Raw genomic sequence first — 60,948 nt, 5'->3', positions numbered from 1 at the left:
AAGAATAAGGAAGTGAATGTAACTATAGACAGATTAAAGCCAGCGTATCTACTACCACAAGAAAATCCTGAAGAGCAGCTTGCAACTCCAACTTGTGTGAAGATTACACCTGCGTCCCAACCAGCTAAGATTCAAACCAAGGAAACTGTATCTCAACCTGATCTTAAACCAGCCTTAAGACAATCTCGAACTGGTAGAATCATTAAGACGCCATTAAGATTCAAAATTTAAATGTTGACTTTTTTTCCTCCTTTATGCTACTACTAAAATATTTACTTCCTACTTTCTAACGTAACGTTCGTTATTGGTAGGGGAGTATATGTTGCGGCATAAATCGTAAATATTTTATTTAAAAGTAGCTAACGATTATTTTAATAATTATAAATTTTATTTTGTAAATAGTTGTAAAATTCAGATTGGCAACAGTGATACTTTTGGAACTTGTTGTTTAAAATACGATGCTAGAATGTTGAATGAAAATAAGTTGATATAAATTTGAAAATATTATCTATATGTAATATTTAGTTTTATAGTACGTTGTCTGCATTTTATTTTTTGTTGATGCACGAACGCAACAAATGAGAACTACTTGAGATTTGTATCTGGAAACAGCTCTTTTTAACCAATCAAAAAATTCCAGACTATTGGCTTTGTTCCTTGAAACTATCCAAATTTTACTTGTCATAGTAGGATTTTACTTCTTTTAATTTCATTTAAATGTAATTGAACGCAGCGATAATACAATTAACTGTAGTACTACAATGCAAGATTTTCTTTTTATTATTCCATTTTTTTATCGCCTGTGTAAATATACCAAAAACAATTAGAAAAATATGATTTGTGACTTCTTGTTATGATTAAATAATTTAAATCTGTATTTGTTTATTAAAAGTTTTTAACAACAACAACAACAAAAAAAACACCTTCCATATGTTACATCAAAATTATAACATTTAAACTTTTTATTAAATATTCAGTAAGTAATATAAAATTAATTTCAGTTCAGTTATATAAAATTCATTTTAAAATCTAAAAAGTACAAGTAACAATTTTATGAATGAAATTCTATCTATGCATCGTATAAATTTAATTATAACTGAATCGCTTCACCGTTATTCCACAGAAAGAAGTTTTTGTAGAAAATTTCCCTTTAGTTTGAAATAAAGTTCTATAAATTCTTGTCAATAAACCGTTACTATTATAATAATGCAATCATAATGATGTAATCGACTGTCTTACTACGATATTTGAAATTTGATGTTTTCTATTAATAAAGTATTTGATAAAAATTTTTGATATTTCATCCAATCCAGAAAGTTAACGATTTATAAACAGATGCTACGAATGAAGATAAATATTATCTATGAAATGACAGGTTCTTTCAATTGTGGAATTTTTTTCTCTCCCTCAAACTATGTGAATGGGATAACAGTCCAGAATTTAACCCCATAAAATAGGAGTGTAGATAGCTCACTGCTTACATCATGGACGTAATCACAGATTCCCAATTTTTCCCTCCTGCATTTTCCTGTACTCATGAATTAGATTCATATGTATCATAAAAAAAAAGGAATTTTTGATGAACTTATCTGATATCCAGTTAGGAGAGAATTCAGAATTTAGTTTCTTCTAAGCGCTCATTGAGAGAGCATTGGACGATGCTTAGAGTGTGGATGGCTTGCAATTTTATTTTTAAAAGTTAAAAAGCAGTTTCAAGATCTATTTAATTTTGTTTCAAATTATTGGAAAACGTTTTCAAGCTGTGCGAATCGTTTGAAATTCTAAAGTATGTTTTTGTTTGTTGCCATGTTGTTAACCAGTGCCAAACGATTTTAAATCGTCGATAGAAATCGTTTGCTTTTGTTATTTAGTAGCAGATGGGAAGAAAGTTTGCATCTGTCAACGTATAAAAATGGATATTTAGAATTTGGTTCAAATGGCTTATAAATGAAGCTGCTATTCAGAACAGTTTTTCGAAAATGGTTTTAAAACTTGAATGAATGTTTTTATGAAGAAAATATCATGCTAACGGATATGAAGTACTCTTAAGAAATAAAAAAAAGAAACTTTCAAGAAATTTTAATATATTTTGGATATTGATATTTTTAAACAAAAAAAAAAAAAAAATACTTTCCTTGAAAAATATGCATTTTAGTGATTCAGGAATACTTTTTGTTAAGAGCTTAAATACACAAGAGTGTACGCCAATACCTTGGAATAGAATTTTTGAGAAAATACTGAGAATGAAGCAGTACTGAATCATAAATGTGCTCGAATTTTAACTGAGCGATTAGTTTCATTTTAGAATATCTTCATACATCATAATTACTTGAAGCAAGCGGTTCATTATTTATTTATCACATTATCAAAAATGATAAAGTTATCTGTCTTCATTTTAACAATTACTTTCATCTTTTATGGATTATGCGCAAAAGTGAGTAGTTTCATAATTAATTATTTATAATCTAATTTTCAGTTATGTTTTAGTTATACATATTTTTTATTTATAATTTGTTATTATTTGGATGTAATTAAGAGAATGAAAATTTAATTTTTGTAAAATGTGCTATTTAATTCAGTGTTATGTTATTCGAAAATGTATAAAGCTTGAAGATCTGTTTTAATAATAACGATGACTTTTCGTCGTATGTATTAATTTTAAGCGCCATTTAAAGAAATATATTGTTGTGTTCGTGCGTCAACAAAAATAAAATGCAGGCAAACTTACTATAAACTAAATCCTATTACATTATAGATAATATTATCAAATTTACATCAACTTATTTTCATTCAAAATTTTAACAAATTCTAAAAATTCAAAATTTTAAAATTAAACAACAAATTAAAAGTTCCAAAAATATCGCTGTTGCCAATCTGAATTTTACAACTATTTACAAAATAGAATTTATAATTATTAAAATAATCGTTAGCTACTTTTAAATAAAATATTTAGGATTTATGTCGCAACAATATACTTTAAATGCTTTATGTTTTACGAGTTTCTGTATTTGAACAATCAAAGTGATTGCCAAATTTTTAAAAGATCCATGTAATTTAGTACAAAATTCTCTTTTTTGTGTATTTAACACTTTCTTAATATATGCTTATAAAGCTTAGAATAAATTTTAAGGTTTTTATAATTAATTGTAGCGAAAGAATTAATTTTACTGTCGTCTTATTATTTCGATAATTTTTTTGTTTCTTATGCAATGGAAGAAAAAGAATTATGCTTTGAATTCTTGTTTTGGTTTTCAGAATTAATTGACTATCCTTTTTGAATATTTGCTTCTTAAATTAATTAATTTTAAGCGGAATTATTTGAATGTTTTTTTTAATTATCTCGGAGTGGAACATTATTAGAATATTTTAAAATCCCATTAGTTAATATCATGTGATTGGATAGAAAATTTCTGGATAAATACATATTATTTTTCACAATAAATCATGGCAGCTTTTTTTTACGTTCTTATATAATTTGACTTTTCTTTATTAAAAAGAAATTTTACAATAAATTTTTCATACGCTTCTTTATGTATTACATTTCTGAAATTCTTAGATGTTATATAAATATATTTATGATGGCGGTACAATAATTTTATATTTAAAGAATTTAAATATCAATGAATCACTTTTTCTGTTTCTTAGTTATAATAAGGTTAATATGATATTGAAATTGTAAAAAACTTGTTCACAATAATTTGATTAATGGTGTTTACAAATAGTGTTAAAGGTAAAAAATATAAAATAATGAAAATAAAAAGAAAAACACGCTTTCTTTGGCCTAATAAAATTTAAAATAAAAGTATTTTATCAAAATTCTGGAGGTCAAACCAAAGTTTGTAAAAACGGGAAGCGTCGAAAATGATTCGGTATTAATATATGCCTCGATAAATGTATGAGGAAAATATAAATTTTTAAACATTTATTAAGTAATTTAAATATGTTATGATTGTGATAAAAATTACAATTTGTTTAAAATATAAAATTTACTTTAAGACTTTTGATAAAAATTATCTTCTTCATTTTAATAGTATAACAGAAGTGTGCATTTAAATTTTTTTTTATTGCTATTGTTTAGACAGTAGCTTTCTTGGTGTAAGCTTACTGCTATAGATATTATGAAAAAATAATGAAATGAAATGAATTCATTGGAATAACTTTTATTAATTTAGATTTTTTTTTATAAATCCGAAATCGTTTGGAATTCGATTAAATTTATTTACTGCCATTAAAACAAAGGTTATATCTATCACGATTTTTCTATGACTATGGTCACGATGCAACGATTCTATTGCGACATTAGATAAAGGCTAGATTTAAAAGGAATTTCGTTTTTTTCTGAATGCAAGAAATAAAAGCGAAAATAGCTTTATAATGAATGATAAAATAACTTGCTCATTGGATCAAATTATTATGTCATCTGAATGCAGAAACACCATAATTAGCTTGCATTTTTATTTGAAGCAAATCATGTTTGTCAATTAGCCATCACTTGCATAGTTCTTGAACTAAAATAAGATTCAACTACTATATAATAAAGCCATCTTTAAATTAACTAAAGCATTTCTTTTTTTATTTGCTTAAAAAGACTTTTTTTCTCTAACGGAATAACCAAAAGCAATTTAATAATGCCTTGATGATAAAAAAAAGAAAAGAATTGTCAATTTTAATTTCCCAGTGCAGACAAACGCCAAAGGTGTAGTGAAAATATGTAGATTTTTTTAAAAAAGAATATTGGCTTGATTTTTTTTTCAGAAAGTCCCGAGGTAAGCATTCATGTTATTCGTGTCTGTAATCGTAAATTCCAAACATAAGTGTAACTTTTCCTGTTTTAATTGCATCTAATTAAATTTTTTTCTAGTGTTTGGATTTAATTAATTTTCGATGAATCGGAAAGATTACTCTTAATCTCTACAATAAAATATTTTTATTGATTTTTATTTTAAACAAATATGAATTTTATTCCTTGCTAAATGCCAGTCCAGTAATTCCCTTGGAAATTCAAAAGAGGTTAAGTCAGAGGTTATATAAATTAAGTTAATGCTTGATGTTTTTCGATTTGGCTCACGAAACCGAATAACATTTTAACCCAATTTTGTAATAAATAACCAATAACAGAATAAAATTTTGAGGTATAGATTGTTTAATGCAAATATCGCAGAAAAAACTTTTTATAATGTGTTTTTATTTTCTGATATATAAAGAGAAAATATTCATCTTCAAAAAATTCTATCTGGAAATTTTAATGAAAATTTCATATTTCCATTTCATCTAGTTGGAGAAATAAGTAGGTTTGACAATAATTATTTGTGATTACAATGATGCAGAAGTCAGAGTGTTTAAATTTGTTGTGTTTACAGTATAACGTAAATAAAAAAAAAATATTTTAACAACAGTGTGATATCCGTCAACGGACAGTCACTTTATTAATTTATGTGTACAGAGGCAGTCAAAAGTATTTAAACACTGAATTTTGAAGAACTTACCATTTCATAGTACTTTATCCATTACACTGTGCCAAAAAATATAAATAGCTGGGCTCGTATCTTTTTTTCCTTTTTTTTGAGCAATTGTATAAAAAATTATTCTATAAAACTATTACAGAAAAAAATTAAAAACAAGTAATATAAAAACATTTTTTTAATTCAATTCCTACTTAGTCAACAAAGAAATAAATTATTTTAGTTATTTTTTATTAAATAATTGTCAAAAAATTATTAAGTGTCAAAAAATTATTGATTTTCGCAAGAATTGAACTCGTATTTTTCACCTTCACGTGAAAAATACTGAAATCCTTGCATTTTACCGATTGAAGCTACTGCCTGTTGATTTCAGCTTTCATTACAAACTGCTAAAATTCTATTTAAAGTATTAATTAAATTTAATTAATGAATTAATATTTGAAAAAATTGTATTAACATCAGGTGTCATCCACTACAAGTTTAAAAAAATGTATTAGAACTTGAGTGGATGAATGAAAAGTATTTTATTAACGATTGAAAATTTGAACAAGAAATACTGTAAATATATATAGGGGGAGTGTGAACTAATAGTAGGAATTGAAAAAGAACTCAATTAAGAAATCGTTTGTGTCAAAACTATTTCGTTAAATTAAGTCCTAAAAATTAGATAAATTATCATTTTTTAATACTTTATAGGATATCCTTTAGCTTTAATTACTGTTTTTCATTCGATCTGGCAAACTTCTTTGTAATATCCGGTGAAATCAATATCTATTAGTCCAAAACTGAGAATTTCAACTCATTTTTTTTTATATGTCAATTTTTGATTTTCTCTTTTAAAATGCTGTCTGTCGATACATAAATTCCCTTGCATGTAAATATGATGACTTAAATTAATGAAATTAGTTACATAATTTTGTTAACAAAATTCTAGTTTTGTGTCAAATTTAATCTAATTAAATCGACTAAAAGGCATCCAAAATGCATATTTGTTTTCTTCTCTGTGCTATAAAAAGCAAACCGATCACGTGTAGAATTCTGAAAACAAATATCAGAACTCCCTTGGTGTTCACGACTTTTCCCACACAATTCTCAGCCTTCATGCTATGTTGAGGACGAATAACTTTTTTTATTAACTCTTTTATCTCTCTCTGATAACCTCAAAATTTTGTATAAATTGCTTGAAAATTGTTATTGGTTTTTCAGGTTTAATCTAGAAACATTGATAAGCATGATTAGCATTTTATTATTTCGATGCATTTTTTTACTTTCTCGTATATCCAGTATAGAGAAAGTATAGTAATCGTCAAAAAATTCGAACTGGAGATTTAAACCTCTCTGAGTTCGAAAAACGCAATTTTTAAACGATGTCCGTCAGTCTGTCTGTGACACAGATAACTGAAAACGCTTTCAATTACACGGATGAAATTTGATAAATGGTCTTTATACTGAATTTATCGATTTCTATAAAATTTGAGCAAAATCCGTTATGAGGAAGTTTATTTGTTCGACTATTCGACTAAGCTAACTTGAGGTCTACAAAACGAAGAGGCCGGGATGGATAAAATTCGGTACACACATTTAACATCTATAGTGTAGATACTTGTCAAATTTTGAGCCAAATCCATTGAGGGTTTGATCGTCTGACAGTTTGTATTTTCATAAACATATAACTTAAAAATGCAATGAATTAAATATACTAGATTTCGTATGGGATTTTGTGAAAAAAAAAAATTAACTTGCCAAGGATGACACGATATTACAGTGAAAATGCTAAATTCGTGCCAAAGTTTAATATTTCGTAAATATTGTACACCAATGCTATGCAAGGCGTTTTCTGAGATAATACTGTGGGGGTTTGAGATGAGCGGGGATAAAACCTGGAACCTTGTGGTTCGCTGTCCAGTAACATGACCATGATACAAAAGCAATTGCTCGGGTAGCGTAGCTGTTATCTGGCTTATAAGCTATTCACCACAGACTCTCCCTCCAGTGAGTCGGAGGTGAGACGAACGATATGGCTGTTGATTTTAATGCGCCTGTACCCATTTGAGTAGCGCCAAGCTGGCGAATGTGTTTGGGTGAGTGGTTGCTGGTGCTGTTGCTGCGTGAAGTGAGTCTGACGACTTTGGGTTGCTGCGCCAAGTGAATCTGACGATTTTGGTTTGCTGTGGGTAGACGGCGTCACAACAATTGTACGAAGGTTGAAGGATCATCGTTCGAGGTCACCAATGTGGTGGATTGAGATGTGCGAGGATAGAACCTGGGACCTTGTGGTTCGCAGTCGAGTAACATGACCATGATACAAAAGCATTTGCTCGGGTTGCGTAGCTTTTAGCTGGCTTATAAGCTGTTCACCACAATACCTTAATTAGGAAGTATGCGAGAACGTTTTTGGGTGAATCCTCCTGCTGATTTTAATATATTGTAACGTTTTCTTTTTTTTTTGCGTGTGCTGCCACTAGTATCCGTCACAGGAGCTAAAGGAGTAATTTTACTAAAATTAGCGCATACTGTGTCTTTTTTTTCGAATAACATTAACAGGCCAAATCGCAGCAATATGCAAAAGGACCAAGTGGGTACTTTTATATAATGGCATACGCCGGAAGTGTGACCGACAGCCCTAAATGATAGCTCGTCTACTTTGCCAGTAACTGTGACTCTCACGGAGATACTGAAATATCCGAATGTCGGTCACCTGTGCCCTCATGTTGACAAATGCATTAACTTTACTTTTCGTCGCAGGATATCCCTTAACTTGGAATCTTTAGGATTCCCTGTTGGTTGAATGGATGGATATACATATATGAGCCGCTTATTTTGAAAGTGGGGCAAGTCCATTTTTGAAAAAAAAAATGAGGATAATGGCAGTTATAGATGAAACTTGTTATAATCCTTTTATGGGTAAAAAAATTATAGTAAAAAAATTAGAATATAGTATTTGAGAGATGGAAGTTTTATCTCTTAACAGTATTGAAAATCTATTTATTTTGAAAGTGGTGCAAGTCCATCTTAGATTGAAATTATGTTTGACCGAATATATTACGGTCAAATTTAGCTCCGGTTGCTCTATGGTGAAGCGAATGTGGCTGTTTGACATCATGTCTGAAATACAGGGTGTTTTTATTTATCTATTTTTGATATTGAAAATCGGTGGTTGTACAGTATTTTATAAATAATAAAAAGTATATCTTAATTTTATGTGTCGATAATAATGTTTATTTCCATTACCGATTATTCAGTCCAGTGACAACGAAATAATATTTCTTGGAGAAAGGCTTAATTGAGGAATGAGACAAAAATTTATTCTGGGCTTGGCTCTAGGGAGATCAAATCTTCGTAATCTTGCAGAAACTGCACAAGATTTCTAATTTTAATTTTGGACATCTTGTTTCCCATAAGGGACTTTTATATGTACCTTATTTATAAACCGCAGCAGTTAAAGGAGCAGGAAATATGCGTGGAAGTTCTTGAATGCTATTCCAATGTTTATTTATGTAATTGTATCATGTTTTATGATTTCTTGAAACTTAAAAAAAACTTCGAAGAAAATATTTTCGTGTTTTTTAGGATCAAATACGAAAATATTCTTCAACTTCTGTCTTACGAAAATTTTGACTGTTATTTCTTTTTCAAATCGGCAAACAATTATATAAAATATTAGAAATAAATTGCCATTTTACACAGGTTCTTTTTTTTTCAGCCTCTTCGTAAACAACGAATCCGACGCAATGCTTACAGAAATGAAAGCAGGCTTTGGCCAAAAGCTGTTGTTCCTTATACAATCGATGATGAATATAGTAAGTTTTCAATTTCTGTTTCATATGCTCAACAACTACATTCTAAAAAGAGAATGACTAAAAAATAAGACGTTTGTTGCTTCGCTAAATGATTTTTACTCTCTCCTATATGAAGTAATGTAATCGTTCAAAAAATTCGAGTTCCAGACCTCTTTGAGTCCCAAAACGTATTGGCATTATGTCTGCTTATCACTCTGTTTGTCTGTGAACACGATAACTCACAAAAGCTTTGAGCTAGATTCTAGAAATTTGGTATAAAGAATTACGATCAAATTTGTAGATTTCTTATCAATTTTTGAACGAAATCCATTTATTAGAAGTTTTTCTGTCTGGCTGTTTGAGTACAAGTGATCTCGATAATTACAAAACACAAAACTCTAGCTACATAGAACTCGATACACAAACTTAGCATCCAAAGTATAGTTACTTACCAAATTTTGAGCTAAAGTCTGTATTTTCGCATACATTAACTCGTAAATATGACTTAAATAAATAAATTTCGATCAGTGACTAAAACTGTAGTTTTGTGTCAAATTTTGGTGTCAGTCAGAAGGTAATAAGGCGTCCACAACACATATTTTCGTTATATATTTCACGCCACAGATTTAAATTTCGGACTGGCATCTTGTCCTGGGGGTAGCGCGTCTTCCTCGTGATCTAGGCGCTCCGAGTTCGAGTCCTGGTTCGGGCATGGTTGTTCTCTTCCTTGTGTTCTCTCTGTGAGGTGCGTGAATGAGCCCCCCATGTAAAAAGGGGTTGTGCAAGCGAGTGTGTGTGTGCTATCTTCATTTGAGCTAGAAGTTAGACTTCTGCCCTCGGGTGCTCAGGGGTCCTTACCTTCAAAAGCTACTGCACAAAAATTTGGCTTAAAATAGTCACACGACAAAAAAAAAAAAAAATCTATATTTCGTGACTATTGTTCCCCCAAACTACGCGAAGTATTCACAGCCTTACCTAAGTCCACGATTTTCTGCGAGCAGCTGCTTTCATTTCTGAAAAGAGTAAGTGAAAGTTGTCTTACCGAAACTTTCTCTTATATTAATTCTCTCAAATGTATGTACGTATGTATTATTAACCGTGTGCCATCAGCGAACAGTAATTACAAAATAGCTTAATCTTTAGCCATTAAGTGTTGAGATGTGGTTATGGTTAGCACTAGAACATCGAATGCGTATTTTTGACGGCATGTTTCGAACAAATTGAAACCAAAATTTAACAACTATTGTACTCATAAAATCATATACCAAATTTCATATATTTAAGTCAATGCATGTTTGAATTATTGATTTACATGCTTTTGTAAATACAGACCACCAGATGGTCAATAGGGATTGCAATACCGGACCAAAATTTCAATACCGGTATTCGGTATTTTTTAAATCTTAATACCGGGATACCGGTTTTAATACCGGTATTAGAGATTTTAGAAAAAGAAAGAAAACACAGGTGTTTTTTTTTTGTTTTATTTGCCAGTTTTGTTAGAGAGTGTAAATATCACAAACAATAATTTGTAACTTATAAATTACTAGCCGCCTTTGGCGACCAGCCGGTTCGCCAATCTTAATGTTCGTTAAAATTTTAATAATTAAATATTTTATGCAATTTCTACTTTAATAGCTTCTTCATCAAAATATTTTAAAACTTCAAATTTTGATTATCATATAATTCATTCATAATATTATAAAGGCCTTCAGTCATAACGTAATATGTATCTCTCTCATTTTCTGTTAGCACCCGTAGAATTTATGCTTTAAATTAAAGTGGAAAGAATTTATCTTCAATTAATATAATAATATTTTTTACTGAAACAAAGCATTTTTTTATAATCTGATTACTGAAAATAGAGTCACTCAGCGTTTAAACTTTATGGGCACTAAAGAATATCTTTTTTAATTTATGTAATATCTCAAGAGTTGGTCAACAAAATTTTCTTAGATTCATTATGAGCAGATCGATTCATTAACAATGTTTAAATTTAAATGCATCAAACACTAAGAAAATAAAAAGAATCGTTTAAAATAAACGGTTGAAAACAGGTTTTAAAAAAACTACTTAAAAAACGATGTACTTAAAACTATAAGCATATACAAAAAATATATAACTAACATAAATACAATTTACTTACAAAAGCATGGAACTAACCCAAAAATAATTTAAATCATCCATTGATAACGTTGTCATGGCAACAATCAGAACAGAATGCGCATGCGTGAATTTTCTTCGCCGGTTACGTAACGCAAATACGTGATTTTTTCTACGCCAGTTGGGGTAACGCTATGCGGATTAGAAATTTTTAATTTCCTTTATTCTTTTTTATTTTAATTCAAAAGTACTTCAGAATGAATCTGAAAGATTGATTCATTAACAATGTTTAATTTTAAATGCATCAAACATTAAGAAAATAAACAGAACCGATTGAAATAATCCGCCGAAAAATTTTAACCCTAGCCTCATTACTGTTGGGAGAAAAAAAAAAAACCTGAAGCCTTTCTCGTTTGGCGCTGGATATAATGGAAGATTTTTTTGGCGGTGGGGAAAATGGAAGATTTTTTTGGCGGGAAAGTTAGTTTTTAATTAATAATTAAAATTCTAATTAAAAATTCGAAAAAAGAAACCCCAGGTGCACATTCCCAACCTCCAAGGTATACATGTACCAAATTTGGTAGCTGTATGTCAAACGGTCTGGCCTGTAGAGCGCCAACACACACACACATTGAGCTTTATTATAAGTATAGATAACAGTATATAAACACAAAAAAGTAAAGGAACATCTTATTTATTTAAATCACAAAAAAAGTGTAAATATCACTATTCAGTCTGTGGTACTATTACAAATTTTTGAAATGTGATCTTAAAAAAACATAATGCATCAATTGTACTGTCATTAAGTCTGAAAAGCAATTTTGTGTAATATTTACCATCTGTCGAAAACGCTCTTTCGGCATCTACGCTAGCTGGTGGTACTGTTAGCAATGCGCGATATATTTTTTTCAAGTATTTATCTCTATATCCCTCATCGTCAAATAAATCGATTTCTCGTCGGATGGTTTTGGATATAGCTGATTTCTGTATTGTATTTTGGTTCGTTGAATTTTTTTTTATTTATCGCTAATTCTAATTTTTGTTCAAGAGACAATTCCTTTTCACTATCGACAGTAGTGACATTATAATCTTCGATAATTGAACCGAATTCTTCTGAATGTCTGAAGCAATTCTTGATGGGTTAATATTTCATCCTCATTAGCAATATCTTCTTCAACAATTACGTTGTCATTATCTTCATTGTCAACATCACTTACACTCTTACTCTCTTCAAAGTTGGAATCCGAAGTTTCTATATCCACAGTATTTGGATTCTTCTTAATTTTTTTGGTATAATACATCTATTACTCCTAATTGAATTCCATGAGCATAGCACAACTCCTGATTTGCACCAATCAACTTGCCAACTTTTTTCATAACTGTTTCTCCATCAGTCGTTATGGATAGAATATTTTCTTTCAGGGATAATCCATGTTTCGCTCATTTAGATTTAAACAATGAATTAAGCCATTAATTAGCTAATTAATTTGGCCCGTTAGGGAGACATAAAAACAAAAATGTATACTATTTTGCTATGTTTGCGATTCCTGAACATATAGTGGACCATTTTAAAAATGTCTAGTAATACCGAAAAACCGGTATTTAAACTTGTGAATACCGGTATTACAAAATTGTACAAATGGCTCAAAATACCGGTATTCGGTATCCCGGTATACCGGTATTGCAATCCCTAATGGTCAACTTCTTCACTGATTTGGTTCCAAATTTGATATATTTATGAAAAAAAATTTATACGGAGCCTGTCTTTGATTACAGCATTGACAAATTTGCAAAAGATTTTGTGCAAAATATTTTAGGCATGCTACATTTGAATCAAAAATTACATTATCGATGATATAAAAAACTAATAATATATGAAAAAATTATAATGCCTTATATGATTGTAGAAAAAATACACATTACTTTTTAAATATTGAGGAAAATTTTTGAATTTTTATTATATTTTAACCACTACACTATTTAACAATTATATTAATTTTTTTGCCAAGATAACATTCAACTAATATTTGCTATATATTTTTACCAATGAATTAAAAACTTACGTACTTTTAATTTTTTTAATGTTTAAAATACAACAAAAGCAATATTCAAAAGAAAATACATCAAATAAGATTTACAACTATTTGCAAATTTCTTAATACCGCTTACTTATTGTTTACACTGATATTCGTATTTGTTCAATGCAGAAGTTTGACCCAAAGCTTTCATTAAAAGATTAAGGGAAAAAAATAACACAGAATTTTCAAACACTGCTTTCATCTACAAAAAAATTTCAAAACATTCCAACACCAGATGACATAATAACCAGCTGATGCATTTTCTAATCAAAAATCAAGATCTCCACACACTATTTTAAGAGCAGACGATATCATCGATTTGAGGTTCACGGTTTATTCTTCCCTGAAGAATACAGCCTTCAGCTGCCTCTCAGAAAGAGGCCAATTCCGGGCCCATGGCGATCGCCAAAACCGATAAAGGCACAAAACTATTGGAGCTCGGAACCAGTGCATGCAAATATGCTCGTAACAGCAATGATCTAATAACACATAATAGTTTTTTCTCATCGTTTTTATTTATTTGGCGAGAGGGAGTTACATTCAATACGTCGCCTCTATGTGCAGACGATGCTTATAAGATAACCTGTTGCTTTAAGTTAGGTATGTGAATGAGTTTATATCCAATCGTCTGATCAGTTAAAAAATAATACCTTTTTGTTTAAAGGTTTTTAAAATTGCAAGATGCGCTTTGAAGCATTTATGAGAATTAATGAATTCAAAAGTATATACTAAGTATAAAGCAGTAACTGCGGAAAAATAATTTTAAGAGTGTTAGGAGTGGCAGATTTTGAAATGAATTTAACGATAAGACTTTTATATATATATATATATATATATATATATATATATATATATATATATATATATATATATATATATATATATATATATATATATATATATATGTAAGCAATGGCGTAAGGCATGAAAGGTACTTTAAAAATTTGCAATGCTTATTTTTTCATACAGGGCTCATAGCCACTTGCATTAGATATGTATAGTTTGTAATATATATAGGGTTTATCTCGTTCATCATATTAATAGCACACTCCCATATTAATGTCCTAACCTCATTCAATTAAATTCCCTTAAAAACTGATCGCAACGTATACTTTAACTGAAAAATATTCTGCTCTTTTTAAATACTGAAATAAAAGAAGGAAGAATATTGTGCTTAGAACTCTAAAATGTGGCACGAAAAATGCATGCACGCACGCACACACACGCACATACAGAGAGAGAAAGAGAGCGTTTAAGGTGTACGTAGACACTAGAAGATTTTTTTAAAAATTTTAACTTTAAAAATCCAGTTTTTTTACAGTAGGTCATTAATATATCTTTAAACTCATTTCAGTGAGAAAAAAACCCTATTACACTAATTATTAATTAATTAATTAATATTTAATGAGCTAATTAGCATGTTTTTTGAAATACGATATCTTAAATTCTAATTTGTATAGACACACAATTTTAGTTGGAAATTATGTCTAATGTTAATTTTCATGTTGTCTGCCTCAATCAGGTTATAAAAATATATAGTTTTTTTACAATTTTTTCATCCACGATGAATAGAAAAAGGGAGATTTTTTTTTTGTAATTTTAACTTTTAAATAGCTATTAAAAATTTATTTCTATAAATATAACCTTGATTGAGGCACAAAACATTCACTGTTTCATACAGATTATTTTGATATATAAATAATCATATTTGATTCATTTCTTGTTGAGTTATGGTTGTTTGAATGAAGCAACATAGTGAAAAAACATCCTTCTTCATAAAACGAATTTAAAAAAACAAACAAAAAACCGAAACTAGAGTTTTCAGTGAAAGTACCTCTAGAAAAATAATAATAACTGGAGAAATATTCCGAATATTGACAAGATCTTGGTATCGTTTGAAAACAAAAGAATTAGAGAACATTTTGAAGCAATAAAAAAAATATTCGATATTTTGAACGATTATCGAAGTTTCAAGTGTGTATGTAAACCTTAAGTAAATGTAAAAAGTGAAAAGAATATTGCATTTATTTCCCAATTATAGTAAACACTACCCTTATTCTTATAACTTTTAAAACACTAACAGAAATAAATGCTTTAAATCAGAGCTCAATATGAATAAACAATATCTTTCTTCCTTGTCACCAAATGTAAAAAACAAACAAAAAAACTATGGTGATATACTTGTAGCACTGTGACAAAAATGGCATGTGATATTTCGGATAATAGCACTAATGATTTGGACATTTTTGAAAACTAATTATGTGCGAGCATTGAATGCTAGCTTCATTCTAATTTCTCCGTGACTACCTTGCTATAGTACACAACAAATCTTCATCCTTTTATGCCGCTGAAGATTGTCTTTTTCTTTCCACATCCATTGCAAATGATGCAATGAAAATGAACCGTTGATTGAAATTAGAACGGATTCGATATCAAACCATTCACTCCCCGTTTTGCCAATTCTGACAGGTTTTCACATTGGAATTCGGTTTTGATTTTGAACAGCCGGATTTGCATGGCTTAGAGTGGTCGTGAATGATAGTATTAATAATTTAAATAATATAAATAATTAATAATTCTCAATAATTATGTAACTTTTATATATATTGAAATCGGCTCATTAAAAAATTTAACATCCTTTATCAAATTTTACAAAAGATTTCTCTTATTATTTTTTCTGAAATAAATGATTTAATTGGCGTAAACAGAAAAAAAAATTCCTGTCTTCCTGTTTCCATTTCCTTTTTCTAGTTTTTGTATACAAGTCAATGATATGAAATATTTTTTTACTTATAGTTAAATTACAGATCTTCTAAAGTACTACCATTTTCTAAATTACTATTGCAGTTTCACAATGCAAAGATTTCCATTCCATTATTAAAACGAGTCGAAATTCTTCCTGTAAAAGTATGAGATTTTTCAAATTTTTTTTCAATAAATAAATAAAATCTAGAAAATCCAGCTAGGAGATGTTATTCAAATGCTAAAGTTGCTCAATTCTTATGCCATAAAAGTGTATCGTTTTCTTACTGTTTTGCGATGGCACAACAATTGAAACTGTTTTTCTTGCAGGCAAACAAGAGCGGAGCGTGATCGAAAAAGCGATGAAGGACATTCAATCCATTAGCTGCATCCGATTCAAGAAGCACAACACTGAGAAGGCTTTCGTTGAAATAGTTCGAGGCAAAGGGTGGGTATGAAATATAGCACTTTCTGATACCAAACGTGATTTGGCATAATGTATTCAGCAATTTCGGCTCTTATTTTTCTATCAAACCGAACTTAATCTACGGTTAGGAAGGAACTTGTACCGTTTTGTTTTTGTATCTGCCTTTTGGAATATCACTTTTCAAACGGATAACTGAGATCCACCTAATTTTGAATCAAAATAAGATAATGCCGAATTTTTGTTTCAATTCTGTAGGCGTAACAGGTTTGGTTAAAGATAAAAATTCAACTTTGGCCATGATTTGAATAAAAGGTGAGTTTTTGTGTTAGTGCTAGGTATAAAAAAATCAAATTCGCAAAGCAGACGGTAGCATCTGATTTCAGATGGATGTCTCAAACAGTATCACTGAAAACCATGGTGACAGCCTACCCAAACAATCGTCGAAATAGCTATGTTACCGTTAAAGTATATAGTGCAGTTATTTCATAGAATACCTAGTTATTCCATGAAATAACTGATCATATCCGTTAAAGTGTGTAATACGTTATTAATTTCACACTTTAACTAGTTATTCTATGAAATAACTAGGTTTTCTATAAATTAACTAATGAGCGACAGTTAAAGTGTAAAATAAACAATTTATCTAAAATGAAATTAAACTAATGATAGACAATTAAAATGAAAAAGAAGCAATTAATTTATGCAGCGTATAAATGGTATTTATGGAAACGTACCATAAAATCATTTGTTACAACAAGGATTACTAAAATGACACTTGGAATTACAAAGAACATTATTTTTAAAACAAAAACATTTTTTATTTCTAAAACAAACAGACAAAAACATAAATGCAGTAGGGGTGGAAGGTAAATGTATTTGTCGTGCGAGATATTTGATATAGATTATTTTACACTTTAACGGGCTGCAGATCGTTATTTTATGAAATAACTAGTTAAACCATGAAATACAAGAGAGTTTTACACTTGAACGGACACGATGAGTTATTTCATGGAATAACTAGGTATTCTATAAAATAACGGATTTCATACTTTAACGGTAACATACATTTATTTATTGGCTCATCAAATTATAATGTTCGAATCATACTCAGTCGATTTTCGAATGATTCTAAATATACTTGTAAATTGCAGATCTATACCTATATTTATTATTATTATTTTTCCACTGTCTATGTAAGGTAGGAGATGAATCCTCCAGTGCATCGTGTAGTCATTTGGCGACATGTTTTTATTTCCATTTATAAATTTCACATGACTGTTCCAAAGAATGTTTGGAGGATTTTAGACAATCAATGGTTGGAAGTTCTTTTATAAATGCCTTTTTAACAATTTGTAAGATTATAATATCGGTACTCGAATTCGATTTAAATTGGAAACTTGAAAAATACCAGGACGGCTGTTGAATGAATAATTCTACCATTAAAAATACAATCAAAATTCTTTTTTTTCGTTTCATAAAAAATATATTGGTAAAATTTTATTGCAGAATTTTTATAATGTTATTTGTGTCACTGGGATTTTGCTTATATATAGCGTTTATAACACTTATACAGTTTATAATGTAATAATTTGACCTTTTTTAAAAAATTTCACTCACAAAAAATTACTTACAAATTAAAAAAATATTTTTCTTTAATTTATGCAACTATTCAAAACACGCACATTTTTTCATAAAAAAAAATTTAAAAAAATCATGCATAATAGGGTTAAACAATGTTGTATGTGCGAGAAAATAGGCTTGTCAATAGTGAACTTAAAAACATATTTATTACTGAAAATGTATTTTATTCAAACAAATTAATAGATGCAATTTTATAATTTTTGTGTATTTTATGTATGTTGTAGTATAAGAATAGAAATTTTAAATCAATTTTTTTTTCTGTTTGCACATTATATATATATATATATATATATATATATATACAATTATGCTGTATGAAATATTGATCTTTCTTTCGTTTTTCTTTTATACATTCGTTTAACAAATGCAATATATTATTCGCCTTAATTTTTGCCATTTTTTTTTATAATAAGTAGTTTAAGACAAGTTAACATTTAAAAAAAAAGTTGCACAGTTTAAAAGTTTATCCTCTATGGATTATATATCATGATACTGAAGGAATGAAGACTCATTTGGTATTCATCGGCGATATATTTTTGTTCATATATTATTTTTCAAGCCCCTTACGGTATTTTTTAACAATTTAAGTAAGGGTATGAATTTTTTTATGAATGTTCTGATATACAAGTTTTGTTGACATGAGTATGGGCTTAGTTCTAAGATGTGCAGTAATTTTTCAAAAAAAAAAAAATCGAAATTAAAGTCAATTAATTTTTCAGAATTCCCTGTGTGTTTTAAAATAAAGAAAAATTAAATATGAGCAGCAAAAGGATAATTGCATCCAACTTTATGTGGTATAAAATGAGTTATTTGGGACAAAAAAAATGTAAAAAAAATATGCATTCTTCAAAAAGGAATTTACTTTATATACTTAAGAATAATATTTGTAAACTTTTAATATAAGTTACTTTTTAAAAGAGATTTAAATCTTGCAATTATTTTGGAATAAATTTCCATTTCTTTTTGTGGAATGGGTTTAGAATATTAGCAATCTAAATTAAATTCCAAATATATATAAAAAATGTTTGTATTGTATCATCTGGACTTAAGAAGTACAAATTCTTGTTCATTAACCATATTAACAAATGAGAAATTTCATATTCCATGCTCAAATATAATACTTGACAGCCTAACGAATAGTTTGCAATGAAAACGAATTATACAAGTCTGTCTCCTGAAATTTTATGCTTTGACATTTTCATGAAGCATGAATTTAAAACATGTTTCATAAAACGAAGGAGCATTAAATTTTTTTCATGTTACAACAACGAATACATATTCGGACAACATATGGCTTACTACTGCTGCTTTATATATAGATATGCAAAATTTAATTTTGTTGCCATTAATTAGAACTTCTGTAAAAATCAATGAGCAGACGAAAATATTGTATCAAACGATTCTCAGGAGTATCAAGAGATCTCGCAAATACTCTAGAAGAGTATGAAATCGGAACCGAGAAATGTAAACTTCCTATTTCAATAAACTAGCTCTAAAATGATATTTTGACAAATGTATATTGTATTTCAGAGGAATGATATTTTGACAAATGTATATTGTATTTCAGAGGAATGATATTTTGACAAATCTATATTGTATTTCAGAGGAATGATATTTTGACGAATCTATATTGTATTTCAGAGGAATGATATTTTGAAAAATCTATATTGTATTTCAGAGGAATGATATTTTGAAAAATCTATATTGTATTTCAGAGGAATGATATTTTGAAAAATCTATATTGTATTTCAGAAGAATGATATTTTGAAAAATCTATATTGTATTTGAGAATAACTGTTCAATAATTTGCAGGGAAGTCAGTTTAGCCATGATGAGTCATTTTTACTTAGACTTCGTTTACAAACGTATCAGTGATCGATTTAGGTATTTTGCAGCCTTCACCAGAACAAATTATAAGGCCCCTCTTTTAATAAGAGGCTCAATTTAGTTTCAGATTTCAGCCCATTGTTATCGATTTATTTTATTTCTTTATTTTATTAAATTTTTAAATATGTATTTGCTTTTATTTATATGTGAAGAAATTGGACCACATAGTATCCATATTTATGCTTGAAGTTAATAATATTATTAAAGCAATTATTCGATGTTAGACTTTAGACCAATGGTTTCTACGAACCTGACCAATGGTTTCTACGAACCTGACCAATGGTTTCTACGAACCTGACCAATGGTTTCTACGAACCTGACCAATGGTTTCTACGAACCTGACCAATGGTTTCTACGACCAAATATATTTATAAATTCTCACTATTATCTTAATATTTTATCAGTCATAGAATTTGTAGTTTTTGCAACACGTATTAATTTGGCACCTTGGAAAATAAGGATCTCTATTCTAATTCAGAATAATGCTTGATACCTGCTCCTCTCCTCTCAGCCTAGCTCCTGCACCTCTCCTCTTGCTACCTGCTTGTGGCCTCCTCTCAGCCTAGCAGCCCTAGAAACCTGTCTAGTCTGTCTAGTTGGAAATCTACCTCTGAAATGTACCGGCAGTCCTTTAGTGAATCAAAATGTCATTGAAGAAAAGATAAGAACAAGGTGAAAAACTGGGGGAACATAACTTTGGAATCATTTATTCTAAGAACATTTGATAAATTCAACTGCCGAGCCATTTTGACAGCAGATATGAGCAGATGGATTTTTTTTCTTTAATATCAATCGAAAAGTTCATGCTGAAAGACGTTACCTTATTGTTGATTGATACCTTGTTGAATTTTTATTTTAAATATTAATTTTTTAAAATTTTTTCATTCATCGCTTTTTTCATTCATCGCAGATGCAGGGCTGTAGTGGGCTACATCGGCAGACGATCCAAGCTGACTCTGGGACACGGATGCATCTGGGTGGCGAGGGTTCTTCATGAGCTGCTACATGTGCTCGGCTTTTTCCACGAACATACTAGACCAGACAGGGACGACTTCGTCACCATATTTGACGATAATATAAAAACCGGTAAGCCAAGAGATGCATGAGTCCATAAAATTTTTGAAATATGCCCGTTATATCATACTAATCAATACCATTTTATATTCGTTATTACTGTCACTATTTATACCGAAGACTTCCAAAATACGGGAAAACAAATATAGCTTAGAGGTAACGATAACATAAAAAAGATAACATAGTCATAATTTACAATAACATAAATACCAGTAAGCCAAGAGATGCATGAGTCCATAAAATTTTTGAAATATGCCCGTTATATCATACTAATCAATACCATTTTATATTCGTTATTACTGTCACTATTTATACCGAAGACTTCCAAAATACGGGAAAACAAATATAGCTTAGAGGTAACGATAACATAAAAAAGATAACATAGTCATAATTTACAATAACATAAATACCAGTAAGCCAAGGACTGTATGAGTCCATTTAATTTTAGAAATATGCCTGTTATATCATACTAATCGATACCATTTTATATTCGTTATTACTGTTACTATTTATACCGAAGACTTCCAAAATACGGGAAAACAAATATAGCTTAGAGGTCACGATAACATAAAAAAGATAACATAGTTATAATTTACAATAACATAAATACCAGTAAGCCAAGGACTGTATGAGTCCATAACATTTTTGAAATATGCCTGTTATATCATACTAATCGATACCATTTTATATTCGTTATTACTGTTACTATTTATACCGAAGACTTCCAAAATACGGGAAAACAAATATAGCTTAGAGGTAACGATAACATAAAAAAGATAACATAGTCATAATTTACAATAACATAAATACCAGTAAGCCAAGGACTGTATGAGTCCATTTAATTTTAGAAATATGCCTGTTATATCATACTAATCGATACCATTTTATATTCGTTATTACTGTCACTATTTATACCGAAGACTTCCAAAATACGGGAAAACAAATATAGCTTAGAGGTAACGATAACATAAAAAAGATAACATAGTCATAATTTACAATAACATAAATACCAGTAAGCCAAGGACTGTATGAGTCCATTTAATTTTAGAAATATGCCTGTTATATCATACTAATCGATACCATTTTATATTCGTTATTACTGTCACTATTTATACCGAAGACTTCCAAAATACGGGAAAACAAATATAGCTTAGAGGTAACGATAACATAAAAAAGATAACATAGTCATAATTTACAATAACATAAATACCAGTAAGCCAAGGACTGTATGAGTCCATTTAATTTTAGAAATATGCCTGTTATATCATACTAATCGATACCATTTTATATTCGTTATTACTGTCACTATTTATACCGAAGACTTCCAAAATACGGGAAAACAAATATAGCTTAGAGGTAACGATAACATAAAAAAGATAACATAGTTATAATTTACAATAACATAAATACCAGTAAGCCAAGGACTGTATGAGTCCATTTAATTTTAGAAATATGCCTGTTATATCATATTAGTCAATACTATTTTATATTCATATTACTGGCACTATTTATCCTAATGTATTCGAAAATTTATGGGAAAAACTAATGGCCTAGAGGAGTTCAAATATGAAAGATATGTTCCACCTTTAAATCTAATCATTGTTCATATTTGCAGTTGTGATATAAATAATTTATAATTCATTGGCAGTTTAGGAAAGCGACAGACCCTGACAATAGACGTAAATACTCAAATGTAAATTTAATTAATACCTATAAGAAGTGGCGACAAGAATGTGGGTTGCGAACGAGGCATAACTGTATTTTTTCTTCCACAGTAATGACTAATGGCATTGAAAATATAAATTGTATCTATGGCATGGAATTATTGTTTCGTTCTTTCAAGGTATTTTATTTCAAAAAGTGACAAAAAAGTAATAATGTTTTTCGCCTTCGCTTCCTCTAAAATTGATGAAGAACCATTGAGACCCTCCCCCCTCCCTTCCTTCTGTCGTTCGCTATCTTTCTGTATATAAGACGGTGAGTTAAAAAAAAAAAGTAAAGTAAAATGAAGGGGATTCGTCCTCTAGTCAAAATATCGTAGCATAATAATGTTTTAAGATTGAAACATCAGTATTTATTTATTTTTAAAAATAAATTATAACTATAATAAATAACAATAATATATGTCCATAATAAAAAAACAACAATAAAGAATAATAGTTGTTGTTTATAATGGCACTTGCCATGGACAAGCTCGCTGACGAAGTCAGCGATTTTAAGCCAAGGGAGCGTCTCTTGTTTTAGTAGCGCCAACTAGGGCCAAGAGTACGTCTTAGCTACTCACGCATCACATTCGCGTGCACAACCCCTTTTTACAGGCGGGAACATTCACACATCTCACAGATAGAACACATGAAGAACAACCATGCCCGAACCAGGACTCGAACCCAGGACACGGAGAAGACATGCTACCTCTATGCCAGGACGCCGGCTAGAATAATAGTAAACAACTATAATACAAATGAATAACAAATTTGACAATAACAAAGATAGTGATAATACAGAAACACAAAACTTTATTTAATATCATTGCAACACGCATTTGTATAAACGCAGTTACTGTTCTTTTTCGGATTCTAAAACCCCCGCGCTTTTGCGCATGCGTTAGGATGCGTTTGTTTAGTCAAAATGGAGGTGAGAGAAAAAAATGAAAAACCTTTTTGCGTTTAACAATAAGGTGAAGTATTGTACGCGGACTTAGGAAGCGTAAAAGCTGCCGATAGTTCGTAATATTGACGGAAAAAGAACTAATTCAAATAAAATATTGTAGAGCAATTTTTGTTGATTGTAAGGTTTCTAAACATTAAATTATGGTACACAAATGGAAGATTTAAGATTTCTGATCTTAAAATTTAGTAATTTACTTTTTTTACAAAATACTAATTATTTTTATATGAAAACTTTTTTTTATTTCTCATTGAATATTTCAATAAAGTTTTGAGATTAACAAAGGTACATAATCTCGGTCACATTTAATGATATTATATCAATATGCAGATCGGTTAAAATTATGATTACGCTCAAATACATGTTAAAATTACGCTGAAATATACGTGGAAAAAAATTAAAGAAAAATTATCTAATGGGGGCTGAAATCAAGGTGAACGAATGACGAAGAATTCCGGAAATGCATTTTTGTTTTCTCATCTCACCCCTTAGAGAGATAGAATTGTAGAAACGTAATAGTTTTAAGATACTGAAATGAACAGTACTCAAGTGAAAGTATTGTAATGATAATTTAAAAATAGTTTAAAAAATTTATTAAAGCAAAAAATAATGTATTGAAATCTGTTTTGAATTTTAAATCGATGTAAAAATAATTTTGCGCAATTATATGCTATCAAGCTATAAAGGGAAAACTTTAAGATATCGATTAATTATAGTTAAAAAAATTCAAAATTCAAATAGATTTTTTTAGTTAATTTTTTTTTTTTGAATTTTAAAAAAGCTTTTCTCAGTAAATATCCACATCCCAGAAAGTAACTGTCTGCCAGTGCTGTAGTTCTTGGTCCAACGATTTCCCTGTAGAAAGTTTTGTATGATTTTTAATTTTAAACTTGGGTAGCAATTTACCAATAATAAACCACTATAAAAGCATTATCATGTTAAAATCATTTTTACCAGATATTTTTTTTCTTTCTATATAATTAGTTATCGCGCGTTTTGAGACATATACCAATAAATATTGGCATATTTAGATAATCAAATTTTTTCCATATACCGTTATGAATAAGAATATTTTGATTCTTCATATCTTAATATAAATAGACGTCATTGAGGTATGTATATATAGCTGCATGTCAATATGTTATACATATCCTCCTAAACAATCGGCTCAAAGGCAACCAAATTTTGCACACTTATTGTAAAGACATGAGAACGAAAATTTTTCAAAGTACAAAAATTAATGAAGTATTGAATTAATTAAAAATTAACAAATAAATTGACATTTTTATACTTTGACGTATACAACTATTAAAAAAACTCTTTTATTTTAATACGTCTGTTAACAATGTCCTTATTGATATGAAAAGTAGTGATTCAACCATGCTTAACACCAAGCTTAATGATTCACTTAAACATGCAAACTTTCTTTGAAAAAAAAATGCAATACTAATATATCAAGTATTAATAGCTAATAAAGTACATTTAGTATTTGGTTTTTAAACACTTTCTGGTTAAATAAATAATATTTCTAATTTTAATTAAAAGCATATGATAAAACGATTTTTAATATTATTATAATATTTTATATAAAAGTACTATTTACGTTAAAATATTATACGTGAAAAGATTTTAAACCCTGATGTGATAACTAAACAAGATCACTGTAATTTTTGAAAATGCATGAAAGTTTGCTATACGTAAGAAATTTTGATTTTCAAATTCTGTACTCATTTCAGCGTCCATCAACAACTTCCGTAAGATGTCTGAGTCGAAAGTTACCACCTTTGGCCTTCCGTACGATTTCAAATCAGTCCTGCATTATCACGACAGGGAGTTTGCAATCGACAGAACTAAAAAGACAATCGAACCGAAAGTGCCAGTAGGGAAAGTAATCATTGGCAAAGCGGAAGAGCTCTCCAAAATGGACATTCTAAAACTGAACAAACTTTACCATTGTCCGAAGAAAAAGCATTACGAATTTGAAGACGAAGGATCGGGCCAAACAGAACTGGAAGACAATTTCATTGTTGTGTCCATGTGACCATTACTGGAAGTATTTTTCGTCTGATGTTTCCCTTTATATTCGTTACAGGAGCATAGTTGTTCAGTTCTCGGATTATTGAAAGATTTAAAAGGATAAATTTCACTGGTTGTTGTAAAATGCATTTTGAAACTTTTAATTTACTTCTTGTTTTAAACGGGTTATCTACTGGTCACGAAAAATTCTTATTTCCTTTTTGGTAACGAATGTTTATCACCAGAATCAAAAAGTTTCTTATTTAATTTCGGTGATGAACGTCATGAAAAGGTTTCTTATTTGATTTTGGAGACGAAGGTCATGAGAAAGTTTCTTATTTGATTTTGGTGACGAAGGTCATGAAAAAGTTTCTTATTTGACTTTGGTGACAAAGGTCATGAAAAAGTTTCTTATTTGATTTTGGTGACAAAAGTCATGGAAAAGTTTCTTATTTGATTTTGGTGACAAAGGCCATGAAAAAGATTCTTATTTGATTTTGGTGACGAATGTCATGAAAAAGTATCTTATTTTGGTGGTGAATGTCATAACAAAATGTATCTTATTTAATTTTGGTCACGAGTGTCATGAAATAGTATCTCATTTGAATTTGGTAACGAATGGCATAAAAAAAAGTATCTTATTTGATTTTGGAAACGAATGCCATGAAAAAGTATCATATTTGATTTTGTAAACGAATGCCATGAAAAAAGTATCTTATTTGATTTTTGTACGAATGACACAAACGGTCTACATTCATGGATTTTGAGAGCTTCGTTTACGGTTATGGACTTTTTCCCCTTATCAGAAAGAATTCTCTCAGAATTCTTTAATGATGGTAAAGTTTCCAACTTTCTAGACAAAATATCCATTTTTAAAAATTGGAAATTGCATTTGATTTCCTTTTGATCTTAAAGCTCGTTTTTCAATAAATAAAGATATATTTATATGTTTATTAAAATCACGCCATGGTAATGAGCTTTAAGATGTCTCTTTCTGTAAGAATAAAAAAAGTTTTAAGAATAAGATACTTTAGTATTTAGTTGCTGAATGTCAAAGGTAGATTATTTTAATTGTATAGAGTTTTTATTTTTTAAATGAAGAGTTTTATGTTCTACTTAAATGTGAAAACTGGATGCTAATATTTTCTGTACAATTTTGTAAAACAGCGTTGAAGAATTTTTAGACCAAATACTGGAGCATTTGCTTATGATCAGAAAGAAAGAAGATTTTAAATTATTTTCAAATGTTCCTTTGTTTATTAAATTAAAATTACTGTAATTATTTTTAAGGTGTATTTAATAATTTAAAAATTATTTAACCACTACTCTACTCAAATAATAAAGATTTTAAAATCTTATTAAATTTTTATACGTATATATGAATAAATTTATATGCCTGTATAGCAGGAAAAAAGGAAAATGCACGATTGCAATAAAAAAAGAAATATCCAATAGTCTGATGTATTCTGATAATGATTAGATGTGTGCCAAAACCGGTAAAAAGCTCATAATTAAAATTTAAAAAAATTAAATAGTTATCAAAGGACTAGCAATTCAAAAAAATCTTTCATATGCTTGTGTACTAGATGCAAAAAAAAAAAAAAAAAAAAAACCCTAAAAACAGCCAAAACAACAACAACAACAAAAACCCCAGAACAAATAATAATAATAATAAATAAATAAAAGAGAGCAGGCATAAAAAGAAAAAGTGAGAAGGTCCAAATGTCTCAAGCAGAAGAGCCTACAAAATATCCTCAGCAACAGTATCATTGAAATATAATTAGTAAGTAATAAAATTTACCAAAAATAGGCATTTTAAATTTTGAAAACAGCAAAATAAGTGAAAAATAAAAAATAAAATAAAATAAAGCAAAGAGAAAAATATAAATAAACAAATGAAAGAAAAATAAGTAAATAAATTAAAAAAATAAATAAACAGAAAAAAAAATATATACAATGGCTCAGTCTAAGGCAGAGTCCTTAACTAGATAAAGAGTTCTTTTTGCATTTTTTTTTCTTTTAACCCACAAGATACTGTCCACTTTTAACAGTGCTTGGCTTTCTCTGTGCATACTTTGAAAGGACCAGGCAATGGTAGAGACACATTTAAAGTTTTCAACTGTTAAAAAAACCCATTAACACTTGAAGTATCAAAAGGAATGCAAATGCTTTACCACAAGGTACAACAGCCAAAAAATACTTTTTTTCCCTTATAGTTAAAAAACATATGGAATCCAAAATAAGAAAAATTCCCACTATAGTAAAACACATAATTTTCTATTTAAAACTGAGATAGTCATTGTGCAATCGGTTCTTATAATATTACCATTAACTGGATGGGGTAAACATACAGTGCTGTAAGTCACTTCCTCTTTGTTTACCAAATATTAATGTATTGAAAAAGGTAATGTATTTTTTGGGAACAAATCTGTTCTAATATTATTATTTTGTGGTTCTCTTAGATACAAAATTAATAAAGCATTGAATTGAATCCATGCATTGGTTACAATTATAAGCTAAATTTATTTCAAAATTGATTTACACTATTATAGCTTTAACGCATTATTAGATGAAATTTTAAGTGTTTTTCAGTAGATTGCAAATATTTATATTTCGAAATGTAAAGTTTATAGAGGGTTCCATGTTACATTGCTAGTCCAGTTGTTGCTTTCTTTCTTATCAGCAACACTTAAAGCAAGAGAATTAAATCACTGGATATTGAAATGTTTCACCTTCATGTAATGGTGTTTATCGAATCCTCTAATACCATATAATAATAACTGCCGCACTATAATTTGAAAATAAGAGTATGTTTATATGAAATTTTGCATTTAAAGATAATTACTGAATTCATTAGAATAGCAAAATAGTTATTATATAGTTTTGTTTTGCACCTTGGAAAGTTTTTAAAGAACTGAGATTATAATAGTTATAAATGAGTTCGGATAAGTGAAAAAATAATTATATGAAATTATAACTTAATAATGATATTTCCGATGTTTTACATAATTACGAACATGTATATTATAGAATCATAAAATTTTCACTGTGTAATTACAATAAATTTTTTTATTGTACTGTTGTAATACAAGTATTTAACTATTTTATTAACGCTATTCGGCTTCATTTGGGGGAAATTTGTATATGATATTTGAATGAAAAGAATTGTGTTAGTACGTGCTGGACACAAATATTACTTGCACAATCCTGTTTTAATTACTTATTATAAATTTTGTATTGTTTATTAAAATTGAATTGTTTTTATAGTTTATTCTACTTCATTTAATAAAATAAAACAAAAATTCTTTTTTTTTGTTTTCATTTTTAATTTTGTTATTTTGTCTTTAATGTTGAAAATTCATTATGTTTTATGTTCACACTGTTTTCAAAATATTCACGAGAATGAAAATAAAAGCATTTAACAAGATATTCATTTAATTATGAATATAAATAGTAAAGTAATTAGGCAAAAATTGTTTAAAAGTATGGAATATTGTTCTATATTTGTAGAAAAATAGTGTGTAGTTTCATGCTTATTGCAATTCAACATCCTTTGTTGCCATTTTAGGCGGCAATAATGGTGGATATTTTGTTTTACACACACACACACACACACACACACACACACACACACACACACACACACACACACACACACACACACACACACACACACACACACACACACACACACACACACACATATATTACATTACAGCATTTTTTTCATTTGGTTTATCTAAATCTCAAGTTTAACCGACCAAATATCTATATTTTATAAATTATCAATATTTGTCTAGTTTTATAGTCTATTTTTTTATTTAAATAGCATCATTCGAAAATATCATTGAAAATTCTAATTCATTTAAACTGAAATAAATTGCTTAATTAAACTATATTGAAGTTTTTAAAATTTATAATTGATTTAATATATTGTTCTAAAATTACTTATTATATTTATTATCCTGTTTAATATTTTCTGCAAGTTCAGCAATGAATATACACACTAAGGCTTGAAAAAACTTATGAGCCTAAAAAAATAACAGGCTATTCAATAAGATTTAGGCTTAAAAATACATCTTCGAATTTCCTTGCTTTTTATACTTAGAAATTAATAAATAATAATTTGACAAGCGTTTTCCTGCTTTGCAATAATTAAAACAAAAGCGCAATTTTTTTATACTCTACTCTTATGCAAATGTAAACACAAGACTTGATAGAAGACGCTTTCGCAATGTCGTATAAAACAATGTCTAACTACTAATTAGATAATATGAGCATTTAGGTTTATCACGTCTCTGTTACGTCACATGAATTTACCCTATATACTATCAATCGAACCAGTATTGGACATTGATATACTGGCTTTTTTGAGGTTCAGGACAACGAATATTATGATGCTGGTGTTTTAGCATAATGCGTGCCACGGTCAAATAGGCAATATTTTCCAAAGGGTGTGCGACATGTTTTTTTTTCATTTGTAATCCGCGTTTATTTGGTATAAAATATGCTGTATAATGCATGTTTGGTTTTAGTTTGATCAGTTTTCACTTTATTTTGATATCTCTTATATATGAGTGCATGGCTCCGATGCATTATTTTTCTGTCTTTTTAAATTTTACATATGCAAAAGCCACGTTCAAAAAATGTTTTACTACAGGCCAGAATATCAGACCCCCGAATAAAATACATTGTGGTGTCGCTCAAAACAATGCTGTGTGGTTATAAGAATAAAAATATAAATCGCACACGTGCCTCAGTATTCTGGGAAATGTTACGATGTGCCACGCGATATTTTAATAACCAATTTAGTTTCATATTTAGGCACATTTCTAACAAAATGATGATTCATATTAAATTAATATCTTTTTTTTATTTTATTAATTTTGTGAATATGTTCGTTAAATCTACAATGACTCCGTATTGACCGGCATCCCCATTTATAAAAACAATATTGAAACACATGCTTGGCTTTGTAAATGCTTTAATCACTGACAGAATGTAATGAAGCACAACAGGAACCAGATCAATTGTATAGGATAAAATGTTAATATTATCCTAATATTTTAAAATTTATAGAATTTGCCTTCTTTACAAACTTATATATTCGACAACTAAGGAAATAAAGTTTTTTTTAATTGACTTCATTGCGGTTTCATCTGAACGTGGCGAGCCTAGGCAGCAATCCACTTGGAAATCAATCTCCGATTGGACACGGTAGATAAATATTCTGAAAACTCCGTACATAAATACCTGAAAGCTTATAAGCCAGTTAACAGCTACGCTACACGAGCAATTGCTTTTGTATCGTGGTCATGTTACCACAAGATCCCAGGTTCTATTCTTGCCCATCTCAATTCGCTACATTGGTGACCTCGGACGATGAATCTTCAACCTTCGTACTGCTGTTGTGGCGCCATCTACCCACAGCAAACCAAAATCGTCAGACTCACTTGACGCAGCAAACAGCATCAGCAACCACTCACCCACACACGCTCGCCATAACGCTTGGCGTTACTCAAATGAGTAAAGACACATTAGACTCAACAACTAAAACATCACCACTCAACAATTGTAATAATATAAATAGTATAAGAAATATTTATTTTTTATTGACATAAGATTATATTGCTATTATTGCTACAGAATCTGCTAAGAATATTTTTCGGAAAATGTTCTAGTGGATTTATTATTTGATAGATCAAACACATAGATGATCATCGGAAGAGTAGGATGGAATTATTTTACGGTCCTAGGTAGTTCATTTTATGAGTCCCATCTTTTTGATAAATTTATTTTCACATTTCAATATATTTTAAACTTAATTGATGTGTTAATATATATATATATATATATATATATATATATATATATATATATATATATATATATATATATATATATATATATATATATATTAACACAAGAATGAATATATATATATATTCATTCTTCAGTAACTTCTTCAAAAATGCATATTTTATTTATTTTTCATGATATATGATTGAATTGCATCCATGCTTTAATACAGTATTATTTCACCATATGGTACTTTACATTAATTTCTGAAAAAAAATGAATAAACGGAATGGAACAGTTTGTATATAATTAATTATGCTTGACAAAATGTTGATACCGTTTTACATTTTATAATTCATAGTTAGGCTAGTCGCCTGACTTAGCCTAATTGGGACCCAGGGCAAAAACTTCGTTGCCCCCCCCCCCTACTTCACTACTTCAGTAAGAAAAAACCGGACTTTATCGAGGTATTTAAATTTTTTACCTCATTATAGATATATAACAAGAAAAATGAATAGAACCTAAAATAGCTATCAAGTGCCCCCCCCCCCCTGCAACGGTCAGACGAAATATTGTTCTGAATTCAGCTTGGAAAGCCATGGATTTACGAAATATAGATTTTTTGTGTTCATGCGATAGATTAATGAAGAAGCTAATATAAACCGACGGATTTTACACTGTACTGATATTTTGTTTAAAAATAGTTCATTAAAGAAAAAAACGTAAAATTAACTGTCTATTCGATTTGGGGGCCCCCTCTGATGTGCGGACCCGGGGCAACTGCCCCGTATGCCTCTGCCTTTGTCAAGCTCTGTATAGAATTCATTTTTTTATGTTTGTTCGTGTATATCTTATAAATTTTCTATTGGACAACCAAGGTAAAGATAGTTTTCTAAGTCGATAGGGCTATGTCCGTCGTCAAGTAACTCTACTCAGCTGCCTTGTCTGCCTGATTGGAAAATTCCCACTGATAGTCGATGGAATCTGATTCCGAATTCTGATCCTTTATTTCTACAGACGGCACTTGCCGATCGTTCCCAATCAACGTTTCATGATAAGGTCGCGATATTTATTGGTGTTATAGCAAACACTTTCAATACAAAATTATGCTTCAGATATATTACTTCATTATACATTTAAGATACATTCACTGGGATATGAAGCTCTGTCTTTAACTCCAATTAGATAGGGTAGATCTCTCAGGTAGCTTGAATTGTGTTCCTTTTTGTTATCAATTTATTAATTCAACGTGAAGAGTGAACTCAGCCCTTTATTTCATTTGCTTATACAGAAATTCTGACGAATACTTCAGCTAAAAGGAACTTAGCAGACGCACTGAAGTAAATGGATTGAGGGACATTAAGAAAATGAGCAATAATGCAGCGATTTAAGAAAGTTTGGGAGAAAATTAAAAAAAGTAAAGTTTGCGATAAACAACATAAAAAATAGCAGTGTCAAATGAATTTTGAAATACACAAAATTATAATAAGTACAATAGTAAAATAAAACAAATGGTTGTAAATAACATGAAATCTTTGCAAAAAAATAAATGAATATTTTGAAAATTTTAACTTTATGAAAGGAGGAAGAACAACTAAATTATTAAAACAATCAATATGATAGAAAAAGGTAAAGAACGGCACACAATCCAAATTCTATTTATAACACCAAATGTTACGCAAAATAAGAACGTGATCAAGAGACAAAATTGAGTAGACTATATATTAAAATGTTAGATTTTTCTTTCTTTTATTTGTTTTTTAATTATGTTAAAGAATAACTAGAAGTGCTAAGAAAAAAGTTATTCAAAATTATCCAATCTTTTGCAGAGCTAAAATCGTGCTGAAGCTTGTGCTGCCATCTATCGTAAGATCTGCCAACTCTCGAACCATCATCGTAATCTGTAAAAAGTAAACCGAATCAGTTCATAATGAGTTATAATACGAAATAAAATAGTCAACAGAATAAAAATTTCATTGTTAAAAATCTTTCGAACTGTATCAGTTCTAAGAAATTTATTTCTAACATTAAGAATTTTATTTCTATTAATATTTTTCTTTCTAGTAGTGAAATAAGAAATTTCATTAACTTATAATAGTGTATAAAATTGTTTCCTTAATATAAATGAAACATTTTAATTTGTATTAGAATTCTATTTATATATTTATTCTTTAGGATTTAAATTAAATTATTTTTTTGGTATATAATTGGAGATTGAAAAAAAATTTAAATTGGATGCCTTATAATGGATTGGATAATAAGGATTAAAATTATGAAAAAGAATATACAAGACTGAAGCAGAATGAAAGCCGTAAATTTATAAAACTTAGAAAAGAATTTTTTTAAAAAAAATTCCAACGTTGCTTTCCTTGCAATTTTTACACATAATTATACGATAGGTGTACTTTGCTGCCATCTACTGTCAGAAATAAGAAGATAAAATATAATAGAACAAAATTCATCAGTAAAACTAGAGAAATTGAATTCCATTAATGTTAATTCTAAAGAACATTATTATTAAAGGCAAATGAGATTATCATTCATTAAAATTATCTTTTAATTTGAAATTTTGTTCTGTTTGAATTATAAAATTTCAGGCGAATATTTTCAAATTATAGCTATGAAAGAATATAAATTTAAGATCAGATCGAGATAGAAAATGCATGTCATTGCAATATTTGTTTTCAATGCAATTACAAAACTTTGTTCTAGATCAGAAATATGCACCAGATGTTTCTAATCTATATCTGTTCTAGATTAGGAAGTTGGTTAATAGAGAGGTCTAAAATCGTGCTTCCTATAGTCAAATTTTCACCATTCAATCAGTTTCAGACGCACAGGAGTGGATTTTTTTTCATTGTAATTGCCAGAGATTCAAAAATATCTTATTAAATATGACACAGATAACCTATGATCTGCATAAAAATTTAAAATTTGTAAATCATCAGAATATTTATTGACTCAAACTACATAAAATATTTTTATTTACCTCACTTAGACCGCTTTTTCTATTAGACGTATATACCGCTATAAATGGTGTAGAAATCTGCTGATGAGTCCGATTAGCGAGCATATTTTACCCATATAAGTAATATTTGCATTAAATAATTCAGAATTATCAATTTAATAATATAAATGTATTCATAGGCCACAGAAATCTTTTTCTTGCATTTATTTTTCTAGAAAATATCGTTTTCATATTTATTTCAGTTCATCTAGACATGTACTTAAGATTATTGTTTGCGAGGTTTAGTTTGTAGCAAGAATAGAATTTGATCTTTTAATACGAGTTGTTATCAACATGGTAATAGTTTGTTGATAAAAGGAAATTTTTTTTTCATGCGTGCACAACGTATTGGGACAGGTTAAATTTAAATTTTATTTTATATAAAGTATTTTGTTGGAAAATATGTTTAAAACATTTTTAAAAAATCATTAAAAATAAAAAAAAAGTTTTATTCAAAATTATAGGTAACTGAAAAAATAAACGATGATGTAGAAGTCCTTTTTATGCTGTAATATTTTGGAAAATTATTGCCGAAAAACACCAAAATGTCACTTAATTTTTAAATAATTAATTCTTATTAAAATGAAAAAAATCTTTAATGTAAGTAGAGATTGCCTAAAATTGTTATAAATTTTTAATTCCAATAATTTTTGTGTTTACGTAAACTTTTGTAAAAACGTAGACTTTCGTAGACAAAAATTTCTCTTTTTTTTTATATACGGAATTCGAAAGAAAAAATATAAAAAAACAAAAATTGATGTTGTGAACACTTTTAAAAATATACAATAACAAAAGTTGATGTTGCCACTACTTTTTAAAATATTAATTAACCAAACACATTATTTACAGTAAAATGCCAAACGACTATTTAACAAATTAAATATATATGAAATAATTAAATTATTAACTTTAAATGGAACTTTAATGAACCACAACTTTAAATGGAATTGCCCCGGTAGACGATAATTTATTTCCTACTTATATAAACGAAAAAAAACAAACAAATTAATGATAAGAACATTCTGCTATTTTGAAAGAATCAGTCAAAAAATCACACCTGTTTCTTGTATTTTAATTTTTATTTCATTCTTTTACCTTGATTTATTCTTATATATCAGATCAAGGTTCTAGATAAATGGTATATATCTACAGGAAGAAGATTATATCATATGATGTGTTAACACAGATTTCGCTCACTAACTGGATATCAGAACAAAATTATTGATAAAAATTTTTATCTAGAAACAGGTGACAATTCCCAGCATTATTTTTAAAATTTTGTCTGCCATTTTGTAGAAACATTTCGATTTCATTTATGCTGTAACAAACTTACCGTGGAAGATGGCTGATAACGGTGATACAAACCGAAAATGTTTTACATTTTCATGGACAATAGAAAATGTTAGTTATTGCTGGCAAAAGAAAGGAAAACAAATTGTCAGTCCAACTTTTGTCGCTGACACAATAGAAGAGACAAAGTGGAAACTATGTTTGTATCCTAGAGGGAAAGAAAACGAGGATTTCATTGCTTATTATATTCACAGAGAAATGGACAGCAAAGGCCCAGAGAATATAGAATTAGAATACGAACTCGCTTTCCTGACAGAAGACGGCTCAATTCTTGTTTCATCGAATTCGAACAAAAGGACCTTTCCCAGAAATTGGGGTTATGGTTCCAAAGAGTTTGTAAAACGGCATATCCTTTTCAACAAGATTTCTACCAACTTATTTCCTGATACTATAATTGCTCGTTGTAGATTATGGAAGCAAGTAGGAGAAATTGTTGAAGAAGTGCAGTGTTTCGCACGCACGCGAATCGGCGTGGAATACAGGTCTTTTACTTGGAAAATTGAGAATTTCAGCACTTTTGAAGGCAACAAGGAAATTAACCATTCTATCATGTCAGCGTCAAAAGACAAAAAGTTTATGGGTGTGCAAATGTGTTTCGGTGGAGGACCAAAATGTGAAGGATCAATTAGTCTTGAATTAATTGCCTGTGACCAAAGAATAAGATATTTTTCTCTCCATTTGTTTGTTTTAGATTCTACCGGAAATTCAATGGACTCCAACAAAGAAGAATTCTGGTTTGATAGTCTACTTGAACGTAAAGAATGCACCCTATGCTTTACGAAACACGAATTAATGGATAAGAAAAGTTTGTATTTACCGAATAACGTTCTGTCGTTGCGATTTGAATGTGCTTTTTCTTTTGGAATCGTTCTAGAGGAGATTCAAAAGATTCAGTATGGATCCTTTGATTTAAAACCTACTAATCCTGTTAAGCAAAATGTGAAAGACCCCAAACAACATTTCCTCCCGAACAGAGTTTTGATTGATGATCTCAAAACTTTGTATAATAAAAGTATCCTTTCAGACATAAAACTCAAAACAGCAACGGGAACGTTCCATGCTCATAAAAACATTCTCAGTGTTCGATCTCCTGTATTCCAAGAAATGTTCAAAAGCAACATGAAAGAAAAGATAGAAGAATACATTAATATTGAAGATCTGACCGACGATACGGTGAAGAAGATGCTTTTATATATTTATACCGGTGAAATTGGTAACTTAAATTGGGAAAGTGCATCCAAATTATACGTGGCTGCTGATAAATATGAAATTATCACTTTGAAAAATGAATGTTCTTCTTACTTAAAGTCTAATTTGTGTTCAACGAATGCGTGTGATTTGCTACTTCTTGCAGATTTACATGGTGACAAAGATTTTAAAAGCTTCGTACAGGATTTTATTTTAAAGCACGATAAAGCCATCATCAACTCGGACGAATGGAAATGTTTTATGGAAACAAACCTGAAATTAGCTGCTGATACTTTGTGTCTTAAGTATAAACAATAGTCGATATATTACTGTTATTTATGTGATATACATATATGAAACAGCTTTAAAATTCATTAATATAAACTGTGCCTTAGTGTATGGAATTTGCTCTCCAAATTTAAACAACTCTAATTCATTATCGAAATGATCATTTATTTAGATGCAATAATTAATTTTGGAAATTGGAAGCAATAATTTTTTTTTTGATTTTGCTAAAATAATTAAATTTTTAAAATGCTTATTATGGTGTGGGCTTCCGATTATACAACTGTGAACATTATTTATATTAAATAATTTCCTAAACTACGATAGATGATTTTCTGCTTTAAAATTTTTTTTCAATGCAGTATTAATTTGTGGATAATTAAAAAGTTTCTTTAAAACTAAATATTGGAAATTTGTTTTATTTTTTTAATAATCAATTGATTCTTTTTTTTTTATGCTATCAACAATATAAGCTTAATTTCTTTAAATCGAAGAAAACATCTACCTAGTTTTTTAGTGTTATGTTTATATTGTCTTGATTTATGAAGAACAGCTTAGACGTGAAAGGGAAAGGGAAAATTATTTTGTTTTAATATTTACCTGTTTGTGACAGTATTAAATGGGAGCAAGAGCAATACAAGGATACAAGTAGTTGAAATACAAGGATTTCAATTACTTTCCTTCAAAATATTGATTTTGTAGTTTCGCATTACTCTATAAAATACATTTTTTAAGATTTTCAAAATGTATTTTACAAACTTCTTTTATATCAGGTCAATATAAGCAGGTAGTTATAAGCATTTATCAGGTAGCAATTTATCAGGTACTTATAAGCATTTTTTAATCTTTCTAACACCTAAATATGAATTTTTGCATCTGAAATTTTTTGCGAGTTCGATAAATTATCTCTGTGTTATTATATGTATTTATTTCAGCTGATCGCTGAAAATTTAAATTGTAATTTTTGAAATATACTATTCAAGTTTTCTTTTATAATCATAATTGAATTTTAATAAACATTTTCGGCAGAGATGTTTATAGATACACTTTTTTACAAGAAAATTCGTCTAACTTTAAGAAATTTTATATGATTTTTTTGTGTAATTTCATAACATTAAATTTTTATCAGTTACTCAAATTTTCATGTGGCATGAATAGGCTGAATCAAGAAAGTTCGTTTTATTTTATGAAATTTTAGTTGAAATTACGTCTGGAGAAAAAATAAGATATTATTAATAGTTTTTCATTCTTTTCAAATTCTTTTTTTCCCTCTAAACTTTTCATTTGTTTTGCACACTATTATTTATCTAAACTTTTTTAATGCTTGTAAAGATGAAATTTTGTAGTCTATTTTCCTGATCTTTTATAGTTTTTGCTAACTTTTTGATTTTCTGTAATTTTGAAATTTTGTATGCCTGTGTATTCTCGTTGGCAATATACTACTTGAGTATTTTCAAAGAATTTGGATTTCCTATGGAAATAGACTATTGAAATAGGCTTACTTGGCAATGAATTTGATACAAGTTTTGTTTCAGGATTCTATAATATGTATAACTATGAATTAATAGACAAATTTTAGAAAATAAAAGGCAATTAACAATATTGCTACTTTTTACTATATTAATGGAAATATTTAAGAAGCCACTATAATTATAAATTTTCTCAAATGCATTTTGTAGAATTTTTTTAAATATTTTTTCAATATTTGATAACATTAAATGAACAAGAAACAAGTATGGTGTGTCTTTTTATTACCAGTATTAATTGTTTAACAGACAGTTTGTTAAAAATTATTAAAAATATTTACTGATTCTTGCTTTTTAAATATTACACATATATATGTTTTTATAAAGTACCATTTTCATAACATTTTTGTAGAAAATTTTTAAATGAAAAAAAAATCTTTTTGCTTTGCCTTCAGTGCTTAAAAACTATCTCAAATAACCGAAAAGAACTAAATAAAGAAAATATAAATTTATGTGAGAAAATTTCAATTTATAAAAAATGTGATATTGAAAAAAAAAATGCATAATGCTCTATTTTGTTGTGTACATTTTATTGATATGTCTCTCGGAATACCTTTGAATCCTATTAACCAAATTAGAAATAAATATTAAGTTTAATGAAAAAAAAAAAAAAAGAAGAAAGATATGATGAATCCGGCCTGAAGACTTTTTCAAGGGTCATCCTCAGGCATAGATTCAAACCAGGGATTTTTTCTGTGAGGGATTTGTCTTTTGACCAAAACATCGATCCTTCGTGACCCGAAAATCCCAGGGCATAGTTTTATTTGATAAGTATCTGAAATGAAAGAAATCTCTTTAGTTTCAACAACCCGGAATCCTCGATTCAAATCTAAAAGGGAGAAATTAAAAAAAATATTTTTAAAGTTTGCATATTGGAAAAGCGCAAATGCAGCTTATGAGGGGTCATGCAACCTTAGAATATCTGGATATAATCTGAGGTAGTATCACGGCTATCATGGGTATTACTAAAAGATATTTAGAGATTCTACCAGTTTTTTAATACCACTGGGTTAGAGCCCAGTTGCTTAGTATAATTAATTTTTTTCTACTTATATTCCTCAGCTTACCATACCTAGGATGATATACGATATTATTTACAGTTTCGTATAACATCTATATTTCCTGTAAGAAAAAACTAAATCATTTCTAAACATATAAAGATTTTCTTATAGGAATTTTTTTACTGTACGGAACTTGACAAGCAATTATTCATAAAATATCATATCTTATATATTGATTTATAATTTCAGATAAAACATATTTTCAAAATTACTTGCCATTTTGGAATGAAATTTAATTATGAATATAGAAATTATTCTTCAAAATCTATGCAAAGGAGTGAATGAAATAAAGAAAAACATTTCTATGAATTATTAAAGACTGAGGTTAAATTGTAAACATAATCCAGAGAGGATTTTGTGTTTCAACTGTGTTTATTGTTTATTAAATTTACAAAAGAACATTTTTAATAAGTAAATCAAAGAGCTCAAAATATTAATACAGAAAAAAAAAGGCATATGAATAAAAATCGTTTGATAAACATTTTTAGTTCTGAGTGATAAAAGGAAAAATATTGTTTGAACAGTCGTCTGCATGACGAGGAAGTTTATATTCTGTTGAAAAAATATAAACAGAATTATGATGTTTTTTACATATTATTTCACACATTTCAGCAAGTGAAATAACATCAATCATATCACGTTTGCTTGAATTTATGTTTATCAATCATATGCGATTTAAGAAACAGATGTCTATTGACGAAAAGTCTTACTTTGGGAAGTGAAGGTAAGATTTTTGAAGTATTTTCTAATTATTAAATAGTTTTCTTTTATTATTTACAAATAAAATAGTTTTAAATGGGGCTTGTGGAATGAAGCACATTTGTCGTTTCTATAAGTCTTATTAAAACAATGGTCTTTTAATTCTTCTAAATGCAGCAATCTCACATAATTCATATTAAAAACTACGGTTCTAGTCAGTTTTTGTTTCTGTCGAACACATTTCGGTACAGTTTAAAGTCGTCTTTTATCAATACGGTGAGGCACAATTATCCACCTATTTTGGTAATGAAATAATTTGGTGATAACAAATATGAGTAAAAATAAGAAAATGACACTTTAATTCATTATAAAAAGGAATTTAATTAACTACATTTGTTCCTAAGGAAATTGTAAATAGTCTACTTTTGAACTTTTCTTTTAGTGTTCTTCTTGAATGGCAACTGTATTTTCATTTATTACCCACAGAGAAAGAGATCCGCTGTGTTATTACCTAATTATCAATGTGTTCTAGTTCTTATAGTATGCAGATATCAATTGTATATAGAAATAAATGATCTAACGAGCTAGTTTCAATATGAAATCCAATTTAAATATGGTAAAATTGAGAATTACATTTTGATGTATCATCTGGGATACTCGCATCGTTTAGCTTTATGAAGTAAAAGAAAAAAATTAAGTGGAAAATGAACATAATATACCTTAAGATAAAGTTCGAAGACAATTATTATTGAATATATTCAAATGGGAAAAAAGGATAATCGAAGTCGGTATGTCCCATATAGAATTTCGTGACATGAAGTCAATATTTTGAAACATTTGATCATCAGATGAAGGTAAGAAAATTCGAATTTCAAGATATTTATTTCTAGTTTTTATTATTGAGAAAAATTCGCAATTCAAACTTTTATTACATTTTTGAGCTGTTTCGAGTAGAATGTCTTGAAGATTGATTTCATTTGATAACTTCGAGATATATTTCTGACTATGATATAGTAATGTTGTATTTTATTTGAATAGTAGTAAGAAGTTCTATTTGACTTGAAAGTTTTGAAGCTACAGAACTTGAAATATTTTCTATTCTTAAAACTGTTTCCATTTGAATGTCTGGATGTTTTATTTGATTTGAATAAGTATTGTAAATTTTGATAAAGAATCTTACTAATGAATGAACTCTCTAAAGCTCTGTTCTTCTGATTTACTTACATTTGCCAAACTGTAATTTTTTAAAAGTGATAAACTGCCGAATATGGTAACATAAATGTATTCTTTAGTTGTATATGGCGAGTTTTTCACTGTTCGATGATTTAGCAGAAACTTTCGAAAAATATGCATAATTTTTTTTATAGTTTTAACTAGTAGAAAAGTTCTTAATTTTTTTTTACTAGATATAGTTTTAAAGAACAAGAATCTGATGATAAGTCAAATTCGTAAATAGTCAATATTCTGCAAGAATACTTACATTATTTAACAGAAATATTAAAACAAATTAAATTTTTTCTCGCAACAACTATATCTTTCATCTGTATTCTTGTTCGTGATGTATTTTAATGTTTGTATGTAAACTAACTTTGTAAATTAATTTTTGTATTTGTCAAAAAGCTTGCTTTATTATTAAGCAAGGCTTAACAATGATTGGTCTAGAAATTATAGTTAAATTTTATTATAATTATAAATAATTATTATAAAATTTGATGACATTTTTCGAATTAATGTTTTTCTGAATTATTTTTGCTAATCTTCAATAATTTGATTGAACCACTTACTGCAAATGCTTTTGTCATTTTTTTTTTGAATCGGAATTCGGAACTAAAATTATCTCTAAGAAATCTTTAAGAATATGACATGAAATATACATACCGTTTCTGATTAAGATGCTGGTGCAATAAATTTAATGAATTTTTGATACAGGTAGAGTTAGCAAGTGCTCATTATTTTATGAATATCTGATATAAAGTTCTAATCGTAAAAGCTCAAGAAAATCTAGTTATAATGTCTAAATAATATTTCTTTCTTGATTCAATACTTTTTGAACCAAGATAAAGTTTATTAGGTGAAATTGCTGTTTTTAGCTGCTATAGCAGAACTTTATGTAAATTGCCTGGTGCATGATGCAAAAACAATTCTTTACAAGCAGATCATTAGACCTATAGCTACTAAGTTTGGTACTTATTTTTTTCCTTCTCGATTCGATAGTAAGAGCTCAAACTATTCATTAGATTTTTAATTAAAAAGTAATCAAAATGTTAACACTTTTGCTCAGTAAATTTAGAATACATATTAACAAAAACGTTTTTATGTTACTTTTAAAATTCATTAAATCTATACTTATAATAAAGCTCAAAGTGTGTGTTGGCGCTCTACAGAGACCAGACCATTCAACCTACAGGTACCAAATTTGGCATCTGTATACCTTGGAAGTCGGGAATGTGCACCTCGGAAAGATTTTGGTTGATGTGTAGTTTAATGTACCCCCGAGTTGGTCGCCAATATGGTAACCCAACGAAAAGATCTTAAAGCAACCCTAATGCTGTTTTGTTTACTACTTTTTACAATGGTTGATTTGAACATGAATTACAACTATTTTATGAAAAATGCTAAATTAAAATTAATAAAAAATATCGATTAAAGATTTTAATTTTGTTTTGTATTATAATTAAAAGTTTTTTAATGCTAATAAGACAATGTAATGTTATGAAGACAAACAGAAAATATTTATTCTTTTGAAATGTTTAACTGTCGGAATGCGTTTTGGAAATCGTCTGAATTATGAATTTAAGAAATTGTTTGCAATGGAATTCCTTGAACTTTTCGTAATTCGTTTTCTGATCTGACGGTTTCCTTGATAATTCGTTATGTCGTTAATTGTTCAAGAACGGATATAATACTCGCAAAATTTATTTATAATATAAAATTTTACAAGTTGATAGCTGGGAAAAGGATGCTTGTTTGAAATTTTGTATGGAGAATTGTCTGATTTCTTCTTTCTTCTGATTATGTACTGTTCGTGTTATCCACACAGTCCTTATATTCAATGAGCTAGAGAAGCCGTAGGATGTTTTTTTAAAGTTAGAAATTCTACCCGGTGTCTTCTTCAGATGCCAAAAGCATCGCATGCTCTAAATTTTACTCTACAGTAGAGACCGGTACAGCCGGTTTGAAAAACTTCTTAATTACAAAATTATTAAGATAAGCAGCGTTAGTGATCCCAAAAGGTTAAAAAAATCTAAGGTTAAAAAAATAAAACAATACATATCAATAAAGATAATAATTTTAATGCAGAAAATGGTAACCGTAACTGTTCTGCAGAAGTGTTTATTTTGTTCGCCATCTTTATTGACGACGTGGCATCTTTGGCGCAGCAAAGGGCACAATCAATTACACTTTTACCACGATTTTTTGAATTTTTAATTAGGATTTTAATTAATGAAACATTAAGCGAAATTTCAGCGTTTTCCCGCCATAACGTCCGAAATTATTACAGCACAAAATAGATTTCATCAAATTAAACCTTAAAAAAATTATCTTTTTAATGATACTAATGCTTCAATCTATAAATTAAGTTTCGATTTTTAACGCATTTTTAAAGAAATATTTTAACCGTATTTTTCAACAATATATTTCGCACAAAATAAAAATAAAATTTAATCTTCATAACCACGTCAATAGGAAAAAAATTAGCTTTTATCAGCGTGTTGCCATGACATTAACAGAAACCACTATTCAAACCACTATAAACTACAAATTGAAAAATAAAACCCCTATTATTGCAAATTAAATATTTAAAAGTGTCATTTTCAGCACGTGTCTGTATGAAGTGAAAAAATATAATATTTTCTGAAAAGTAAATGGAGGAAAAGTTTTCTGTGATCTTTAACAATATTTATATTATTAATTCAATAAAACAGTTTATTTTAAGACAAAAATAGTTTAATATATATTGAATAATCACTATAATCAAATAATTTGTGGTATACAATGCTATGAAAATGGCGTAAAAGAGCTAAATATTTATATTTTAACTTGAATCAATAAATTACGAATTTTAAATTTTTACATAGCACTTTGAATCGTATTTAACAAAGTATTCTTGAGACACCAATATTTTAAATAAAAATTGTTGAATTCCAATCAACTAAATCAATCACTAAAACCGACTAATTTGTGAAATTTGATATCATTCTTCTATAAAAACTGGCGTTTGGAGACCATTTCATTGATTGTCTCAAAGAAGATACGCCAAACTTCACCCAGAGTTCCTCGACAGTGATTGCCTAAGATTACGAAAATTTTGATTGTTCAAAACTTTATAAATCTATCAGATTTAATAGCAGAAGAGAGAAACGTTTATTTATTTTATTATTTAAAAACTGAAGTATCAAGAACATTTTGCAGAATATTATTCTTTAGGACCAAAGGACTGTATAAAACTTAAACTTCCTGACTTTTTATAAGTACATTTATTGACTAAAAATGAAATCAAATGAAATATTTTTATTTCCAACATTTAAATCTTTTGTAAATAAGACTAAAAATGAATTTTACGATGAATGAGAGAAATTTGTCTTGAATAATTCTGAGATATTATAAATTACGAAAATTACTCTGCAATGCACATACAACGTAATGCTCAACGACTTTGCTTTCAATTCTCATAAAAGAAGACAAGGTTGGTTTCAACGTTTTTCTTCACATTAAAGTTTTAATTTAATTAAACTAAAGTTTAAAAATATTTTGAAAGAAAAAGCTATTAAGAGACCGAGTTACATAAAATATTTAATTAAAAATTTTAGCGATCATTAATACTTGTGAACTGACTGATCGCCAAAAGTAGCTAGTAAATGAATAAAATAAAATTTTCATTGCGATATTTTTGTCGTTCAATGTTTTTCTCCAATCTCAATGTTAAAAAAAATACTTAAATATATCTTACAACACTATTTAATCATTGGATTTATACTTAATCAGTGGTTGTACTCAATCCCTTTATTAACGTTAATCACTGCTTTAATCACTTTATTTATACTCAAACCTATTCCGGCAATATTAATTGCATTTTTACTCGCACATTAATGTTTCCATAAATTAAGAGTAAATTTAAGATTAAATTAAAGAGAAAAAAAATCAAGCCTAAAATCATATCCAGTTACTGGGCTTTGGGCCAAAAGTTACAGCCTTCTATAAATTGTTTTCTTCTGTTTTGTTCTAGCATGTTTCATGTTTGTGTAACGTTACTTTTGCTCATCCTTACTACGAGCATGTCTCAGGATTCCTGGGAGACCTATGAAGACTCGGAAGAGTACTATGAATACGAAGAACCCATCAATCTGGAAGAAGCAAAAAAATATTTTTGTAAGCATTCTACTTTGATTCGTCTAAAGACTTAACTTTTTGTTGAATGGGAAGAAAGGGATTAATAAAAAAACCCAGCGGGAGTGATCTAGCCAAAACTTTATCGCATACTCTCTAATAAAGGCGTTATGACAGAGAATGCCTAGCATAGCAATGGCGTACAACTGTTACGAAATATTAATCTTTGGCGTGAATTTAGCAATTTTACGGAATATATCATGTGATCCTTGGCGGCTTTTTTTGGCGATTAATCCCTGGGATGCAGGTTAATAGTATCCGAAAATTTAAATTGTGTTTTAGATGCGTTTTCCTCACTCGATTGAAACCAAAATTTGACTCAAAACTACATTTAGTCACAAAATCCAGTACAAAATTTGATGTTTTTAAATTTTCCGTTTTTGAGTTATTCCATTTAAATGTTTCTAGAAGTACAGACAGTCAATCCATCGTTCGGTTTTGCTCAAAATGTGACAGGTGTTTGAATTATACATGTTAATTATGTGTAGTTAACATGTTAAATTATAACCGAACAGTCGGACATACGGACTTTCTCTGAGCAAATTTTGCTCAAAATTCGATAGAAATCTGCAAATTTGGTATAAAGACTGTATACTAAATTTCCTTCGACTAGTTCAAAATGGTTAGAGTTATCTTTGGCACAGAATGGCAGACTGACAGACATTTTCCAAAAATGTCTTTTTAGAACTGAACTTAAGGAGGTGCAAAACGAGGAGATTTTTCAGTATTTCAAATTCGTTTTTTTCGACGACGATTACTATACTTTCTCTATACTATACATATGAGAAAGTAAAAAAGTAACTGCAAATGTTTCCGAATTAAATTAATTCCGTTCGACTAATGATCGTTGTGGCTTGCTTATGTTCAAGATGGCTAAACAGAAGTTATGCAGAAATCACATAGGAAACTGAAATTTTTAATCGTGTATGGTTTCCAATAAAATGTTTTCATTTTTACTTTCTTGTGCACGAAATATACAAAGAGAAAGTATTGTAGTTCTTAAAGAATTCCATTTTAACAAATATCTTCATTTCAGATCTTTCTGATTCCCAAAGACACGTTTTTGAAATTATATCTGCCTGTAAACATGATTTCTATCAAGTTTTATACTACAAATTTCTATCGATTTCTATACAATAAGTTTAAATCTGTTTGAGCTACAATGTATAGAGCTAATTATGAAATGTCTGGTAACAATGTGTAGTAAAAATGTAAAGTACAAATGTCTGTTAACAATGTGTAGTAAAAATGTAAAGTACAAATGTCTGGTAACAATGTGTAGTAAAAATGTAAAGTACAAATGTCTGGTAACAATGTGTAGTAAAAATGTAAAGTACAAATGTCTGTAACAATGTGTAGTAAAAATGTAAAGTACAAATGTCTGGTAACAATGTGTAGTAAAAATGTAAAGTACAAATGTCTGGTAGCAATGTACAGTAAAAATGCAAATTACAAATGTATGGTAGCAATGTACAGTAAAAATGCAAATTACAAATGTATGGTAGCAATGTACAGTAAAAATGCAAATTACAAATGTATGGTAGCAATGTACAGTAAAAATGCAAATTACAAATGTATGGTAGCAATGTACAGTAAAAATGCAAAGTACAAATGTCTGGTAGCAATGTATAGTATAAATAAGCTTGTAACTACAAAATGTATAGATTTAGATAGAAAAAAAAGATTGATTCACAGTTTTACATCTAAAATGTATTTTTATCAAATTTCGAATTAAATCTGTTAGACTTTAATAAACCGTCTTCATGAATTCCTCATCAGGTCTGGTATGTTGTCAAAGGATTAAATTGGACAGAAAAGTACAACTACCTGATTGAGTTGAAAATAATTTTCTACATTAAAGAGATTGTGCAAACTAATTGGATACGGGGAGTTCAAAATATTTTGGTAGTGTCAAAACTATTCTACTTGGAAGGATATGGAGGAAACAACATGGATTTCGAAGGGTAATATTTCTGTCCACATTTCAATGTATGTTAAGAAGGTTTTGGCCAAGTATGTAGTAAAATAACCTTATTCATCTGATATCGTCCTTGTGACTTCGTTTTATGTCAGATCAAAGTTAAACAGCCCATTTTCAAGTCAGAGCTAAGAGGAACTAGATTTGAGACCATAGATTCAGTGGAAACGTGAAAAGGCTTTCAGAAAATAATTTAAAACTTTGTTTCAATGTTTTTTGTGGAAGACAGCGGATGTATTAAAAGTGATGACATCAAAATTATGAATAAATTAAAAATGAGGGAATTTAAAACTTCACTCCGGTTATTTCTTGGCCACGCTTAGTAATATGCATAGAATCCTTGTACAGTAAGGCTCTTTGGTGGAAATGAATTTTGAATTAAATATCTTGTATTCTAATGAATTAACTAGGCAATATTAAAATGCGAACTGGCATATTGTGAATTTAATTAAAATCTAATAAGAAATTTTATACTTGTTGTTTCGAATTTATCTCACAGGTTCTCAAATCGTTCAAGGATTTAAAGATTGCTTGAGAACTTATTATGAGGTAAGGGATTCTTTAATTTTTTGAATTCCCCCCCCCCCTCCTTTATGGGGGGTCTGAGATGACATTTTGTAATAAATAAAATAAAGATGAAGGTTTCGAGAGTGCATTAAAATGATGAGACAATCCTGAAATATTTATCTCGGAAATCTATAGTGTTTTTCTTGTATAATCTTAAAGAATACTTATGATTTTTAGTTAGAAATTAAGAATGCGTTTATATGATATTAATAAAGTTCCACAGATCGATTGCAAACTCAAACAACTAAGGCATGTAACACAAAAACAAGTCAAACTCTCAAATGAAAGCTTGGTTGGAAATTCCAAATGGAAGAGCTAGAGGTCATTCTTTGCAAAAATTCTTGTTGTAATTTAGCGCTAGTAATTTTAAGGTCCGTCTGCATATAAAGGAGAATGCGAAGCAGTTTGCTATTGCTGCGATCGCGGGCTTACCATGTCGGTTCAGTAACATTTATCGCTGCTGCATCTATCCATGAAATACCTATAGAATATATTCTATATATACTTATAGATTATATTCTAAAACCATAAAATGATAATGTTTATAGAATATGTTAAAGTGATCTATCATGCCAACTGTAAATTGTATTATGCGACATTGATGGTATATAAAGCATTCACAACTGTATAGGGAGATCGGACCTACAAAATTTGGTACTCGGTTACTTTTTGTTAGCAAGTGCTTATAAAGAATGAGGTTTTCGAAATTTTCTTTGATTTTTATTTAAATAAAACATATTGTTAGTGTTCTATAAATAATTTTAAAGCATATGATAGTACAAAACTTTTTAATACTATCTTTGAATTCAATACATAAGATTTTCTGTGATATCAGTTTTATTTCCAAATAATTTTTTTCTCGAATTTTGATAAATTTTTAAATATATATTACAGTATTACCTGTTTTTTTTAATTAATTGAGTTACTGGATTTGTGTTACTCAGGTGTGTTGCGTGTTTTGTTTGCACGTTATCCTTGCTACATAAATTAGAGCGAATATTTTTTTTTTGAGGTGGACTAAAGATTCTAAACATTTTTGAAATCATTTTTCCTGGTCTTCTTTTGAGATCTCATCAATCCGTGCTAAACTCTGCAAAATGTGCATATCTGAGAATAGTAAAATGCTGTTCTTTTGTATAGGAATAATTAAAATATAATAATAATAATTGTAAATAATTAAAATAGTTAATTGCTATTCTTTGATATAGATTGTGAAACCAAAGACATTCACGTGTTGCCCAATTTCTTTATGAAGAGTTTTCACCTGCCACTGAGTTGTGATTTTGATTTCTTCCATTGCCCTCTAACTTTTCAAGACAGCGCTTCCTACATTTATATGTAATTTGTGAATTACCGTTGTATTTTTCTCCAACATTGACACTTCATGGTTGAATTTTAAATTTCTCATCTTGAATTTATACAGCACAAACAAACTTTTTTTACAAAAATATAGAATAGTATTAAAACTTGAAATTTATTATTTTATTTTAATTAGCTTTTAATAACTCTCGGTTTTGTTGACAGAATCATAAAAAAAATTTAACTGAAATTCTAATTTTATTTATAATTTTGAAAGCAAATATGCTTTGCGATAGGATGAGCCATAAAAACAGATTATAACGGATTATAGAAGTAAATTAAATGAAAGAAACTGAAGATTTAATTGTATTTTTTATTAAAAATTGATTGGAATAAATCCCCCAAGTACTCAGTATAAAGTCTGTCGAGAAATGTAAACGCCTCGAATAAAAGTCTTTTCAACATAAAGTGACTATATTTGACTATGTAATGGCTTCTCTCACATTAAGTAAAAGCATCATGCTTGTCAAATTAATGATTACAATCAGACAAACTGAAAAATTATAAATGGTCATTTGCTAGGTAATTTATCTTAATAAAGAAAATCATATTTCAATTGAATTAAAAAATAATTAATAAAATTAATATTTATATTGAAAACGTATACTGAAAAATGATGAATGAAAATAAAATTGTAAAATCTACAATATAAAGCAAAATATACTTTGCCTGTCTGTTATAAGTTCTCCTTACAATAGGTGAGCATTAGCACATGCACAGGAATAGAAAGTTGCTTATAAAGAAAAAGTTAAAAGTTACTTGATAATGAACTTGAAAATACTTGAAAGTTATATGATAATGATTATAATGACGAATGGTTTTAATGATTTAAAATGATAATGATTATAATGACGAATGGTTTTAATGATAATGATTATAATGACGAATGGTTTTAATGATAATGATTATAATGATGAATGGTTTTAAAGATTTAAAATGATAATGATTATAATGAAGAATGGTTTTAATGATAATGATTATAATGATGAAGGGTTTTAAAGATTTAAAATGATAATGATTATAATGATGAATGGTTTTAAAGATTTAAAATGATAATGATTATAATGATGAATGGTTTTAAAGATTTAAAATGATAAAGTTTATAATGATGAATGGTTTTAATGATATAAAATGATAAATGATTCAAAACTGACTAAAAAAATTGACTAATTGTTTATGCCATTGTGGGGTCCATTTCTAGATCAATTGAGCTATTTACAATTTTCAAATTGAGAATTATTATAGAGAGAATATAGAGAATTCTTCTTCTTATTAAACAAATCAAATTATATATAAATGTGTAAAAAAATATTTTTTTTGTTTTGTTTTTCTGAAAAATTTATATTTAATAACTGAATGATCTTATGAATTATAATTTAGTGTTATGTTTAATTGTGCAGTCTGAGCCATGACATTAACTGAATCTTTATAATATGAATCTTCAACTAGAAGCAGCTTCCTTATTATGATTCATGTTACGAAAAAATCGGTCTTAAATCCAAAAATTTCCTGGACGCTGTTGACGAAGCTTGTCTACCAGAAACGCCAGTAGATGTTGGGAAAAAGGTAAATAGTTTTATAATTTCTTTCTGTTTGAGTTTTTTATTTTTTATTTTCTCATCTACGAAGTAGAGAGAAAGTATTGTAATCACCAAAAAAAAGTCGAACTCTAGATTTTGACGAATCTACATTTCAGACCTCCTGGAATAAGAAAAATATATTTTCGGCATTATGTTAATCTTTGAACAAAACAACTCACAAACGCTTCGAGTTAGACGATACCTGGAATTATGATCAAATTTGTAGTTTTCTATCAAATAATGGACGAAATCCACTAAGAGAAAATTCTTTTTTGGCTATTCGTTTATACGCAAAATCGATAACTACAAAATGCAAAGAGCTGAGTAAATGAAATTTGGTTCAGAATTTTGGCATTAATATACAGGGTGTCCCTAAAAGACCTCCGGAATTTTGATGCAATTTTTTTAAATTCAACTATAAAAACAGGTTAATGTTATATATATGTACTTAAAAGTTAATTTATCAACATTTTTATCATTCAGATCGTGCTACAAATGGGGATCAAATTGAAATCTATTTCAATATGAGCCCCGTTTGTGGCACGGCACACAGAGTATCTTCCCATATCCTGGTCAGCATGTCTGGAGTGATGTTTACTCCACAAGTGATTGTCCTTTGTCTGAGATGGTTTATATCCTGAATTTTTTCAGCTTAAACAAGATTCTTGAAATATTCCCAGAAGAAAAAATCTAATAGTCAATCCATGCTCTTTGAAAGCCACGAAATAGGCACTGCCCTTCCAATCTACTTATTGCCGAATCGAGTAACTAATGCTTCCCGTACACGTAAACTGAAGTGAACTGGTGCTCCATCTTGCTGAAAGTAGATCGGACCCTTCTCCCCCTCAATTTCAACAAACTAGTGGAACGCATACTCCTCTAACATTTTAAATCGATATCACCATTTATGAAATTTTCTACAAAAATATAGGGACTTATAACTTGGTTATGCATCAGCCAGCACCAAACATTCACTTTCGGTAAGTGACTTTGATGTTCCATGAATTCACGAGGCAGCTGTGAACCCCAAGTTCCAGTCAGTTCAGAGTACTGCTTACATGAAAGGTAGAGTCATCAGTAAAGTTCACATTTTTTTTTATAAAATTGTTATTAGTATCTATCGTGTCTAGTAACAGCAAACTCTAGGCTCTTGTTTTTGTCTGTTGGTTTGATTTCGTGTGCAAGTTGTACGCTGTTAGGCGTACAACTTGCGATGGGTATGCCCAATCGAAGACTGCATCGTCTCAAGAAATTTTTCGTGTTGACATGAAGTAGGGATTTTATTGACATTCTCTTCATACGCTCTTGGCATACCAGGCGACTTTCGTTTTTACACTCTTCCAATTTCTTTAAATGCACGTAACCATCGACGAATGGATTTGTCCGTAGACGTATTACCACCATATTTAAGCCGAAAGTTTTGCCGTACTGTGGTAACAGATCCGTCTTCTATAAACCAGATAACACACTGGGCTTTTTGATGTGACGTCGCCATCGCAATGCACTATGGAACGAGCCTCTACTACATTACTTAAGATCAATGACGCGCGATGCTACCTAGTGTTGTAAAAACAAATTGAAACTTTTGTGAATAAAACTTGATGAGCTACTGATTTCTTTAAAATTAACTGATCTGACCAAACTCATACCATTAACGCTATATGATTTCTTACAACGACAAGTTCTTTTATGACACCTTGTAAATACTTAACAAGTTTTGAATCAAATGCGTCTAATGGTTGATCGTCTGTTTCTCTGTACTTTTACTCTGCATTTCTGCATTTAAACTCTGCATTTAAACGTAATAACTCATAAGCAAAATGTCTTAAATCAATGAGTTTCGGTATGTTATCTCGTCATACATAATTCCATGTTAAATTTTGGTGTCAATCAACCGGAAAAAGGCATCTAAAATACATATATTTTTTTCAGTAAAAATATTAGCTTCATGCTAAAGATTTATACACTGACTTCCAAAATTTAAGATTCAATTTGTTTTTTGTATCTAATTTAAGTTTGAATGAGCATAGAAACAAGAAATGTGCGCTGAACAATTCTTCGATGAATGCAGCATAGGAATTTTCTTAAGTTCAACAGTGACATAATTTTTTAAAAAATAAATCCACTAATAGCAAAGAATTCCATTCTTGGAGAAAACAACACATCATAGTTTTATGTTAAGAACATTATGAAATGAAGAAAAATGTTTAAGGACATTAAGAAAAATGTTTAAGAATATTAAAAACATTAAGAAAAATGTTTTAAGAACATTACAAAAATGGGTTTTAATAAAGAATGTGACCTTTCCTAGCTGCAATGCATTGGTGGCATTGATTTTCCAAGCTGTGAATTAAGGTTGTCGGATACAGAAATGGGAAAAGAAGAGCAGACAGAGTAATCCTAGTTCAAACTCATCAAACCACTTTGGGGGAGAACTTAAAGTAAATCTTAAATCACAAGTTTAAAATTATTCTTAAGAACCTGTTTCCCAAGGTAGTCCTAAAGATGTTCTATCGGATTTAGGTCAAAGTATCGAGCTGGCCATTCCGTTTGCGCCATACTGTGATCCACCAATAAAAAAAGACAATTTCATTATTTTTCAGCTCATTATTGAAATGCAATAGCAAGATACAATTTTGATATAGTATTGGATTTATTATAGTAATAATATCTACTTTTTTTATTTACATCTCTACTGCGATAAAATTGCAATTGCTTTTCGTTTCAGAAACCTGATACTATAAATTTTGGTAGATTTTATCAAGTGGAGGGATGATACGCAACAAGAAAGATGAAAAACATTTTCGGAGTTCTTCATTAGGTCTTGACCTTCGTCTCGATATATGCACTTTTTTTCTCTTTTTGCATGTTATTTTGAATTATACTATCTTATCTTATTTCATTCGAAAATTATTTACTAATTGTTCATGTGGCTAATTAAATTTCGCCGATTATCGGTCGTTGCTACATTTTTTAATTTTGTCGATAATTCCTTCTTAGCTAAATAAACCTTAAAAATCTCACCATTTTTTAAAAAAGTCTTAGCCCTATTTTGGTAAAGCGCATGCGCAAGGGCTCTTAAGGTTTTCTGATTATAAGAACAGGCAATATTCTACATTTGCTTAGCTGATTGGCATTTGCATTTTTCTCATGTTTACAAAATTATTGCAAAATGTTTGACTAATCAAAAAAATTGAATATTTATGCATAATCTGGACCTAGCTCCATGAGGCTTTTTTATTCTGTCGTTTAAAATCGAATCTACTCGCTGGAAACTTTACTTATCAATATATGTCTTGAAGAAGGCATTGGCGATATTAAATACAAAGTCGAACAGTGGGTTTAGAATCGAAAGCCAAGTTTGTTCATTCCGAAAAGAAGACTTTAAAAAAAAAAGACAATTTCACTAATATTTCTAGCTAATGCATTTTCTGTTCAATTAATGTATTATCATCCATTTTGATTTATTTTTCTATCTCTTGAAAATTCTGTATTGAAATTATTTTTTAAATTTTTTTTTCCAGTTTCAAGCTTGCAAAATTGAAATTCAGATGGCAATAAGAAATCAGAAGGTTTCATTAGGAACTGGTATTGCTATGGTAAGTAAAATGAATTTTAAATATAAAATATATTTGTATGGAATTTAAATATAAAATATATTTCAATGTGATAATGTTCATATAGACAAAAACAATCTGTAAACTGTATCCTGAGATATGCGGTAAGTGTACGGTTCATCTATTCCATCAAGCTGATAATAGAAAACGACGGTTTATTCTATGAATATTTAGAAAAAAAAAGAAACAAAAGTAATAAAAAAGATAGCCAATGAGCAACACTTGTAGAAATTATCAATACAAGCATATATCAATTCATTTTTAAATGAGAAAATCAGCACTACCAAAAATTCTTGGGGTCTATAGCTCACTGTTTTTCGAACAGAAATTGAGTATATACAGTTTCCTTATGATATCACATGGAATCATCCAGATCTTGGTCCCTAACAAAGGTACGACAATAATTCTTGCACTTTCTAGATACTTTATTTTTTTCGACAAGTTCGAAAATCATATATTGGTGACAATTAAGATTCTTTTTAAGAATAAGAACCATTAAACGGTATTATATTTGTAACAATATACTGATGACTTAAATTAAAGAAAGAGAAAATATTGTGAAAATCAAATTATCTTGAAATTAATATATAAAGGCAAAGTAGTGTGTTAGTCAAAATTGAGCAAGAGACCAGTTCCTCATCTCGTCCTCAATGAAATTTTGGTTTCTGTCCGTATAACTGGTTATCTGTGAAGAATAGGAACTGTTAAGAAATTTGGGACTTGATCTACATTCCAATATTGTCAATTTACATTCCAATATTGTCAATTTCTTTCAAATGTTATGCAAATTCCATCAACTGAAAATCTGTCTGTCCACCACATGTCTCACTTGGAAAATGTAGGGAGCAGGATCAGATGCAATCTCTGAAAGATTGTTAAAGTAATACCGTCAGTTGTTTTTGCTGCAGGCTTCTCAGGTCTTGGGCCAGGTCAGGTTGGATGGGAGAAGTGGTATATGATCTATAAACCATTGGACACTAGCCAAAGTCTCTTGACCATGGAAAATGATGGAATATTAAACTATAAAGATTGTTCTATAAAACATTTTATTTATTTATTTTTTTGAAAATTAATGCATTTAACTTTCTCGTACAAGTAGAATAGAGAAAGTATAGTAACCGTCAAACAATTTGAACTCGAGATTTTGACGGAACGCCACGTTTTAGACCACCATGAACGCGAAAAACACGTTTTCGGAAAATGTCCGTCCGTCGGTCTGTTCTAAAGATAACTCAAAAACGCTTTGAGTTAGACGAAATTCTGTATAGAGCATTTACATCAAATTTGCAGGTTTTAGTGAAATTTGAGTAAAATCTGTACGAAGGAAATTCGTCTGTCTGGCTGTTCTAATATAATTTAACACAATAACTACAAATCAAAGAGAGCTCAATAAATAAAATTCGGTTCACAGATTTAACATCTGTAAAGTAGACACCCGTCAGAATTTGAGCATATAATGTATATATTTTGAGCAATGAATTAAATAAATCAAATGTGATGTGCAATTTTGTGACCACAAGTGCAGTTTTGTGTCAATTCTTTGTTCCAATCAGTTGAGAAAAACGTGTCTAATGCACAAATTCAGTTTTCGGATACTATTAATGGCATGCCAGGGATGAATCGCCAAGAAACTCGCCAAGAATGACACGATAGATTCGGTAAAATTCGAAATTCACGCCAATGGTTAATATTTCACAACTCATCAAGTTTAAAGAGAAATTAAGTTATATATAATAGTTGTGGGTAATATTACTTCAAAATATTTCTGATATCTGCAGTTTTGTAAACTTTGTTTCCTGCCGAACTTATATTTCACAGGCTTTTCATAAGCGTATATATATATATGTTACAATTTTTTTTTTATTTTACCACATTGTGCTACAAAAATTAATTCCTTTCTTTCTTCACCCAATTAGGATGATGAAGCTACTGTTTTTAAGTATTTAGTATATTGCCTTCCAGTTCGTGTAAGTGAACATATTAATCTTTCTCATTCTCTGTATCTAATAATATGTCAAACTTTTGGAATAGAACAAAATATGATTTCGGTTTAGGAAATATTTCACTAAGACTCAAGGTATCATACGGAAAATCATTGATTAATTCCGGGCCGGGATAGCCTGGTTGGTAGAGCGTTGGATTCGCGTCCCTTAGGTTGCGACTTCGAACCCCACCGGCCGAAGATTCCCCGCGTGCTTGGTGGCTGACGCGCGTATAAATCTGTCGTGGTCACAAAGTCCTCCATGTCGAGAGTAATACCACTGGGGGTACTGGATCAGGGTGATCGTTCTCTGATTCAGGTCTAAATTACGATCTGTCGCTGATTGAATGAAATGCGTGAATCAAATCCGCCCTGTAAAAAGGGTTGTGACGTGTATGCAGCTAGGTCGTTCTCTTGGTCCTAGATGGCGCTACTATAAAAACAAGAGACGCTCCACCACCGGCTTAAAATCTCTGTCTAAGTAACAGCGGGCTTGTCCATAGCAAGTGCCGTAAGAAACAACGCAACAACATTAATTCCTATATATTCACGGGGATAAAATATCGAAATGCTTTCATAACTGTCAGAAAAAGGACAAAGATAAAAATAGGTCATTTTATTCAAGCATATTTTACTTAAATGTACAAATGAAACCGAAACAAAGTAGTAAATATTATTTTGATATATACAAATCATAATAATTCAAACAAGACTCTCATACTAATGCAATGATGCTTATAATTGAAAATAAAAGAAATCAAATAAAAAACGTGCTCAAAACGTGCTTATTGGGGGACATTTCCCAATACATTAAGAAAAACAATGCAAACTTAAAATTTATTGCCTTGTTGGGCAGCCCTTGCTTTTTATGACGTCTCGTATTTGGCATGGATTAGACTAATTTGTTTGCAAAATGATCGACCGATTTTAGGTCACTCTTCTACCAAATGTTTTCTTAAATTCTGCTTGTTAGAAATTTGATGTTATAAATTTTACTGCAAATAATCTTGCACAGGTGCAATGGGATTAAAGTCTGTACAGGTGTCTTAGTGTTATAAAGTCTGTAAAGTCTTAATAACCCTAGGATAATGATATAGGACCCATAACTTGCAAATATCAGCAGTATGTTTCGGGTTATTATCTTGATAGAGTCTTGAGAATCCCAGCTTGTTCGCACTTTGCTTTAAATTTCGCTTGAAAATGTCAAGATAGACATATTTATTCATTGTGCATCAATAAAAAGTTCCCAACACCAGTGTTCGCCATAAAACTCCAGACAGTATTATTTGACAGTAGGAAGTAAAATTTTCATTTGTATTGCTGTATTTTTTGTTTCCTTCAAAATTTTTGTTTGCCATCAGATTCGAAAATGTTATATTTGCTTTCATCAACAAAAATTTTCCACAAAATTCTTTTGACTGCTCTACATACATTTTAGGAAATGCTTGCAAATGCCTGTCATTTTGCTGATGTAGGGCATTCTTCGAGGTATTCTACCTCGATGTTTGTTTTCTTAAAACCTTTCTGACAGTTTCATGATTTACTGATTTTTCGAACTTACTTTTACATTGTCAATATCACTGTACTAGTTTTTGGATTAAAGCGAGCTTGTTTCACAATCCACCTTTCTTCATTCAATGTCCTCGGATGGCCTGATCTGCTCTTCCTTTAACATTATTTGTTTTCTTGAACTTATGAATAATGTAAAAAACAGTAGACTTACTCATTTCAAGATTCCTATACAGTGAAAATAATTTTCCATTTTTCCAATGACTTATTATAAGACTTCACACATCAACTGATATATCTTTATTTTTCGCCATTTTTTCAATAAGTAATCTTATCTGTTGAAACTTTTACCTTTAAAATTATAGTTTGAAAATGGTAGTAGATTTATTTCAATTGATGTGTTGTATATTTGTTGAATTTCTCACTTCATATGTGTCCTAATACGTTTTTGATTCCTGTTTTCTTTTGAATTATATTTGAATTTTCCTTACAAACTATAATACACCAAATGTTAAAATATTTCTTGATTCATTTTGTTTTTATTTTAATGTGATAAATAGTTTTGCAGTTATTCATGCCAAGTGTCCCAATACTTTTTTTTGAGTGGCTGTCTATGTTTGTAATAACTAACGTAATACAGAGATTATCTTTATTACTTCATTAAAAATATCAAGTTTATGATACAAGTTGATTACAATATATAAATTTTTGAGTCAGCTAACACGATTTTGTAAAACCTCATTAGTAAGTCGTTCAAGTATTATTCCAAAATGAGGTACTAATAAGAATGATTTAGTATCGAATAGTGTTTCAAAATATAATAAATTGCTTAGTATAAGAATATAAATCTTGTGTTGATTCAAGCATATTTTTAAGAGATTTTATCATTTTAATATATTATTCGCTGAAGCAGCTCGACATTGCTTGTGATATGACAAATGTCAGTGAAATCAAAGTCGCTATATCATAGAATTAAGCTATGAATATAAAATAAAAATTAATAATTGTTTTATGCTGTTTTTTTCTTTTTGATAATGAAATCATTTGAGAAATATAGAAAATTGAAATAAATAACTAAAAATAAAGACTATCTAAAAAAGAAGATAGCAAAAGTTTGTTGTAAATTATATTATTAGAATTTAAATCATATGAAAATATTTTTTAAAAGAGACTTCTTGAGTTTGGATCCTTGCCAAATCATTGAAGAAATAACACTTTTTCGGGCAGATAAACCTCCGATCGACGAAGAAATTGTCTGCGTTCTTCAGAAAAATAATTAAAAATCTCGGAACAAAGATAGTTTGATAATTTTTATTTTAAATCAGAGATAAATGCTTAAATAATTAAGTCGAAATATTTGAAAAGCATGAGAGAGTTAGAATATCGGAAACAATTAGTTTAGTTTGAATATTAGTTCTATTTGAATTTCAGTTTGAAATCTTAAAAGTTTTCTAGATAAATGACTTATTTAAAAAAAAAGTCATTTACTATTTTAACTAAATAAAGTATAAGTTAAAAATGTTTTTTCTTCTGAAATGACAACTATATTCTTTCTTCTAAAGAGCGCAGATTCTTTCTTTTTTAAAATCTTTAGAAATTATACAATGAGCAAATACACGTGAGAAATCATACAAAGAAACAGAAAATGTTCATTACGTCCAATTTAAATTTTAAAATTCGACCTTCGAGGTATTTTGAGTCACTACTATGATTACCTGAGTGTCAAATTTCATGCAATAGATTTGTTCGGAGTTCACGGATACATACTCATACACAAACACTTCCATTCTTAAATATTTATTATATGAAATAGTATGAATTAATTACTATATAATTTTCAGATATCAACTTTTTAAGTAATTGTGCTTATGTTAATTATAGCACCTTTACTGTAACAACTCATCATGAGTATCAGTATGTAAAGATTTCCTCAATATATGCATTTCCTCATAATATGCAATCTTTATTAATGGATAATAGTGATATTTTACAAATTTTCATTGCGATAGATACAAATTAATTTCTTCATAATATGCAATCTTCATTAATGGGCAAATGAGATATTTTACAAATTTTCATTGCAATAGACAAAAATTAATTTCTTCATAATATACAATCTTCATTAATGGATAAATGAGATATTTTACAAATTTTCATTGCAATTGATAAATAAAATTA

The 60,948-nt window shown here is 29.0% G+C and overlaps 3 protein-coding genes across 4 annotated transcripts in view; all 3 read left to right on the top strand.

The window, feature by feature from the left end:
- Nucleotides 1–1,481: 1,481 nt before the first annotated feature.
- LOC129989139 (zinc metalloproteinase nas-7-like) lies at nt 1,482–29,183 on the top strand. Its single transcript, XM_056097470.1, has 5 exons — nt 1,482–2,434; nt 9,166–9,262; nt 16,495–16,612; nt 21,030–21,205; nt 25,597–29,183. Exons 1-5 carry the CDS (start codon nt 2,372–2,374, stop codon nt 25,899–25,901), a joined length of 759 nt encoding a protein of 252 aa, XP_055953445.1. The 5' UTR covers nt 1,482–2,371; the 3' UTR covers nt 25,902–29,183.
- Nucleotides 29,184–36,012: 6,829 nt separating this feature from the next.
- On the top strand, nt 36,013–38,412 carry LOC129988623 (TD and POZ domain-containing protein 3-like). Its single transcript, XM_056096889.1, has one exon. The coding sequence runs from the start codon at nt 36,024–36,026 to the stop codon at nt 37,536–37,538; it is 1,515 nt and encodes a 504-aa protein (XP_055952864.1). The 5' UTR covers nt 36,013–36,023; the 3' UTR covers nt 37,539–38,412.
- A 7,612-nt stretch (nt 38,413–46,024) lies between these two features.
- LOC129989468 (uncharacterized) overlaps nt 46,025–60,948 on the top strand; it is a 15,718-nt gene continuing 794 nt past the window's right edge. Inside the window, exons 1-5 of one of the 2 annotated variants that reach the window (XM_056098027.1) lie at nt 46,025–46,161; nt 48,657–48,706; nt 51,536–51,649; nt 55,188–55,262; nt 57,197–57,247. In XM_056098027.1, the coding sequence (XP_055954002.1) occupies nt 46,068–46,161; nt 48,657–48,706; nt 51,536–51,649; nt 55,188–55,262; nt 57,197–57,247 (384 nt within the window). In that variant the 5' untranslated portion in view covers nt 46,025–46,067. Of the gene's footprint in view, nt 46,162–48,656; nt 48,707–51,532; nt 51,650–55,187; nt 55,263–57,196; nt 57,248–60,948 lie in introns of both variants that reach the window. The other variant, XM_056098026.1, reaches the window with a different exon arrangement.

The sequence above is a fragment of the Argiope bruennichi genome, chromosome 10 (assembly GCF_947563725.1).
Source record: "Argiope bruennichi chromosome 10, qqArgBrue1.1, whole genome shotgun sequence".
Taxonomy (NCBI): Eukaryota; Metazoa; Arthropoda; class Arachnida; order Araneae; family Araneidae; genus Argiope; species Argiope bruennichi.
This window is presented reverse-complemented; position numbering and strand designations above follow the sequence as displayed.

Coding starts and splice junctions, on each gene's coding strand:
- LOC129989139 (XM_056097470.1), top strand. CDS start 2,372: ATGATAAAGTTATCTGTCTTCATTTTAACAATTACTTTCATCTTTTAT. Junction 9,263..16,494: donor TACAATCGATGATGAATATA/GTAAGTTTTCAA, acceptor TTTTTCTTGCAG/GCAAACAAGAGCGGAGCGTG. Junction 21,206..25,596: donor TGACGATAATATAAAAACCG/GTAAGCCAAGAG, acceptor TACTCATTTCAG/CGTCCATCAACAACTTCCGT.
- LOC129988623 (XM_056096889.1), top strand. CDS start 36,024: ATGGCTGATAACGGTGATACAAACCGAAAATGTTTTACATTTTCATGG.